This window comes from Aquila chrysaetos, chromosome 14 (assembly GCF_900496995.4).
Source record: "Aquila chrysaetos chrysaetos chromosome 14, bAquChr1.4, whole genome shotgun sequence".
Lineage (NCBI taxonomy): Eukaryota > Metazoa > Chordata > Aves > Accipitriformes > Accipitridae > Aquila > Aquila chrysaetos.
The window spans coordinates 14,163,926-14,236,014 of record NC_044017.1 but is presented as its reverse complement, the minus strand read 5'-3'; the positions used below and the strand labels follow the sequence as shown (position 1 = coordinate 14,236,014).

The 72,089-nt window shown below is 37.6% G+C and overlaps 1 long non-coding RNA gene across 1 annotated transcript; it reads left to right on the top strand.

Annotated features, from left to right (window-relative positions):
• The first annotated feature begins 24,253 nt into the window (after window positions 1-24,253).
• Window positions 24,254-35,854, top strand: LOC115350767. The gene is made up of 3 exons (XR_003926591.2): window positions 24,254-24,623; window positions 29,247-29,349; window positions 35,741-35,854. It is a non-coding gene; the product is annotated as an uncharacterized LOC115350767 (long non-coding RNA).
• The last annotated feature ends 36,235 nt before the right edge of the window (window positions 35,855-72,089 follow it).

Sequence of the window (72,089 nt, the reverse complement as noted above, 5' to 3'; positions counted from 1 at the left end):
TAATTTCACTTTTCTGGCTATAAAGGGAGCTTAGTGTTAATGTCTATATCTAAGCTAATCATATTTTAGAGATCTGAAGTTAGGTAACAAAAATCATATGCTAATTTGTCTGTGCAAAAGAGCCATTTCAAAAAAACCTCAAAGGCACATAGCATCTTCAAAGTGGGAAATGGCAAATAAAAGTTTCCTGACAAGAATACTTCTGTGACATAGTCAGCTATGAGGATAAACAATAAATAAGAACCAGAATAGTGTAAAAAGTGGCAAAAGACAGTTATAAATTAATTTAGCACTGAAGGAATGAAACTGAAAATTGAAATGAAATCAACAGCTTTTGGTAATTGTGGGTCTGCAGAGTAATGGTGTACAACATAAGGAATTATTGACAAGAAAGTGTTCAATTACTTAAGCATAGATGTTTAGTAGCATGTAAGACACACAGCTGTATTCCATCTGTGGTGCAACCAGTGCTCAAAGAGGAGGAGATCCCATAAATCCTGTGTCATATCTGTTAGCTGTTACACTCAAAATCTTGCTGTGGGGCATGAGGACCACACCTTATTGCAAACCCAGGAATTTACTGTTAATCTAATTAAAATCTTAATTAGAATTAAATCTTAACAGTCTAGTCAAAGACATATTATTAGTTTAGTTACAATTGTTCGAATTATATACAGGTTAAACTGATACAAGTTTTCTACTACCTATCCCTTTCTTTGGTTTTATGCTTTCCTATGGTTTTCATGTCCAAAGGTCTTTGGATTCAGTCGGAGAAAGGATTTAGAGTGAGTTGTTGGTGTCCCAAGTTCTTTGCTTGGAGAAGTATGATGTTGATGATAGGGTCTCTTTCTCTTTGCCAAAAAAAGAGTATGACATTTACATTCTCCTTAATCTAGGATCTGCTTGTGGTCACTTTTTTTGTTTGCTAACCCATTCTATGCCTTGCTTTTTTCTTCTATGGTCCATACAACACCTAAATTTATCGTATATTCAGTGACTTACATGAACTGCAAGTCTGCATTTCTTTTAATATCAGTAATTGATATTTGGCAATTTTTTTATAGCCTTAGGCCTCCTGTGTCACCACGTCCCCCTTTTCTTACTATATTATACCTGCTTTTGCTACCCCTACTTTCAAGAATTCTGTCTTCCTTCTACACTATATAATTAGGCCAAGGTCATATATATTTCATTCCACACAGAGTAACTACTTGCTTGTTACTACTCACTACTACCTGTATAAAATTATGGTCATACCACACAATTATACCCAGCTAAATTATAATAATTAATAGAATTAGTTTAATTTATTAGTAGCTAACTACTTTATTTGACGGTATAATTAATCATGAAAAAAAAGAGCACCAACATGGAACCATGAAACACTGATCTTATTTTCTGCATCAGGTTGCCTTTAACATGATCTGGACTGGACACAAACATGATTCATATGGATGTGCATGGCAGGTGCTGAAGTGGTATAACATTTCTATTGTTACATGACAAAGACTTTGCATTCTTCATTGACTAGTTCTAACAATGGGAGAGCATATTATATTTCCCTTAGGTGCCAATAAATCCACCCTGACCAATAACACTCATGTAGGTGCATGAAAGGGATCATTACAACAACACATGAAAGCTTATAATTGGAATTTTTAGTTAAGGATTCTTGGATTTGTACCTTGCTTAATTTGCCTTACTGTGAAAAGAATCTTTATTGTACAAGTTATTGTTTTCTACTCCAGATACAAAACTGATTATCAGGTAAGGCTGAAAATTTTGTTTCTTATAATTTAATATTTATGAATGCTGCCAGGTTCTTGGATTAGACCTGTCATTTCCTAGTCAGCTTTTCTTTTATGATTCAGATCTCAAAACAACTCCAATTCTTACTTCATTGGTAAAAACATGCCTATAGACCACATTCTTGCTTAATTAATATCTCTCTATTCCATTTTTCAAACTCACTTCTTTGTTCATCAAAAAGTATCCTTATTACATCATGGTATGTGATTACTTCTGCATAGCATTCCTCTGTGGATTTTTTAAATATTCATCATAGTGGCTTGTTCATTTTTCAAGAGATTAATTATTTCCATTATTAAATGTTTTCTCCTTTTAGCTGTAGTTTTATTTCCCACAGGTGTTCCTACAAACAGCATATATTTTTAATATAGTTGTTGATTAAAACAGTGACTCAAATATTCTGTTAAAGATTAAAATATGGACTGACTGGTGTTTGGGGGTTTGGGTTTTTTTTGTTGTTGTTTGAATGGTTGGGTTTTTTAATCTGTTAACACTCTCTCAGACACTCAAACTGAACCTAAGTGTGAACCACTTTATTTTTTAACATGAAATATAAGGTGTTTGTTCAACTCAGACCAGAACTGTAAGGAAAAAAAAAAAAATCCTTATGCTTATTGTCTAAACTAAACTTAAAATAAAAACTGATTTCTTTGCTCATCGTCTCACTCCTGACTGCCAGTGCAGGATGAACACACTTTTAATTGCAAATAATTTGTGGAGGAGCATTATGTCACAGTCTTCTTAATCCATTCCCTATTCATCTTTGCACAACCAACAAGACTCAGTTACTTATGGTGTGCAGGACGAAACTGTTAGAGGCTTATGGGCACAGAGGTTCCTTTGTGGGATCTGTAGCTAATGGCATGCATCACTTTCAGGCACCCAAGGCTGAGCAAACAAACAAGCAAACAAAAAAATAAATGGAGAAGAAAGAAGAGGGAAAAATTCTCCCCAGTGGCCAGCCTTGAAGAGCAATGGACACCTCAGACAAGTGTCCTTCTCTGGGCATCCTGTCCAGCACAGCACATAGTGATGATGCTTTCTCGCTAGTTACAATTACACTTTTAATTGAGACCCACTCAAGCTCCCAAATGGTAAGTTCTGTTTACAATTCTGTTGGCATTAGTTGGAGCATACCTAATTAGGGTTGGGTACTGCACGCTAACTGGTCATTAAATTCTGTGTAGGTATATTACTGAGAGTAATAACAGATATGAAAAGGACTATTAATTTATTGTTAACTCTAGGCTTTCTTGTAATATGACTTTATAGATGTGGTGGGTTAATTTTAGCAGCAGCCAGATGCCATCCAGCTGCTCACTCACTCCCCTTCCTCAACAGGATGGCGAGAAAATAGGATGAAAAACTTGTTGGTCAAGATAAAGATAGGGATACTGTCACCAGTTACCTTCTTGGCCAAAACAGACTCAAATTATGCCACCCCTGCAGGTCCTCCAGTACCAAACCCCTGCCGTGTACTTCCAATACAACAGGCTAAAAGCTACAAGGTGTACATTGAAGGGATCTTAGCACCATTACAGACTAAAGCTACAAGCAAAAATGTAAGGAGATAGGGAAACAACAGGATGATTTAACAACAGTGGCAATTGTTTGCTATAAGAAATCCAGCATGATTCATGCTCTGCCACTGCCAGTCCATCAGGGTAAGCGTACTTGGGACACCAGGTAATGGCAGTGTACAGCGTCCTCAGGGTGAGGAGATGAGAGATTACAAGGTTGCAAATGAATGGCAGGCTACTGAGTTGCAGGTGGAGAGCTCTTAACACTGCCAAGTTTGAAGCAACTTGAGTGTGGTACAACAGACACAGGGGCCTTTCTTTTTCCACAATGAGGTTTTACTGTTTTGCGCTTCCTTGCAGATGCAGAGACCTGTTCAGTAGTATAATGGTTTTTATTTAGTACATCAGTAATTAAATATTACTGATGTATCATTTAATTACTTTAATTATTGAAGTTACTCAGTAATTATTTGAAAATTTAATTATAAAATTACTTTTTCATCTGTTATACCTCCATCATCTTTATTTTTTTTGTGCGTGCATACTACAGACTCATGCTTTTTTTTTTATCCCAGATTAAAATAACTTTTTTTTCTTTTGTATTCCAGGATTTACAAACAGATTTGAAAGAAAAAGGCAAAGTCAAGAAAATGCAGGAACTATTTTGCCTTCAGGATAAAGGCAGCTCCTCTCTCTAGACACAGATACTTTTAAGAACTTTTAATGAGCCTGCAGTAGCATGTATGTATCTGCTCTCAATTTATTTTGCCAGTAGTTGTGTTTTGATGCCAGTTTTTTCAGCATGCTGCGAGGAAGGAAGATGAAAGGCTTATACTACCTTTTACACAAGTAACAGTTACCTATTCTCTGTTCAAAATAATTTGAGCATTTTGGTCTAGAGTCTTTGAAAGAATAAAGTTAGCAGAACACTCTAAGGCATTTAGTTAATGTAAACAAGAAAACATTTAATGTAACTTTTGTGGGGAGATGCTTTATAAGCTTTAGACCATTTTGTGTGCCAATTCTAATGCTTTTCATTTTATGTTGCTTGATTTTGTTGGAATAATGAGTGATTAATGGCTGGCAAATGGATCAGTGTTCTTCTGAATCCTTTTTGCTTCACTTCTGATACTAGTATTACAGAGATAAATGCATTTCAGCTTCAAACCTCTTGGAGGGTGGGTGGGGGAGAGGGTTAAAAAAGTTCCAAGGCTCTATGGATTCTGACACCCTTTGCCAAGCTTTGCTGCCACCACATGCTGCTTTGACTGCTACTGCCTGGGCTGACATCAGTCTGTATCACTCCTAACGGCATACCTTCACTTCCCATCCCAAACCAGAAACCAGGCCCTCTGATCTTTGCTGCTGTTATATCTCACCATGTTTTCCTTCAGGGACCTGAAGCTTGTATTCCCAGATGCCAATTCCTCTGACTAGAAGCTGCCTACAGCAACTGACTAAATGTTACTTCACTCAAAGTCTCCATGCTGGCTGGCAGGATTTCTTTTCATGAACTGTCTGAAAGTACTTTGCATACTATTATATTGTGGTTTGAAAATGGATATATTACCTAGTGAATCTGTGGCTGGACAGTTTTACTTCTATACTTCACATTCACGCGTAGGAATCTTCCAGTGCAGATTCATTCCTCACTGTATTTCAAAGTCTTTGCTTCTTTAGATTTCCCATTTCCTTCTATGCTGGATAAATTCACATAAAATGCTAAATGAAAAAAAAGAAACATTCCAAGATTGATTCTGTGAATTAATTTTCAATGTGTGCTGCAGACTTCTGTTTTTGAATATAATAAATACTTTTCTCCTCAGAAGATAAAATGTTTCACTGAGTGTTAACTGTGTTCAGGAAGACTGATAGCTGAGGACAAAATGACACTTCAAAAGGCACACACTAAATACACTTAGACTTCTCTTTGTGCAATATCTATTTATACGGGAATAGATTCCTGGAGCAAAATTGCACCTGAACTCAACTGTGTGGAAAACTATGGGTTAAGTAGTTAAGCAATAGGTAGAAAATGACAACCTGAAAGTCAGTTAAAGGTGAGTTCAGGACTGAAGTGCACCTGAAAAAATAGCATGTGAATGTGGAGCATGTCAAGATAACAAGGTGTATCAGTAGACTGAGTAGCTACCTGGAAGCTGTGAGGTCAAAAGGCCAGAATGCAGCTCACTGAGGAGAGACATGTTGATTGCCAAATCCTAATTTGTGTGCAGCAGTAAGTGCAGAGAATGTTTGCAATCATGTTCCTGGAAGAACCATTATTCTGAGGAAGAGGCTGAAGACAAGTAGGGAAAGAAGGTTAAATAGTTGGGTGTCAGTGGTAGAAGAGCTTATGGCTTTTGGGGTCAGTCTAGAGATTTTATCATTTTAGGATATTGTGTGTATTGTAGCTTGACCTGTATAATATTTGTGTAAATGTTGAGAGGTGAGGACTGGCACTTTTTTTTTTTATCTGCCCTGCCCATGCTTACAGTGATAAAACTGAATTCAAGAGAAAACAAAGTATTCCTTTCTGAGTTGGTATTACATATAAATTGTGAACACTAGAGATAACCTTCACAACTCAAGTCTAAACTAAAAAGATTAAAAATGGGAAATATTATTTAAAGCAAAAATACAATAGCATAAAATAGTTAAAGTTGGACATCTGATACATCTGATTGTCTTTCTTGCTGTTAGTGAAGCGAGCCACAGTATTCACATTTAAGTTTTAAACATTTCCAGATAAAGATGAGAATGCTTAAAACTTCCATTTTTATGACTTGAACTGGGGGTGGAAGAATGTATGTATTAGATCAAATGAAAGCAGACAGTTTCATTTAGAAGATCAATCATAAAATCTTCAACTTTGACAATACTCAGGTTGAGTTAAGCTTGTAATGATACAGAAGTTATGCATAACTGTAAAAGATTAAGGCTATTAAAATAAAGGATGACTAAAATGTCCAGCTGCCTACTAATAATAAATACTTCCCAGATCATTCCTATTTATGGTAGTGCTGTCATAGGAGGAAGATTGGGGAATTTCCTCAAAGTCTGACAGCAAACTCTGGCAGTTTGGCTTGCATCTCAGTCAGGGACAGGCAGGAAGGGAGCAGTACCTGATGTGGTGTTAAAGGAAAGGCTGCGAGAAAGTCATCCAAAGGAGATGTTCCTGAGCACACTGGAGGCTGGGCAGAAGGTACCACCTACAAAGCTCCCTCCTGTCCTTTCTCCTACCACCCTCAATACAGCAAGGGTCTGAAGAGGACACCTTCTTCCTCAGAAACATCCTGTATTCCTTTAAATACCAGCCAACCATGAAAGCTAAAAGGTTGTAATATTTTTACCTTTATGAGCTTTTTATTTACTATGGTGCTCCTATTTTTTTTCTTTTCTAAATAATAATATAAATTTTAATTTCCTTTTCAGCTAAAGGAAGTTCCTTAGCTATTTGTAAAGCAAGTTATACTCTCCCAATTGTCTTGTCCATCTACTGTACCAAGTGCATACTGTAAAATAAAATGTTCTGTATTTTTTTTGTTTAGATGAATATCCCTTAAAACATTAATGTTGTTAAGAATATACACAGTAACTTTTTCAAATCATTTAGCTCTAATATTTTTACATATCTTCATGAAAAAATTTATCATAAGTTTTGTCCGTTGTTACACTTTAATCATAGCTATTGAGAACAATTGTATGATATACTAAGTATGATATACTAAGAATAAGCATACAGAATTATAATTCTACAAAAAGAAACATCAATACATCACAGAATTTCTTTTCTAGCTGTATATTTCTTGAATAACACTAAACAACACCTTTTCAGAAAACATTACTGTACTTTTAAAGAGGTTTATAGTGGGAGAAACAAACTACTTATCAAGAATTTCTGTTATAAATAGGCATGGATTGTTTTTTCATGCAACAATATCTCATTTGTATAGCATTCTTCACATAACCAGTCTGCAGGATGCTTTATAAGATCAGATAAAACAGAGAATCACAAAAGTACTTCAAAATAAGTGACAAAACCAGTAAGAACAAAGGAGGAGATCGAAACTTGAATTAATTCAAAATCCCTTACAAAAAAAGTTTTCCTTCAGGTAAACAGAAGTACCAGTTTTCTAATAATTCCAGTCTATTACTGTATCTGGGATTGATTATAAAATGATTACAAATCTGGCATATTTGGAGCTTTTACTCTGCTAGACTTACTGGAATTTCAAAACATATACTGTTTGACAGACAATAATTAGGAAAGTATTAAATATAATTTAAGTTATACATGCATTTCATAATTTTAATTTCCATATGGTTATCTTTGGAGGGCAACATTACATTATGCAAACACAAGAAAAAGCAGAAAAAAAGCCCACACCAGAGAATATGTAAATTAAACTCTTAAAAATATGATTTATAAGAAGGCCTTTGTGGTTTAAGATGTAAGTTAATATTTATATGAAATACAGGTGGAACAAACAAAAGGGGACTATCAAGACTAGTCGCCACAGATGACTGCGAAGTTTTTCAGAGGACAGTGCCTACTTCATCATCATCATCATCGTTATTGTCATTATTTTTTGAAATAACGATCAGGATGCTCAAGTAATTGTAAACATGCAAAGAAAGTGTTTATATGGAAGTCTGCTATGTTAACAGGATTAAGTTTAACTTCATAAAGGTAAGATACTGAGTGTGTTTTTACAATGATGCAAAGCAGTACCCAGAAACATCCAGCTTAGCTGAGTGGAGATTTACTTTTTGCAGCACAGAGAATTCAGCTCAGTCTTTGAATCAGTCTGTCCTCCCAGTGCTGTAAAGGAGCAGAAAGCAGCAAAAGACAGATATATTCTGTGAGGTCACTTTTCTGCAGGTTTGCCACCCCTTACACTCCAAATGCCCTTTTTCTCCGATTCCATGCATTTTGGAAACCTTAGCTCTATGTAGTACTATTTGTCACTTGAAACAGCCTTGAGCATAATGAAGTTTATGTTGTGTCCTGTGTTTGGCATGTACCAATAAACATTTGTAAAAAAACTGAAGCACTTTTTATGGGCCTTCCTTTGAAGTGTTATGAGAGACTACCAGCCTCTCTACAGATCCTAATCTACTACTTCTTTGTCTATGTGAGCTTGTTTAACCATATGTGTCATGTTCACTTCACAAACACGTCAATTCCATACTGTGCCAGAGTATGTTTGCTTATTGTTTACATTCTTCTAGACTCAATCACTCCAGCTAGCCCTGGGAGAGCACTGAGAACTTTTCTAGTAATGCAAATCCCTAGCATGTTTATTGGTGCTTGTGTGTGCAATTCTGTAGAGTATTATTAAATTATTTTTCATTTACAAAACACTGAATGCAAACAGCTTTGTTCTTGAACATCAGCTACAGTCAGTGTAGCAATCTCACTACTCTTTCTTTAGTGCAGACCTAGACAGAATGCTCGTTCAGCCCTGTACAGAAAAACACTCTGCAAACACAAATAAAATTAATACAACTTACGCCCACCTTAAGCACACTACCGTAACAAGAGAGATGGAAACGTGTCACAATGTCTCCCGTGCTGGACAGACCAGGGAGGGGCCGTGGCGAGTTCGGAATTCCCTGGGGCCGAATTAAGGTGAAACGACACCAAACGACCGGTCGAACGTTTCGCTGACGGCAGGAGCAGCCTGAACGGGCGGCGTTAACAGCAGGTGGCGGGGTTTCTCACAGCGGGAACTGGCGCGAAACCCCCTCGGCAGCCCGTGTGACCCGCGGTCACCCTCCCTCCACAAACACACCCTGCGGGCCTTGCTCCTCCGGGGAGCAGCTCCGGGAGGAGAATGAGGCGAGCCCTCCCGGCGGGCCAGGAGGCTCAGAGCGGACCCCCTGGCTTTCCAGACTCCCTCTCGGAGAGGAGCCCGGCGGCGGCTGGAGCCGCTCCGAGTCCCAGGCCTGGTCAGCGGTTGGTGTCCAGAGGGATGAGGTGGGGGGTTATGGGGAAAACAACGAGAAAGCTCTCACCGGCCCTGGCTCCAGCGCCGCTCCCCTCAGCCCAGGGGTCCCGTTCCGCAGGGCGGGCGCAGGCGGGGCTTCAGTTCGCGCCCTTTTATCCTCTCCCGGCCCCTCCTTCGGGCGGGCACTCGAGCTCATTAGGCTCATTAGGCGTGACGGGCGGTTCGTGCTTCCAGAACCTTCGGGAAGCGGCTCGGCGGCCTTGGGCGTCGTTTGGGGAGCGTCTTCTCCCCCCCTGCAGGCCTGGCCGTTGTTTGATCTTTGCCCGCGCAGGGTGAGCCGCCCCGCTCCGCCCATCAGGACAGGGAGCTGCGCACCCTCCGGCACGTCGCGGCCGGTGCCCGGTGCGGGTGGGTGCTGACCGGCTGCTCCTCGCCTGCCCTTCGTCGCTGTTGTGCAGGTTTGTTGTTACGCGGGGCTTGCCCCGTCACAGCGTTTGGGGCATTAACTCTTTCAGTCTCTCATATGTGGCGTTGCTATGCAGAACTTGTATCTTGTTGCAGTGGCTTGCAAGCAAGTTCCTTTCTTTCCCTCAGTTCCTTTCCTCAACCCCAAAAGCCAGGCCTGGTCTCTGTCCATCAGGATGGGTGTTTGAGGCATTAACTCCGTCCAGTCTCTCACAACACGTAAACTTTCAAGTGCCCTATACTGTAAAAGTATTCAAAATTTCTTGGACTAAAGTTAGCTCTGTTAAAACCTGCTAACCTAATACCTTTTTTTATTACTTGGAGGAAGCTAAGTATCTGGGCTGCACTCCATGGCCTCAAACCTGTAGCAATGGCTAATGATTTTCTGCTAGATGACAGAGCTTGGACTGCCTGGACTATGTGTTAAGCTCCTCTGTCTAAATTCCACTTTGATCTTTTCTATTTCTTCTTTTTTTTCTTCTTTTTTTTCTTTCTCTTTTTTCCCCCTAATAGTATAAAACTTGTGATTCCTAGCACAATTCATATACTGCTTAATGAATACTCAGGTGAATCCCTACCATCAGCTTTGTGTTACTGAGTTGTCAACACGTATGTGTTGATAACAGACTTCTATGAGAGCTTCTCTAAAAATAATTTCTAACTCCATAGAATTAAATGTTTATATAGAATATTACTTGTAGAGCGTGACTATATTAGGAGTCTTGTGGAAGATATTGTATTTGAGGAGTTCATGATGTTGAGCAAGGCCTGACAGCCATTTTGGGCCCAGTGCTACGGCCTGAGATACCCATATGTTAGCATGAGTGACCACTATATAACCCCAGGTACATAACAATAAAGAGGAACTTGCTGGAAGGCTCTGGATATGTACCGTTCCTGGATACAGATCCTAGATACGTGTAGCTAGATCTGCTCTGGTAAAGAAAAAGACCTGTCAGAGAAGATGTATAGTTCTGTTTGTTACACTAGATATAAAGAGCCACAGTACTATGTGTGGGGGTGAACCTCGCCACGAATGGGATCTGCACAGCATGCTGTGGCTATTCATCTGGGGTCTGTCCAATGTTGCATGAAAGTGGAGTTCCCAGCATCTGAAGGGGTGTAAGATTTACTTGCTATCTCTATTTCTCTTTCTATTTTCTATCATGTTATTACTATTGTTATTAAAGCAGTTTTGTTAGACCATTTACTGCGGTGCCTTTCTTACTGAGATCCAGAAAGAACCCTGCATCTCTCCTGTTGCAGAACAATGAATGATAGCTGTCTGTTACTCAGAGCCTTTCCTGATAGTTTTTCCTGGTAGGTTTTTATCTTCCTGCAATAAGTTGTTTTGCCATTAACAAGATTGACATAGTAGGCAGTCTTAAAGTGTAGATGAAGTTAGTCTCCAAACTCCAGAAATACTGCGTACTCATTACAAAGTGAAGGACCTAATGTTACTGTAGCTTGTACAAGGTGATATGGCTATAGAATCATCAAGGTCATTCTGATCATTCATGAAGGCCTTTCAAACAAACACATTTTAATTCACCACTCCTACAATCCCCAGGAGGAACCTGTAGATGACCTCTGGGTCTTTGCTGGGTCTGTGCTCCACAGTCTCTTGTTCAGAAACCAAGACAAAACCACAGCAGTGCACATCTCTTCCTTCAATGGATCCTACCAAGAACTTAAAGCACAGACAATCCAGGTTCACACGCTAATGCAGTCTGTATATCAGTTTAGCTGATTATCAACTTTTTAATGCAAACTACAATAGAAATTTCAAAAAATGAAAGTTGTTTGCTTGTGTCTTATATTTCACATTGGTCCAAAAAGTGCCTTCCACTAACACCTGAGGGAAAAATAGAGTGAATTCTGGTAACAGTGAACTCAGACACTGAATAAACTACCACTACCACGTTTCTCTTGAAAATACTGAGAACAAAGAAATTCTATATTTTCAGGTGATCACTTTAAAAATTGAGGAGGCAGGTAGGGATATAACTCCTCTGTCCTCTGTATGTTGCTTCCTCTATCCAGAATGTTGTCTACCTTGCCTGAGCTGTTTTCCAAGGCTAGATATATTTTGTATGGGATGAATTGAGGAGAGAATCGTAAGTATTAGTACTATTTTTTGCCTATAAAAATTGGTTAACCATTTCCTCATGTTCAGTCACTTGCAGAAATGAGGGTCTATTTTTGTGTAATCTGTACTGCTCTACTATTTCAGAACACAAGTTTTAGTGTAAAGCCAAATCTGAGTGGTTGCATACAAAGTTTTAGAAATACACAATTTTCACTCAGTCACATGCTAAGTCTTTTTATTCATTGAACTCAAAAGGGACAGAATTCAATGTGACAAGTTATGATTAATAGTTGTTCAAAATGTGTGTAGGTAAAATAAGTAAAGTTTTTGGTTCAAAGAACTATTTTAACGCAAATATTATCACTATATTGACTGTGAGCTATCACTTTCTTTTGTCTGACCATTGAAAGGTAAAAACAAAACAATTTTTAAAAAAAGAGTAAAACAAGCAAAAAAAACATTTACGTTCCATTCCCCTTGAATTGACTCAATCCCAGAAAAACTATGCTGTGATATTGTTCTATATTTACACCAGTTGGATGTTACAAACTGTTGTCCCCCAAGCGGGGTTCAGTACCCAGTGTGCAATGAGCCAATCTTATGCACAGAACTGAGATACTTGTTTGTTTCATTTCTGCACAGAGATTGGTGCCAGGAGGTGACCCCACAAAGCTGGCACACACTGCAGTTAAACAGGCAAGCAATTTATACAGTTTTAGATTCACCTACTTAGTTTCCAATGTCCTTCCCCAAAATCATTATTGGTAGTCACATACCTGCCACCATTTCTCTTGGGCTAAGGTTTTCTCCGCTTCGAATTAAAGGTACAGTGTTCTTTTATTCTACAGCTCATGCTTAAGGATTGGGGGGGTGGAGTGGGGTGTAAGTCTTTTAGGTCTTGAATTGAGTCAGTGGTTGTGATCTCCCCCGCCACTTTTACTTTTCCCCTAGTTCATGCTTCTTTGTCAATCATCCGGCCTCCGGTGCCTTCTGGAGCAGGATGTTTCCTTTTTATCAGTCTTTAGTTCCATCTTCAAGGGTATAGTGGCTGGCAAAGCCTGCATCATTTATACAGAGTAACCAGGCCTACATAGTGAAACTATTGAGTAATGGTCCTCCTTAAAGGACAATGCATCGTGTTTAACCCTAAATTGAGCAGTATCACCACAGTTAGGCCATAACTCAAACATATGACTACAAAACCACACAAGCAGGGAGCACAAGCAGTGGAGAGTCATTCTTAAGAGCATTCTTAAGGTAATCCTTAATGAATATATGGGTAGGTTTGTATGTTCAGTTTAAAGTTCTCTTTTAATGGACCTTAGATATGTTGTTGCATATAACTTGTTGATGCAGATCCATATCTAAGATCCATAAAAATACAGTTTCCCTTTCTGAAATATGGTCAAAATTAAGACATCATATACGAGAAAACTATTTGTTATCCCATATTGCCAGAATAGTAACAGTGGCAGCAGAAGTATCTGAGTATTAAAAATTCCATTTGTGACCTAAGGAAAGAGTTATTCATCTGATCTGGAGGTTCATTTATTTAGTGAGACATATAGTACAAGTCTTCATTTCCTTACACTTCCCAGTCTGTGGTTTATTTCTTCACTCATTCACGTGCAAGGCTGTAACAATGTGCTGGGTTATAAGTAACCATTCTTCAGTTGTATAGTCCATATTGTACTTGTATGCAAATTTGATAATACCATTATAAATTACCTCTTTTGTAAACTATTTTTTGCTTTATTATGGTCTGTGGATATGTACTTTTTATGGTAATGGTTAGCAAACTAGTGTCTTGGTAAGGCTTTTAGAATGCCTCAGTCATATTGTTCACTGAAGCAGCACTGTGATGCAGTAGTTCTGCATTTATGGTTAAGATCATTTAAACTCCTTTTCCATGGTTATATCATGTCTTCAGTTAGATTTTTCAGTTCCATCAAGATCATAAAAATGTCAGGTAAAATAAAATTATAGATTTTGTTATAATGTAGAAGGTTTCATCATAGCTCTGTGTCACAGTATCACCCCTCCTTATCTTTCCTTATTACTGTTTTTGGTATTATAATGTGAACAGTTAAATGAAATAAGAAGGTGGGGAAAAAACAAACCAACTTAGAACAGCCTTGTTCCTTCTTTTATCTCTTCCAGCTTGACTCCAGAATCATTATTATGTTAACTGATTATCACTTGAAAATTGAGGAGAATATCATTTTACCATGGAAATTTGGAAACTTCGTAATAAACTTCCATTCAGAAATTGTTTAAGGTAAGCTATAAAGCATATGAGAATATGACAGATTTGCTAACATAAACTAAAACTTCTAGTGTGTCTAAATCAAAGACTCTCTCATGCTTGACCCCTGTATGGTTTTGGGTGAGATGAAAAGGATCCTCACTGGATGCGTGTTCTGCGGCCTCTAGGTAGAATCACTTAAATTATGTATTTGCTTTTGGTCCACTTAGTAGAAATTCAGTGCCATAGGAAGCCTGTAACATTAACAAACATTTTTTGTACATTGATGCATAAAAGAAGTATAAGCTATGAAGATTGTTTAGGAAGGACAAGTTAGAATGGTGAAAACTCCCAGCAGTAAAACAAAACAGAACCAGTCTTAGTTGTGAGACATGAGCTTCAGAGACTGCTGGAGCAGGACTGAAGACTTGTTTGACAAAACAAGTTGAAGCCAGCTTTCCCAGGTATCTTCTGTAAAAGCAGAGAAATAAGCTATACCGCAAGTAAGTATAAGAATTCAGCTGACATGGTGGAGTCCTAATTTTTTCAGGGTAGTTTCATACTGCACTATGAGGAGATGATAACTGTCTCCATATATACTATGTGGACAGATCCAGTCCAAAAGAGAGTTTTGGAAACAGTACAGATGGCAGATGTCTGGAGCTTCACCTTTGCATGGGGTGCTGCTTCCCGTAAGATGAACTGAGCTGGGAGGAACAACCTTTTAGGAAGATAATCATACACTATGCCTGGGGTGGAACAACCTATTTGGAGAGGGACCTAGACAACCAATGGGGAAACCAACTCCACATTGTACGTCTGCGTATAGACTCTTTAAATAGAAAAATGAGGTCTAGTCTGGAAAAAGACAACTATGGAATTGAGACAAAGATCCTTGGAAATGTAGCTACAGATGCATGGGGATCCCTAAAGACCAGGACAGATATACCCAAGACTTTTTACTGTGAGCAGCTACAGAGCACAAAACAAACATGACTTTCTGCCCAACTTTCACAGACCAGCAACATCCCTGATCGCAAGGGAATTTGAGACTGGGTGAAGGTGACCATGGGGGAGTGATTGACTGTGTAAAAAAATCAATTAGGTTAAAAGCTTTAATCTTATTGGTTGTTAAATAAAAAGTGTTCAAAATCCACTATAGGTTGTGAACTACCCTGTGTCACCCATGACAGAAAAACAAAATGTTACTTTGAAAGTTAAAAAGGGAGTACAAGTCACCAAGGAACTGAAACTTGGTTGAGTGTGACACCTCAAGGTACTAGCAGAAGAGAACTTCTTCCTCCTACAATTTTTTCTCCTACACTCCCTCCTACAGTACTGGTCCAGGATTAAATGGAGAGATGGTTCATGGCAATTCCATCTGTATTATGTATTCTTACTTTCTTCCCAGGGGACACCCATTATCTAGTTATAGCAAATGAGCTGCAGAGCTGGACTGTAAGGAGAAGGATTAAAAAAAAAAAAAAAGAGAAAGGCTGTTAATTTTCCTGTAGGATCTCTGTGTAGGCAAGAGGAAAAACCTGGGCAACAGCAAAAATGAAGAGGTTCTGCATATGGGTTCAAGACATTTGTAAGGTTGTGGTTTGATACTGAAGGTGGACAGAGAGATCATGCTGAAGGCAATTACTCAGGACTGTAAGAAGAGTTAAAACCGGCCCTATTTATACAGTATTCTAAACTCTCCCATCATGATGATCTCTAATTCCCTAACTTACATATATGTGTGTCTGTATACATATATATAAATATTTATACATATGTTCTATTGCAACAGGGCTGAAAAAGAAGTGAAGTTCAAACTTCAGAAACTTGGAAGATTTATTTTAGGAGAAGGGTTCCCTGCCCCTACCAAAGTGTTCAGATATTTTATTATTCCATTTCAGTTCAACAGATTGGATTATAAAACAGTTTGGGCCACATTCTCACTATTTAATTCCACGAACCCTGTAGTTCTCTCTGAATGTTGGTGGAATATACTAGATTGTGAGACAAGGCACTGGAAGAGGCTCCCAAGCATTTTGCAGAGTGTATGTATTAACTCTTTATTAGTTCATTAGGGCAGCTGTGTCATTAAAGAGCCAATAATATTGGAGACTAAGTATGCAATTTTACTATAATTCATGCTTTAAACTTATTTCAGCCTACTTTCTGTCCTTTTAGTGACTGCCTTTTTCATCTGGCTATAACACTTGTCCTCTGAGTAGGAAAGATTGCCGCCTTTTAGATCTATTTATTGTTTTTCACCAGTAAAAGAACTCTATAGTAGTACAAAATTGCTTGTTTATACTTACCCAGCTGTAGCTACCTATTTTCGTTTTATTAGATTATTTGTGAAACAGCCTCCCATCAGTAAAAAGAGAGAAGAAATGGCAAAGAAAAGAAGCGCATATCAGAAGATACCCTGAAGGGGGAAAATACAGTATAAGGAATGGAGTCTTAAACATCCTTTGGCAACACTTAGGTTACAGCTAGTATTATAGGATGTAGAAACACACTTTAGAAGGCAACAAAACAGCACCTAACAGTTTCAAGATAAAAACTTTCCTGGTGAAGACCTCTCAAGTCTATATGGGCAGTAGTCTGAGAAAATCCCCAAAATCAAGATTCCCAAGATGAATTATGGGATAAAGAGAAATAGTACATTGTATTCTTGGAAGATATTCTTGATTGTTAAATTTCAAATAATAAGCAACTCTGTGAAAGAGACAGAGAAGCTACCTCTGGAGACAGTATTCTTGCTGCTGGATAAAGTTGAGTGTCAGAACAAGCCTAAAACAATAGATGCCTTGCAGGCAGCCAAAATGAGAGAAAGAGTGAACAAGCCAGGAAAAAGCATACAGCATAGGGCATAGACCTTGTTCATGAGCACAGCAAATGAATGGAACTTGAATGAACTGCAAATGAATTCACAATGTAAAGTGTGGGACTGAAATATTTAAGTAACTTTTTGGAAAGAGTATGCATTATTTGAGAAATAATTCATGAAAGACTGATCTAATTTATATCCATTATTATAATGACTATTGGCTCTAAGGGTATTTTTGTAAGGATAGTGACACTTTTTGGAAAACATTTTAAACATCAGAGACTAAAGAAACAAAATTTGATAGTAAAAGACCTAGTTTTGTGAAGGTGTAGGAAATGGAACTTTAAAATTTATCTCAGGGTTTATGTTCAAAATAAAATTCTCAAAATAACTGAATCAACAGATTTTTTAATTTAATTATGTTTTTTAAATCATTCAATCTGTGCCTGGCAAGATCTTGAAGCAGATCCTCCTGGAAACTATGCTGAGGCACATGGAAAATAAGGAGGTGATTGCTGACAGCCTACATGGCTTCATTATGGGTATATTGCGCCTGACAAATTTGGTGGCCTTCTGTGACAAGGTACAGTGTTGGTGGAGAAGGAAAGAGCAACTGACGTCATCTACCTGTGTTGTCCCAAAAGTGGGGTCATGTACCCAGTGTGTGAAACACCAACATACACACAGAGCAGAGGTATTTTATTCCAATTCATGTTTGCGCAAAGATGGGGGCTAGGCAGTAATCTACAAAGCTAGCACCCCTCATGCCTTAACGGGCAAGCAATTTATAGAGTTCAGTTATACATATTTGATTTCCAAAGTTCTTCCCCCAAACTATTACTGGTAGTCGCTTATCTGGCACAGTTTCTATTGGGCTAAAGTTTCCCTGCTTCGAATTAAAGGTACAGTGTTCTTTCATTCTACAGCGCATGCTCAAGGAAGAGTGGGAGATAAGTATTTTTGGTCTGGAATTGAGTCGGTGGTTGTGATCTCCCCCTGCCACCTTTACCTTTCCTCCAGTTATTGAAGATTTTTGCTGACTTCATGCCTATTAGCAATTATTCAACTTTTTGGGGCCTCCTGGGGTAGGATGTTCCCTTCTTATCAGTCTTTTAGTTCTTCTTCAGGGGCACAGTCGTTAGCAAGGCATGCATTGGTTACACAAAGGGTATCTTGTTTCACAAGACTTTTGTGGTCTTTTTAAGGTGGCTTAAGTACCTCATTTCTCTAAGTACATCACCTGGACTTGTCCAAAGCATTTGATGCTGTCCCACACAACATCCTTGTCTCTAAATTGGAGACATGCATTTGAGGGATGGACCACTCAGTGGATAAGGAATTCGATGGATGGTCACTCCCAATGAGTTGTGGTCAACAGCTCAGTGTCTTAGTGGTGATCAGTGATGAGTGGCATTCCTCAGAGGTCGGTATTGGGACCAACGCTGTTTAACATCTTTGTGGATGACACGGACAGCTGGATTGAGTGCACCCTTAGCAAGTTTGCTGATGACACGAAGCTCTGTGGTGCAGTCGACACGCTGGAGTGAAGGGATGCCATCCCGAGGGACCTTGACAGGCTTGAGAGGTGGCCAATGAGAACTTCATGAAGTTGTAGAAGGCCAAGTGCAAGGTCCCACTCATGGGTCAAGGCAATCCCAAGCACAAATACAGGCTGGGCAATGAGTGGATTGAGAGCAGCCCTGAGAAGGAGTTGGGACGCTGGCTGACAAGAAGCTCAAAATGACTCAGCAATGTGTGTTTACAGCCCCAAAAGGCAACCATATCCTGGGCTGCATCAAAAGAAGCATGACCAGCAGGTTGAGGGAGGTGATTCTCCCCCTCTACTCCACTCTTGTGAGACCCCACCAGGAGTACTGCATTCAGCTCTGGGGCCCCCAGCATAAGAAGAACATAGACCTGTTGGAACAAGTCCAGTGGAGGGCCACAAAGATGATCAGAGGGGGCTGGTGCACCTCTCCTATGAAGACAGGCTGAGACAGTTGGGCTTGTTCAGCCTGGAGAAGAGAAGGCTCCAGGGAGACCTTATAGCAGCCTTCCAGTACCTAAAGGGGGCCTACAAGAAAGCTGGAGAGGGACTTTTTACAAGGGCATGTAGTGATGTGACAAGGGGTAATGCCTTTAAACTGAAGGAGGGTAGGTTTAGATTACATCTAAGGAAGAAGTCCTTCACTGTGAGGGTGGTGAGGCACTGTAACAGGTTGCTCGGAGAAGTTGTGGATGTCCCATCCCTGGAAGTGTTCAAGGCCAAGCTGGATGAGGCTTTGAGCAACTTTATCTAGTGAAAGGTATCCCTGCCCATGGCAGAGGGGTTGGAACTAGATGATCGTTAAGGTCCCTTCCAACCCAAACCATTCTATGATTCTATGGTGATCTGACTAATAGCTTTGGGATTTCTATCTTAGATCAATATTTACAGGTAGCAGAAGTACAAGTTAACAGACTTGCAGACAAGGAAGTATATCAGCAAATTTAAAACATAAATCAGCCTCTGAATACTATTTCCAATTCTGTAAGCCATATCATAAACTATTAATGTATCCTCAGACTCCTCAGAAATTCTGAATATTTGAATTTATAAAATATTATCTTTTTGTTTATTTTTTCAAATGTTTAAGTGCAGATCTAACAATCACAAAGGACTTCTAAATTGTTCTTTCAACTGAATCTGATTAATTCATAGCAGGCCACAATTTTTCTTAGTTCTCTTTTTGTTGCTGATATAGCAGAAAGAGCTCTTGATGCTTCCTTTGTTACTTTGAGCTCCACTTGAACTTTGCTTTCCCTATTTCCATCCCTGCATACTTAGGTGATGTTTCAGTATTCCTTCTGGATATCCTGTCCTCACTTACACCTCCTGTACACGTCATTTTTTGCATTTGAGCTCAGTCAGGTGTTCTTTATTCAGGCAACCTGGAGTCCTGCTGCACCAGCTTGACCTTCTGTCCAGTGGTATGGACCATTCTTGTGCCTGAAGCAAGTTGTCCAGGATCTTTCCTTGACCTCTTTGCTCTTCAGGGCAACTCCTCATAAGAAATTCCAACCAGGTTCATGGACAAAATGAAACCTGTATTCTTCAAGCCCAAGTTTGCAATTCTGTTTTTCGTTTAGCTGACTTCTGTTGTTACCTGATCAGAAAGTAACTCCTGAAACACACAAAGTATGTTTAGAGAGGAGACATTGCTTTATTCTGTGCAGGGTGCAAGGTGGAAGATTTCCACAAATCGAGCACTACTGAGCTTTTTCAGTCCATACTTATACACTACAGTTAAAGCACCACGCCTATGTAATACATATGTTCCGCCTAACTATTGCATATCCATTATGTTGAGCAAGCATGATGCGTTGTTCTCTTGAGCAATCATCCCAGAGTCTTCTACACCTGTGCGGGGGTCTCTGGTGGTCATTTGGGGAAGAATATCCCTACTCCTTTTGTCCCTTTATGGTCACGCATCATCTGAGGACACCAGGGTCTTTGTTTCTCTGCCAACCCCTCCTTTCTCAATGCCCTATGTCAAGTCTGTGACTCTGAAATGTCTGTTATCTGGTGCGTTGACTATTATCCAAACACTCCTTAAGCATCCTCTGTTGTAAGCAGGATCTTAAACTAGATAAGCTTTACCTTGATTACACATAATCTAAACAGTCCTTGAATAGCAAGCATACCACACTGTTTTAGTTTTTTTCTTTAAGCTATCACCACCTTCTTATTTGTTAATCAGTCTCTCGAGGGCTTGAGGCAATGCTGTCAGTAGCTAAAACACCACCATCTTTTGGTTGCTGCAGTCAAGTCTCTTATCAACCTTAATATCCCCAACATTTTTTTTCTTATTCAAGAGTGGCAAAGTTCTCATTTAATCAACTTGTTAATCATCAGTGTCAAACAATTGTCTTTGACATTCTTCAGAACCCTCCAGGATTGCTTATATTTCTTTCCAGGAAATGCTGCGGTGTTCAAAGTCTCCCATGAGAACCAGGGCTTGTGACCGTGTATGTGTGTGTGTGGGGGGGGAGTAGTACATAGCATTTTTTCTCTTTTCTTTTCACACTTATCCTCTGCTCCAGCACGGGCTCTATGTAGGCCGCAGTTCCTTCAGGAATATCTATCTGCTCAGGCGTGGGGTTCTTCATGGGCTGCAGTGTGGATATCTGCTCCGCCAGGGAGCAGCTCCTCCTCCTCCTCCTCTTCTGACCTTGGTGCTTCTTCTGCTGTTTTGCACTTTCTTTGTCCCCTCCTCCTCTGACTCTCTGACATTTTCTCCCTTTCTTAAACTCGTTTTCCCAGAGGCACAGCCACCTTGGCTGCAGGGCTGAGCAGTGCCCTGGGGTGGGCGGGTTGGAGCCGGCTGGAGCCGGCTGGAACCGGCTGTGTCCGGCACGGGGCAGCCCCGGCCGCTCCTCAGAGGCTGTCCCGGCAGGCCCTGCTGCCGGCGCCCGGGCACCTGCCCCCGGTACATAAACAGAGATCACCAGTCTGAGTAAAAGTCATAATAATGGCTACCAGTATCTCCTGGAGCTCAGGTAGAAGGTAACGTATGGACTATTGGGCTCAACACTGACAAGTGAGTATGTGAACTGAAATGGAAAAAAGGAAAATATGCTGCTGGTCCTTCAGTCTTGTACATAACGTTGGATTTTGAGAAATGCTAACGCTAGTCATACAGGCAGACTTAAAGGAATTTAAAAACAACAAGTAATACTAATAAAAATTAGATACTTGGGGCTTTACTAGCCACATTAGTTTCACAGTTTTCTAACCCACATTGAGAATAATTGTGCAAATACACATGAAAGACAATTATTATTGTGTGAGCAAGTAATACAGACTAGGGGAAAATTTTTAAAATTCTGTACTAGACTGTATATTAAAGAAATAAAATTCAGAACTCAGCAACTTTGAAATTCATCTTATGAACATTTGTTCCCTCTTCACAGCATTGTGGTTGTTTTTACGTTTGCTTGAAAAGAAAGAAAGCTTGAGGAAAAATGTACAAACAGATTGCCTGATTAGCTGTGGAAACATACAGTGGAGGAAAACGATGTGCTGGTCTGGAGGTGAGGAATACAGATATGACAAAATCACTATTCCCCAAACTCAAAATGCATTCCTTATTTTTCGGCACTGCTTCTCTCAGGCTCTTTTGTGACCTATGTGTTTAACATCTTATGTGGCAGGTAGTGAAGATGGAATTCCTAAGCCAATGGGTTGTAAGAGTAAAAGGGAAGCAAAACAGAAATAATTAATTAAAATTCTACAAGAACTGTTTTGTTTTGTTTGGCTATATTTTGGTTTTCTTAGGTACAAAAGGACACTGATATCCTCTTGAAAACCTAGCAGCTGTAAATTTCACAAGTAACTGGAGAGAGAGAAAAATTATGGATCTTAAAGGTGCCTGTTCTTCTTTAAAAGCTTTGTTTGAAAAAAAACAAACAAACCTGTGAGATATGAATCTGTTTTCATTTGAAAGGGACTTGCCTTGTGTTTGAACTCTAGTGGGGAAGACAGCCTCAGGGTGAAAATGAAATGAGTTTAGCATGCCATTATGATGTGTAAAAATAAACAAAAAACTGTTTTATAGGAACTCAGGACTTCTCAACAAAATCGCATTCCAATGTTTCTTCTGATTTGTTATCCAAAATCATTACTCCTACAGTGTTACTCTAGTATCTATTTTCTATAATTCTTTTTTTTTTTTTAGAACCAGCTAAATTCAGTGTGGCTTTGGAAAAGCAAAAAACTTGGTAAGTACATATATGAAGGAAATAAAATGAATGTTAGAGAAACAAAAAATTAAGTTATATTCAGGCCTGGTGATATAAATTCTGTTAATGGAATAAGAAATTGCAGGAGCTGGAGTTTGAAATTAATCTCCCAAATCACACTTGCCCCTTTACTTTAAGATCATCACAGATTCCACAAAAAAAAAAAAAAGGTCACAGGATCTGGCTCCATCTACTTAAATAACTCATTTTCCCTTGGTCTTCCAGGTCTTTGATGCCTATCTGCAAAATCTATTTTGCTAAAATGCTCTTCATAGGGAGAAAACAGAAAAGTTTAACACCGATAGAGTAATATCTGCTATGTAAAAAAATGCTGAGATGCATATATTGTCAGTTCCAGAGCTTTATCCATTTTGCTTTACACTGGTTGTCATCAAGATTTTTTCTTTTGTTTACAGCCTAAATCATGATGTCTATATGTTTTATACCATTTTGCCCAGGAAAACACTCCAAGCACTTTATTGTCTTCTTTCCACCTGCATGACATCTGACACGGAGTGTTCTATCTGACAGTATCTGTCCTACTGTCCTTACAGCATCTTCAACAATGTGTCTTTTAACACTTGCCATGTGCATGTCCACCACATTTATTCTATTATTCCACTACACAGATGTACGTTAGCTAGAGAACAACCTACGATATCCCCTCAGTAGCCAAATACAAAGTTCAGATCCCTGCATTTCTTTTCTTCTCACTTCTCCAATTCTGATGTCTTTGTCCTGACTGTAGGCTTTCAGGTTGTTCACCTTGCCCTTGGTTCCAGGGCTACCTCAGCCTAACCATCTGATAACCAATATTTCACATAAATACCACCTCATTTTCACAGAGGAGACATGATACTCACAAGCACACTGCTTTCAGATGGAAAGGATTGTATGGCCCCAATCTGCCTCCTGAGCAATAGGATCAGAATTGGCATCAAGCCAGCCTGAGCATCATTATAAACAAGTATGCTGTCTGTGCAACAAGGTTTATGAAAAAAGCATAAGGTTGTTGCCTACATAGGTAGGATTAAATCAAGAATAATTAGATGCTTCAGAGGAAAAGATAAAAGTAATAAAGTGAGCAACATACAGGCAGGAACAAAAGAAAAGTCTCAAAGGAAGATGTATAAGCAAACTTTAATTATCTGGTGTTTCCTATGGGCTAAGACCTAGTACCTGTGCTGTTACATGAACTTAGTTTTACATCCGTGGGTATCCAAGTTCACAGCAAAATGTCAGACTTGCACTGCAGGGGTAGTTATGCCTCATTAACACTAGCTATGTTAAACAACGTCTTAGGAAAAGGGCTTAGGATCTGTTTTGCACCAGAAGGTGCTGGTTCTTTATGATCCCAGTAGAAAGGCACTTAGAGTTTGTAAGGTATCATTTAAAGTGCTATTTATTAGAGCCAGCACTCTGCAGTAGTACAGATAGTCTTATGTCCCTTTAGATGCTGGAAGCCCCGAGCGGTGTAGCATCGAACAGGACTCCTTGTGCAGCACACCATGCTGACCCCGTTCGTATCAGAGATTCTCCCCTTTCAGTCATTCAAGCTATGATACGATTTTCTTACAGGGAAACAACTCTTTTATCACCTCTACAGTCAAAACAGAAATGATGTTCTCATGAGGACTTCTTGCTGCAGCGTTAGATAAAGGCAAGGCCGTGCAAGTGGCATAATCGCTGGTACCAAGTGGGAGCTCTCTGCAGGTTCCTCTGTTACAATGAACTGGCTGAGGTTATCGTGCAGCGAAGGGATTTGTGCAGCACAGGGCAGACTGGAAGGCCACGCTGTACGGGTAGCACAGCACAGCACAGGCCTGGGGCTGCTCAGGTTAGCTGTATTGTGTATCAACTCCTCGACTTACAGCAGTCTTCCAGTCAGGATCACTACAAGATCAAGGAAAAGCAAAGTTCTGAGAACGCCTTGAAGGTAGGCATCAGTTTGTTGATGTTCTTAGTGAAGGTAAATGATAAATGTAGAAGAGAGAGTGGAATTTCTGTTGGCTCGTCCTTGACTTCAAACAGTTTGATTTCTAAGCAGCCAGAACATGCTTGTTGCAAATTTACATGCTTGTTGCAAATTTCAGGCTGGCAAATTTATCAGCTGCATCTGCTGCTAGACACTATTTGATTTGAAATCTGTAAGTTACAGATTGTTCAAACACTGTTATTTTGGCCAGAAAGGCAACTGATACCCGATTTGACAACCCAACTCAGTTAAACATTGTGTCAAATAAACCACACGATTACTTGCTCCTACAAAATGTATTTTGATTTCTTTTTAGTAACAATATAACCTTTTCTATTGGCCACTTCATTATAGTCTTGCAATTGCAAATTTAGCTGTAATTGGAAAAACTAGATCATATAATTTGCAAATCAGTCTTTGAATTACACTCAATTTTAAATAGATTTGACTGAAAATACATTGCTTGTATGTAGAAACTGATGCATTAAAAATGGAAGATTCCTAGTTAACAAATAGTGGTTCACATTAATACTATATATAAAGGTACAATATTTCTGTCAGTTCTTCCCATCATATATATTTTATCTATTCAGGAGTTTATAGACATAACCTTAGATACAGTAATCATAACTCAGAGGTTTTCTTGAGGACATAACCTGAGGCTACCATCGAATTTTTAGGTTTCCTTTGTTTTATATAGGATAGTTGTCATTGTCTTCTTGGACAGATCTTTCACTTGATTGTATTAGAATACAGTTCATTGAATAACAACTTTCTAGTTGGGCAACTCAATCACTCCTTAGCAGTAACCTGTCCTCCTCATTATTTGTTACTTTACTGATTTTTCTGTTTTCTTGTGAGGAAAGGCTGAGAGAGCTGGGACTGTTCAGCCTGGAGAAGAGAAGGGTCAGGGGGCATCTTATCAATGTGTATAAATACCTGAGGGGACCGTGCAAAGAAGATGGAGCCAGGCTCTTTTTTCAGTGGTGCCCCATGACAGGACAAGAGGCAATAAGCACAACCTGAAACACAGCAGGATCCTTCTGAACATCAGGAAACACTTTTTTTACTGTGAGGGTGACTGAGCACTGGAACAGGTTGTCCAGGGAGATTGTGGAGTCTCCATCCTTGGAGATATTCAAAAGCCGTCTGGACACAGTTCTGGGCAACCAGCTCTAGGGTGGCCTTGCTTGATTGAGCAAGGGGTGTTGGACCAGATGACCCTCCAGAAGTCCCTTCCAACCTCAACTATTCTGTGATTCTGTGGCTAATAATAATTAGACTCTTAGTATTTCAATTATACTTCTATTACACAATTTGATTTTATCTTATAAATTATATGTATATTTTGGATTTTCCTGTATATAAGGTGTGCTTCCTTTATGCCCATAAATAATATTTTGAGCATAATAAAGGGAATTTGTGATTTGGTATTGGGTTTTCATCCTGGTATTGTTCCTTGATAGTATTAGGTCACAACCTTTTTTCTGTTTTTCTCTGTGACCCACACCAGTCATTCATCAGAAGTTCCTAAATCCTATGCAGCACTCATATCTTCTGCCCAGTCAGGAGCTTTATCTTGTCTACAACAGGCAGTTGACCCTCAATTTATATTCTCTTCTTTTTGTTTTGGTCTTCAGATTGTTCTCCATCTAGTGGATGTTATGACTGAATTAGGCTACTTAAATAAGACATTCTTCGTTACCAATTATCATCAATTCTTCACTTGCCAACTTAATTGAGCAAGTTTGTTGGGAGACCTGTATGCAATCTGAATAAACTTGCCTTCTGCTGATTTTGTAAAGTATATATGTCATTTACTTTGAACTTCAAAAATTTGGGGGAATCTCGATCTACAAGCATAACTGCAAAGCTTCTCATACAGCTCCTTTAGGTCTCCTACAAAAATTATCTGTGGTTAGTCTTTTGAAAATGTTTAATGTTAGTATATGACCCCACAGTCTCCTTTGTGGAAAGTGATAATTTACAATTCCATCCATAGGATATGGGATGAATGTATCATTTTAAATATAGGAAGGACATACCATTATCTTTTTGACATGATGTGTTTATTTTTGCTTGTGTTTTCATCATTGTTTTTACATAGTCATCAAAAATATTTCCTGTTCTTCAAAAATTCAGTATTATGTCATTGAAGAACTGTCCTTGTTCTTGTTTTAAATTTGTTTTCAGTCAGTTTTACTAATAATCACTCCAAAAACTTTCACTGTTCATTGTTCCTATTTCTAGAATACAAAACAAATTTTGAAATGCCAATGTCTTGTGGAATGGAAGATTTATTGGATATAATTTTCAGAATAATTTCTCATTTCTGATAATCTTTTAAATTTACTTTTTCATTCCAACATAATAAGAAAAGCAAATTCTTAGTAAAGCCTTTGAAAACAGCTAAAACCAGAATTTTTGGCAGCTACAGAAAGCCTCTGTTGAGGCCTGGAATAGAGCTGCTGTCTACCTCATAAACTACAGGTTGCAACAGGTGGATATGATGTATATTATTGTGCAAATACTAGGTTACTGTAACTGAAAGTGTGTGTATAATTGTATTTTTTATTTAATATCAAAGCAAGGACAAAAATGCACCTGTAGACATATAGAAATAACGAACCAGAAGATGTTGAGGAAGTGAGAAAACCCTCTACCAGTGCAATAATTTCAAAGAAAGTCTGACTCAAGTGCTTTTCAAAATTTTATCTTAGTTTAGGACTTTTTGGCATTTGCTATAGCTTAAGCTTTACTCTTGACATACTGAGGCATGGAAGTCATAAGAGAATCTGATCTGGGATCTTAACTAAATAACTCTATAGATTGACAGAAGATGCCATAGCTGCTCTACTGTAATAGAATAATAAACTGTCTTGACTAGAAAGCTTGCTGACATCTGCAATATATATATATATATATATATGTATCTTATATTGAATTTTTGGTTCCTATCATCCACTTCAGTTTTACTGATAGCCTTTTGATCATGAATCTTAAGATGTAAACCATAGAGGTTACAGAAAGAAGATCAAGGAATTAGACTCTTTAGTAATGGTTGCTTCAAATTTTCTCTTTAAAGTATTTTTGTAGTTAATACTCTTTGAAACTACAGTTAATTTGGGGGAAAAAAACTAAACAAAAAATCCCCAAATACTTTGCCTCAGTAATACTAATACTACTACTAATAAATTATTATCATGATGGAGAAAAAGATTACCAATTTTCAAATTTCACATTACTAAGGTTTACGTTAAATTTAATAGCTATATTTTTGAAACCTTATAAAGTACTTGCAATTTAAAAACAATCTAGCATACAATAAAAGTCAGCATTTCATAGTGGTGGTGACTGCTGCTGACTTCTATTCTGCAGGAAAATATTTTCCAAAAGGAAAATTTCCAAGTGTCTTGTAGTAAAAGAAGATTGAAGGAACACTTTAAAGTATACTAGAGCAAAAACCCACCCTACTATACTAGGGTAACAATGAGTATATTAAAGCATTAAGTATTTACTGACCTTTTCCTTATTGACAAGGAAAAAACTGTCATGTCTTCAGGATGTTATTGTGATACACTAAAATACTTCCTTCAAGATATGAAATCCCTTATAGAAGAAATTAAATTTAATTTTTTACATGTATGAATGATAAATGAAAAATGTAGAGAACTTTGCCCATAGTGCTCATTTTAAACTTCATGGAACAAACAAGATCCCATATAGTTTATCTTTTTTTAAATAACTAGAAGTTGTAAAAACCATTGAAATGTTATATATTTTCAGAATGTCATCCAGAAGATTTGCTCTTTTATCTTTCTTTTTTTCTGCAAAGATGGAAACCAAAGCAAAAAAAACCAATAAAGTAATCCAATAACTTCTTTATTTTATTTACCAGTCCATTCTGTATATTTATTTCAGTGAAAGAAAGAGTGTAGTGCAATTTTCCAAATTTATGCAAGGCCATCACTCTCAGCTCTTACACTGCCTTTGTTGCTACACTTATAAATAACTCAAAGATCTCTGGGACCTTCTGTCATGGTCTTTTAATAAGATGAAATCTTAGTAACTAAAGGAACTATATTCTCTCTAGGTGTCTATTGTGGTCCTGTGGTAAGTAAAATATCCCTTCCAGTTTAAACACAGAAACACTTTAATTGTATATATCAGTCAAAGTGACTTTTCCTTTATCCTTTTTTGAAAGCATGATTTTATTTATTTTTATATTAATGGTAATGTTGGAGGGGATGCTGTATGCATTTCCTTCCACTTTAAGATTACCCAGGATTCCATTTTCACACTTTCTGAAAGACTGTTAGGTAACAGTAATGCTGTATTAGCTGTATTTTAATTTTATAGAATTCCTATTGGAACTCTGTGATGATGGAAATGACATCGTTCAGTCCCTGAAGACTGTGATTACCTAAAAATTTTGCTATATATTTTTAACTCTCTTATAAGTGTAGGTCACTGCTGAACACATTTTATAGATTAATAAGTTAGCATACAAATAGATTAAGTGTTTGTTGAATGCTACACAAACAGTAACAGCCAACCTGAGACTAGACTTCTTCTATATCCCAGTTCAGCACCTGAAACTAATAGTGAACAAATTATGAATTATGGACAGAGAAGAAGCCACCAAAACAGACACATTCCTATACTTCTTCCTGAAGGCTCCATGAATGTGAGTGCATATGTTTAATTATGATGAAATCATGTATGTTTTGCTTTATGTGATGGGTAGTGCCTTGGCACATGACCAATGCATGTCCAAGCATATGATGTGAAAGCATCATATTCATAGTTTGAATAGCCTCACAATAGGTTTCATTGGATGCCTCATTTGTTAGCATAATCCTTTTGGTAGCAGAAGTATACTATAGACACAAGGTTTACAGTGTATTGAATATTGCCTAGCTTTTACAACTATAAATCTGTCCTTTTTTTCAGATTAATTTCTTACATTTTCTTTGTCTCTCTCTCTTTACACATGTAATTGCAATTATAAAAATATTAGAGGATAGTAAGAAACACCAGTATACAATATATGATACATAATTAAGAGTAACAGTATTTTCTGCAATAATATGCACTATTGCCTTGAAAAGTCATTATCTTGACAGTAAATGAGAAGCTAAAAAAACCCTATGAAAATGCATCAGTATCCTACAAGAAGAGTGTTCCCATTTCATGTCAATCATTTTGGCCCTTATGCCCTCTTAATGGATGTTCTAAGCTCAAAATTGAAGAACACAGATAATTGGTTTTAGAAAAAATGCTTGAATTTGAAAAGAAAGTCTAAAATACTCTTCAGATGACAAGGTACAACATCTTTTATGGTACAAGTAGATACTATAATGTTACAAAGTTTATACATACAGCTTCAAATAACACATCTTTTCTATGGCAACTGAGGTCACGAAAGTTCTGTGGACTCAAAAGTTTACAGCAAGATAAATAACTATTAGAGAATCTAAACTATTCTATAAAGAATTACTCTTTCTTACATATTGTATTAATTGATTGTATTGTACTGATTATGTCATTAGTTTGTTTCACTTTACAGCTTTCCAAGAAATGTTCCAATCTGCTAAGCGCTAGAGCCTCAGGTTTGTCACAACTGAAGTTGCAATTTCTTTGTAATTCAGGACTCATCTAGTTTACTTGTCTACCACCTTGAACTTTGAACTGTATCTTTAAATACTTGTGATTTCTATTGTCATTTATATAGGTGTAAACAACAACACAGCTGCAAAGAAGCAGTGGGACAAGTTCAGTATCTTTCTGTTATCAATGGCAGGCTGCTCTGCCAAACCATTTTTAAGACCTGCTTTATTCATGTTCATTAATCTTTGATCTTAAAGAATTATATTTGACTTCAGTGGACCTTATTTAAGGACTGACATACTCTGTCTGTAGGCTCTGAAATTTACTCAAACCCAGATTGCAGATTATGCCATTTGAGATCCATTATTCTTCACTAGTTTACCTTCCTTCTAAAGAAACCTGTTCTCAATTTCACCCCCTTTTCCAAACACTCTGGTCAAACTTGTATATCTTATTTTGATCCTTAAATTTCATTCTTCTGGCAAACTGGATTGTATGAACTGCTAAAAGGTGCTCATCAACAGTGTTTGAAAAAATGCAAAAGGCAACTCAATTTGGTCTTCTGAAAGAAAACTTTTATTTTGTTCCTTAGTAGATGTTCTGCACTGTAAGGGGTGCACGGTTCTTTCCGTATCTCAGTAAGAAAGGCAAAGAGGCAAAAGGTGTAACATAACTGCTTTAATAATAATGCAATAGAAATAAGAAGACAAATACAGATATAGAGTAAGTCTTACACCCCTTCAGATGCTGGGAACTCCACTTCCATGCAACATTGGATGGACCGTTGGTGGACATCCACAGCAAGCTGTGCAGATCCCATTCGTGGAGAGTTTCACCCCCCTTCCTCCTGCAGTACTGTGGCTCTTTATATCTACTGTACCAAACAAAACTAACCATCTTTTTTTGAAAGGTAGGAGTGCCATCTCCTTAATACCCACCAGAGCAGATCTAGCTACATGTATCTAGGATCTGTATTCAGGAACGGTACATATCCAGAGCCTTCCAGCAAGTTCCCCTTTATTGTTATGTACCTGGGGTTATATAGTGGTCACTCATGCTAACATACAGGTATCTCAGGCTGTAGCACTGGGCCCAAAATGGCTCTCAGGCCTTGCTCAACATCACGAACTCCTCAAATACAGTGTCTTCCACCAGATTCCAAACAAAGTAGAGATACTCCAAGATGGCATAGTACTCCCTTTTCCATTAATTTTGGTCATAGCAGTGCTGTCTCTCGTATCATGCAATGTGGATTTGCAGAGCTCTGTCCCAGTTCTGACACACTATTCCTTCCATACCTTTTGTTCCCATGACCTTCTCTTTTATATTCTGGAAGAACATTTCTGCTGTTAGCATCCTTCTTTCCCATGTTTGTTTTGTGTGATCTATTTTATTTTTCTGTGACTTTCTAGATTAGACTTTACAAGAATGTCTATACTGCTAAAAAACATTTGTCATGGAGAGAGCTCAGGCATTAGAAGTCTGACTTTTCCCGTCTCTCCTTACTAGCTTCCTGCCTCATTTTGCATGGACTGGTCCAAATAGGTCTCCCCATGATCTTGCGTGCGTAGTCTAGGGGATATCTTACTTCATAAACTGCTACCAAAATATGGAGTGAATGAAACTGAGTTATGTTTGAATTGATTATTCTCACAAAACCTTTGGAACCTCAAAAACCACCTGTATGCTGTCATGCTTCAGGATCTGGGATAAATACTCTCAGCATTATGATAAAGAAATGCCACTTTGGTGCTTTTTAAAACACTCCTCACATGTTTTCAGACGTTTTTACCTAATTAAATACATATTGAAAAATAGTATTTTTGTCTTAGTAACAATAGGGAAATATGTAATCCTAGAGGTGACACAAGGTCAAGTACTATGTTATGCGCTAGCATATGGCTAGCAGTGTGGGCACAAGAAAGTCCATGACCTCATGCTCTTGACGTTGGTGATGCCCTCCCTGTAGTAAATGCATTCAGAATTTGAATGTAGATGTACCCCATGAGGCTTAGAATAATACTAATTTTGCATTGTACTCAAATGTAGGACAAACAGTAATGAAATTAGTGAAATAAATATCTTTGTTTACAAATACTCCTTTGCACAGAGCATGAGGGACAGTACCACTGTTCTTTTTCCATGGTCTTTGGTATCTCAGCACAATAAAAATTGTGATCCAAGTTGCTCGCTTGTGCCACAACAGAAGTTACTTTTTTACTTTTTTTTTCCTTCTCAGTCATTTCTTTTAATGTTTTTTTTTTTTTTTTTTGCATGGAAACCAATTTGAAATAGATAGCTTTAGTTTTGTCATATTTGCCATACTTTCTGTTTCTAGTCTGCTAGGATCATTTGCTTATTCTTTATTTTGGAAAGTTTTTCTGTTGCCCAGTGGATGTTGAGACAAGTTCACATGCACAAAGATTTATAAACATAGTCTGTAGCTGATGGCATACATCCACTCTAATGGTTACTTTTGTGGAAAAAGAAGAGTAAAAGAGGAAAGAGATGGAGGAAAGGGAAAAAGAAAACACTCCCCTTTGGCCAACCCAATACTTGTCCTCAGACAAGTATCCCCTACTGAACATCCTCTCCAGTGCAGCAGCTGGAGTTATGTTCCTGCATAACACATTTCAAATAGTAACTGTGTAGTTTTCATCACAACCTGCTCATACTTGCTATAGTTGTTCCTGCTTAATATATTGTTATTGGGTCCTCTAATATTAACAAATAGCTACAACCAAAGGAAAAGGAGAGCGGGCAGGGCTGATTCTCATGCTGGTGGCAGTCACTTCCCACAAGAACCTGCCATAACAAGCAATGCTGGGGCTTGTGGCTGCAAGGCCGTGAAAAAAAGCTGCATAAGGGCACCAACATGTGAACATCAAGAGAAAAATACTACCACATACAGGGAAACACAGACATAGCAGCTTTCTGAGTTGTGAGGGGAAAACAGCCTCCAGAGTTGCATATAAAATACCCTTGACAATATAAAGCTATGGCACCTAAAGTATAGTGCATCATTTCTGTCTTATTATCTATTAAATTAGTGGGGGTGTTTCAAACGTACCTTTTAGATAATAAATTATTATCTTAAGGAGAGTCTAACACATTGACATCAATGGGATTTCTACATGTTTAAGCAAATTCTTTATCTAACTATCTTATTTTAATATAGTTTATTTGAAGAATGGTAAGAGTGTATTACAGTAAGCTGTGCACAAGTAGACAAAATGTTATACAAAGATTAGTGGAATGAGTAATTATGATTACTCAGAGTAATCTGGAATGCTTGGAAAGCTTTCCACTGTAGATCGCAATGTATCAAAATAAAGTTGTACATCAAGGATAGAGGAATGGAGACCCTATTGGCTAAGACATTGTACTAGATAATAGGTTAATATGAGTTATAATAAAAAAAATTTTGAGGGGAGAGTCAATGTGATTTTTGAATACAGAAAAAGAGAAACCTGCAAACAAACAAACATATCAGACATAATTGGGATGTTCTTTAACTTACACATTTATCCCTGGTGTAATAATCTCTGAATCTACTTCTGTATTTCACAAGAAAATAAGGATGGGAAATGTATTCAACTAAAAGTTCAAAAATATTACAGGCTTGTGAGAAAGACTGTAGGAGTTCAATCTTTTTAATCAAAAGACAATAGTCATATGAGATTATTTAATTTCAGAGAATAAGAAATTTGCCTGAGGAGTAAAAGTGCAAAGTAGGACAGCTAAAAGGCTGAAAATGGTCTAAAAAAGATGTTTGTGTCATTCAACAGAAAATGCTGTGCAGAATTTTCAGATAGCTTAAAAGACTGAAACACTTTACAAGACCTTGTGAGGAACACCCCATCTTCGACAGCTTTAGTCAGAGACTGAACACTTTGATGTATTTCAAACAAGAATTAATTCTTAGAAGCTAACTTATTCAGAACATCAAAACTTGATGACTTGAAAAATCTCATTCAGTCTTATTGAATATATTACTTTATACTTAAAATGATTAGTTCCTGATATGTTGGCTTTGCTCAGAGTGAAAATATTTAGAGGGAATGTGCGGAGGCAATTCTGGGGATGAATTTTCCTTGCCTGATTTGTTTGACCCATGCAAGTAAGCTCTAAAACTTTTTTTTTTTTAATTATACATAAATAAGCAAAGTTTTGTCTAAGAAACAAAGGGAGTAATACTGTTTCACTGTTTGGCCTTTATGATATCATGAGACTCTAGGATTTTATGTAGTCATTATATGCATCCAGAGTACTCAAACTGAAGAGGAACTTGGAATACTGTTTAAAGAAAGTTCTTTCTAAAAAGAACAAGGGGAGCTGGGGCTGGATGTAAGCGGGAAAAAAATCACCAGGAGGATAATTAAGCCAAGGGAATTTTTCCCAAGACTTGACTGGACAAAAGCCGTGAGAAAGGTTGCCTGAATTCAATGTCCATGCTCTGAGTAGGACTTTGGAGTGGGTGACTTCCCAAGGTCCCTTAAAATTTGAATAAATCTTCGATTCTTTAATGGCATTACTAATTTATTTTTCTATTAAGAGAAGCATTTTATATCAACATAAGGCTTGGGGTTTTTTTCTTTGCAGTTTTCCAATATTTCCCTCTTTATTATCAGAGGTGGAAAACTGAAATGGAAGACGTATTTGAGATTTCTTAACAAAGGTTAATACATTTCTATTTGTTCTTGAACATATCACATACTCTTTTTAACTGAATCAAGATGTGGGAAATAGTGTATACAAAGAGATTGTTCTTTAATCTTCTATATAGCTAACCTTCTCTGTAGCCCTTCTATATAGCTATCTCAATATAATATTATTGAGTTTACTCAATAAGAAATCCATAAATACAATATCATGCAAGAGTACAAGCTAAAGTATATTAGATATGACATATGATTCAACAATCCACTCAATTTTAGAGTGATCATTCCCAAAGTAATGTTTCCCACCCCAAAAAAGAAACATAGTTCATATCCAAAATGTCTTATCATTCCTCTTCGTTTGCATTTACAGATGGTTTAGCAGCAGCAGTTTTTATAGTGCATAATATATCTGCAACACAGAACTGATATCAGTTTTTAAGCCACACTTTCTAGATTCTGGGGATAGATCTCTAGCACAGACATAGCCAATAAATACAGGTTGAACTATTTTTACTTATTTCTATAGAATAATCTTTATAAGAGAACCTGTAGATGAAGGATACAGGATATGCTGGATTTTGAGCCAACTTACATTATTTTCAATCTAAAATCAATACAGAGTTCCCGAGATAATATTCTGAAATCTCACAGACTAGAAAATTTTGCTGCAGTGGTTTGAGGCAATTACAATTTTTATAAGGATAACCAGCAAACCATCAAATTATAAGACTTGCATTTCATTTTGACAAGTTAAAAAATGACTGTTCTTTAGCTTTAACTCACCTCCTCTACTTTCTCACCCTCTAGCTGCAGTGTTTTAATTCCCAAACTGCATTACCTACTTTTGCCTACTCTCATTATAACCTCCCACGGCAACCACCTGTGATCATTGCAAAGATGATTCTGACTTCTCAATGGAAAGGTGTTTTTTGAAGAAGGGAAAAATATCAAAAAGGTAATATCCATAACTTCCACCAGTCTTACAAGGAAATCCCTGCATCCAAGGTATTTCAATGCAAACATCAACGTCTGTTGGAGAGAGTTTGAGTCCTTTATCAGATACTAAAAAAATGTCTTGTGTATCTCAAGCTTCTTTCTCGCTCTGCAAAACTCATAAAAAATATACCTTGCACAAATACAAGTCCGATCTTTGAAAGTCAGTAGTATACACAAAAAAAAAACCCCAAACAACTCTTTTTTTTTTTAATATACAAAATAATTTGCATAGTTTAGCAGCACCTGCTAATGTAAGATCAGGCTATAAGAGCACAAGTCTTGTTCTACAGTGTCATAGAGTAATATTGCAGTCTTAAGACCTGTAGTCAGAAAAGGCAAACTATTCCTCAGTTTTCTTTAGTTGTATGGAAGACTGTAAGCATTAAAATGAGTATTTAAATTGGGGGCAGGCACATTGACTTGATGTGCCTGTTGTTGAAGAGGCAAGTCATGGGATTTTAAGTGAATTCAAGTCATTTGCACAATTTCACATGGCAAGCCACAGACAGAAAAGGGCATGTATATCATCTGTCTTTATAATTATTTTGAGAAAAGTGATTCACAGGGACAGTCTTAATAAGTGAATGTTAGAGAGTAGTGACCAATTCTTCATAATCAGGGCTGAGGACCAGTCGCCTAAGACACCCAAAAGACAATGATTGTCATATGGATACAAACAGTAGTTAATCAGAAGTTGCATGTATTAATCTGTCGTGGTTTAACCACAGCCAGCAACTAAGCACCACGCAGCCACTCACTCACTTACCCCCACCCAGTGGGATGTGGGAGAAAATCGGGAAAAGTAAAACTCGTGGGTTGAGATAAGAACGGTTCAATAGAACAGAAAAGAAGAAACCAATAATGATAATGATAACACTAATAAAATGACAACAGTAATAATGAAAGGATTGGAATGTACAAATGATGCGCAGTGCAGTTGCTCACCACCCACCGACTGGCACCCAGTTAGTCCCTGAGCGGCGATTCCCCCCCCCCCCACTCCCCCAGTTTCTATACTAGACGTGACGTCACATGGTATGGAATACCCCGTTGACCAGTTTGGGTCAGCTGCCCTGGCTGTGTCCTGTGCCAACTTCTTGTGCCCCTCCAGCTTTTTCTCTGGCTGGGCTTGAGAAGCTGTAAAATCCTTGACTTTAGACTAAACGCTACTTAGCAACAACTGAAAACATCAGTGTGTTATCAACATTTTTCTCATACTGAACTGAAGACAATTAATTCTATCCCAGCTGAAACCAGGACATAACCCCACATACACCCACAAACACAACTGCACAGACATTTAGGTTGCATAGCTGAATTTATAAAAATTATAACCTTATATATAGAAAGTCTGAAACTTCGACCTCACCCTGGCAGATGTAAAAAAAGCCCAACATTAATGACACAAAATTAGGATAATAGTTCATTAAGCTATTTATTATCATCAGAAGATTCCAAATACCTGTGTCCAAAGGACATTACTGTACTGGGTGCAGGTGTCCAGGCGCTGGCAGCGGGGGGCTGCAGGGGTGGCCTCTGTGAGGAGAGGCTGGGGCTGCCCCGTGCCAGGGACAGTCGGTTCCAGCCGGCTCCAGCTGACCCACCGCAGGGCACGGCTCAGCCCCGCAGCCAAGGTGGAGGTGCCTCGGGGAAATACATTCAACAAAGGGCAAAAAATGATGGGCAGGCAGAAGAGGAAGGAAAAAAGAAAGGAAAAAGCTTTAAAAAAGGAAAGAGAAACAGGAGAGGGAATACCAAGGTTAGAAGAGGAGGAGGTACTCCATAACAGAAAAGATATCCCCTGCAGTCCATGGAGGACCATGCTGGAGCAGATATCCACACTGCAGCCCATGCAGGAACCCTGGCCATAGCAGATGGCTGTTCCCGAAGGAACCATGGCCTGTAGAGTGCCCGTGCTGGAGCAGGGCAAAAGAGGGAGAAGTAAGGAACAACAGAGAGAAATCATTATGTAATGACCATAACCCACACTTCCCATCATCATTGTGCCACTCAAGGCAGGGGTAGGTGAGTCTGAAGTGAAAGAATGAATTTGAGTCTGGGAAAGGGAGGAGGAAAGACATCGGTTAGATATTTGTCTTTTTTGTTTCCCTCGGCCTCTCTCGTTCCATTGTTCTTATTTTCTTCCCTCATCTCACTGGGGGTGGGGACAGAAATGCTGTGAGTGGATGGGTGGGTGTTTGGCTGATTCCAAAGTGTAGAGAGGGCAACAAATACTTCACATAAATCCATGTCCACATTTTAGCTGTAGATCAGGACGTTTTTGGAGGTAGAATGAAAATTTGATATGAACAGAGTCGAAGGAAAACTTTTGCACGTGGTACATGTAGAAGAATGCACCCAAATTAGCCTCTTGTGCTGTAAAAGTGATGTTAAAAAAACTGGACGCTCAGCCCTGTACTTGCACGAGTACTTTGACAGCTTCAAACCTAAGTGAAATAGTATAAGAAATCTGCTAATATGAATGTATGTATTTTCGTGTGTGTGTGTGTGTGTGTGTGTGTGTGTGTGTAGATAGATGGATGGATGGATGGATGATTCTATTTTTATTTCTGTACACTTTTTTCTAAAGTGTTTTTCATTGTGCTTTCACTTGGACTCTGTAGACACGCTGTTCCTTATTTTTATCCTAAAATGGATTTGCTATAAGCACAATTTTCTGAGTGACATTTTCTCAAGCAACTGCTTTGACAAGTACTTCAGTTTTTTTTTTTTTTCTTCAGAAATTAAGGAATTCTTAAGGCATGCCTTTTGCACCACCACCACAAGGGCATAATAAGCAGTGTTATAGCTAAATTTTCAAGAGTATGCATGTGAATATCAACTAACACTCCTCTGTAACCCGTAGCAAGGACCAGAAACTTCCCTACTTGCAGCAGGACAGGAAATTGTGCCAAAATTTCATTCCTACGGTGCCTGAACTCAAAGATCTATATTTTTGTACCATTAAAAGGTTTCCTACACATTTTGGCCCAGATCAAATAACAGTTCCCAAACGACTTTTAAGCACAACTTAGGAGCTAGCATGAGGCAATAATCATTCTCAGTGAGTTGTTTGATGGAGACCAACATTTTGGAAAGGTGGGAGAGTTGAATAGTATGGATAACAGGACATTTTAGGCCAGCTGGTCTCTGTACTATGAAACAGTTCACTGTAGCCCAAGGCCTGACTGTGTTTGTAACAGAGGACAATAGTCAGGATCTAGCAAGTTTTGTTCTGTTTTCCTTTTAAGTTGTTGCTCATACCAGTCAGTTGTTCCCAGCCATCTAAAGCTGTTTACATTTGTAATGATCTCTTTTTGTTTCCTTCCAGTATCTGAAATCCTAGCATTATTTTAACTTGAAGAATGCTTAATAATTTTCAAATCCAATAATAACGTTTATTTGTCTTTGGCTTGACAGTGAATTTCACATTATATAGACCTAACCTTTTAGTCCATTTAAAATCTGCATTTCTAATCTACCTGATCATTTTTCTGGGTGTATTATTTCTTGACTTGATTGTGGACCTGAGATGAAGTGAGTTTGTTGCGAAAGTGTCATAACAAGCTGTGAAAATTATTAACTCACATAACCTTTGTTCAAATTAAGTTCAAATAAGTTCAAAGAGGCAACTATAAACTGTGGAACCCAAATACAATATAAAACCACATGCATTTATTTTTTGGAAAATATTTGTGTTCAGTGAATGGTATGAAGACACTCTGGTGACCAGGACAGCTTGTCAGCTTTGCACAGTCTTTTTTCTACAGGTCCAGGATGGGTCAAAAACCGGAAACAAAGCCTTCTCCTTTATACTAAGGTGTGCTAGGCACCCCTTGGATCTCTTGCTGGTTTTAGGCATTCATTTGATACCTCTCTTACTTCACCTCTGCTACTACTTTATGAGACATTGCCCTCCAGCATAGGCTTTAATGAATCCCTCCAGCACTGTAGCATAAATTAAGAGTTGAGGTATATCAGAACATCTCCAGTTAATTATTTTGGTGTCCTTTTAACACAACATACTACCATTTTTATAGGAAATTGCAAACTTGGATGAATAAAAAAAAAAAATCCCCTCTGGAAATGAAAAATGAGAATCTGCATCATTTTATTATCCATGTAATGGAGGTGAATCTACTCTTTAGGATAACATAGTCACCCACATCACATTTCAAAAGAGATTATATATTGACAAGAAGATACAGAAAAGAAGGAAATCAACCCTTGCTAAGATTAGCACATCAGTATAAATCTGGCTATTTTCTCACAAGATATCCTACTGTCAGAAAAAGAATGCTGTTCGCTGAGAAGGCAGAGGCAGCCTAGCCTCTCTGTTGTACAGCCAAGCAGTTAAAATGTGGGGGAGAGCTCCCTTGAGTAGGTATGCACGGATTTTTTTTTGTGTGGATTTTTTTTTAATGATTGATGAACATGACTGTAGTTTGCATCCTTACTGGGCTTCACAAGTTCTTTACATAAATGCATAAACAGGACTTTCTTAACAGCAGGGGGTTTTGTTTGGTTGGGTTTTTTGTCAGAGTTACTATGCTTTTAACATATTCTGCTGCTATTTGCATTCACATACCTGAAAAGATTATGACCACTCCTGTGTGTTCATAGTTCTAAAAGATATTATAAAAGCAGTATACAGCAATGTGTATTGTATGCCACAATATTGACAGAATAATGCTAATGTATTGGTTTTGTTGGCAAGGTTTTGGTAGCGGGGGGGGGTTACAGGGGTGGCTTCTGTAAGAAGTTGCTGGAAGCTTCCCCTGTGTTCGAGAGAGAGAGCCAATACCAGCCGGCTCTAAGACGGACCCGCCGCCGGCCAAGGCCGAGCCAATCAGCGATAGTGGTAACGCCTCTGGGATAACATTTTTAAGAAGAAAAAGTTGGGACAGGCAGATTCGGCAGCCGGAGAGAGGAGTGAGAACATGTAAGAGAAACAACTCTGCGGACACCAAGGTCAGTGCAGAAGGAGGGGGAGGAGATGCTCCAGGCGCCGGAGCAGAGATTCCCCTGCGGCCCGTGGTGAAGACCATGGTGAGTCAGGCTGTCCCCCTGCAGTCCATGGAGGTCCACGGTGGAGCAGATATCCACCTGCAGCCCGTGGAGGACCCCACGCCGGAGCAGGTGGGTTTCCCGAAGGAGGCTGTGACCCTGTGGGAACCCTGTGCTGGAGCAGGCTCCTGGCAGGACCTGCGGATCTGTGGAGAGAGGAGCCCACGGAGCAGGTTTTCTGGCAGGACTTGTGACCCCGTGGGGGACCCACGCTGGAGCAGTGTGCTCCTGAAGGACTGCACACCGTGGAAAGGACCCATGCTGGAGCAGTTCATGAAGAACTGCAGCCCGTGGGAAGGGCCCACGTTGGAGAAGTTCGTGGAGGACTGTCTCCCGTGGGTGGGACCCCACGTTGGAGCAGGGAAGAGTGTGATGAGTCCTCCCCCTGAGGAGGATGAAGCGGCAGAAAACAACGTGTGATGAACTGACCGTAAACCCCATCCCCGTCCCCCTGTGCCGCTGGGGGGGTTGGTAGAGAAGCCGGGAGTGAAGTTGTGCCCGGGAAGAAGGGAGGGGTGGAGGGAAGGTGTTCTGAGATTCGTTTTTTTTTCTCATTACCCTACTCTGGTTGATTTGTAATAAAGCAAGTTAATTTTCCCCAAGTTGAGTCTGTTTTGCCCGTGACAGTAAGTGGTGAGTGATCTCTCCTGTCCTTATCTCAACCCACAAGCTCTTTGTTATATTTTCTCTCCCCTGTCCAGTTGAGGAGGGGGAGTGATAGAACGGCTTTGGTGGGCACCTGGCAACCAGCCAGGGTCAACCCATCACAGCTACCTAGAGTGAAAATAATTTTAGCCTGGTCTGATTTTTTTGGCTGGCAATGCATTAGCCCACTGTTGAGAGATGATCAGATGTGCTAAACAGAAGTTATTATGATTAATTGCCAATATAGGTTAGTCTTCAAAAGGTAGTAAGTGACACCTGAGGTAATAATTTAGAACATACAATGTATTTAATGTATTATGTCTCCTAGGGTGATGACAGAATATTTTATACAATGAATTGCTTAAGCACAGGCTAAATTTATGTACATCTTATCTAATAGTATTGTTCAGGAGCATAAATGAAGCATACGAATAAGTGTTTTGCTAGACCAGGACTTGTCAGAAGGCCACAGAAAGTATATAGATTGTTGAGAGTAATTTTATTATTTAAATATATTTCCCTATCTTTTCATTTTTAAGTAATCATCACAAAGTAAGAAAAAGTTCACAGTGAGCATTTGATTTTTGATATGTGACTTCTGAGTGGTATTAATTAGTCATAGTGACAAAAGTCACAAGATACTATTTTTGTTCCTAGTTTGTTTGTGTACAAATCTTTTAAACAGAAGGAAAGTCTAAAAAGCTAGACTATTACAGAGACAAGTAGTGCTAGGTCTCACTGGGAATGTTCAGAAAGTGTACATAGATCATTTTTCCTTTCTAAGGTAAACATTATTCTTTTTCAAGTCAGCAACATAAACAAACTAATAAATAAATAAATAATAAAATACCCTGTGGAAATAAGTTATTTCACAGAAAATACCTCTAGTTTAAGGACAAAGCTCACAGCAGTATGAATGTCTGAAATGATACTCTGGAACAGTTTACCAGTTACATCTTTGGAAGAGTTATAGTGTCTTTGGGATGACTCATCTTTTTTTTATCAGTATGTGGTTAAATGAACATTTTAAAAGCAAATAATGGCTTATGTTAAGATTTACATTAAGCTCTTATTTTTCTAAAAAGAAATATTTTGTCCTGTAGAAATTGTACTAGTTATGCTTCAACAGTCATATAATCTAGAGTGAAGTGCAAAGGCATATAAGTCATAAGAAGGGAAGAACCTTATCAAAATTCGAACAAAGGCATCTTTATTGCTTACTCATGACTACTAATTCATGAACACGCAGGCCAATTTTTTTAATGAAGGTTCATTTTCAAGAGGAATGAATACTTTTTATCCAAAAATATCTTAACCGAACAACTTGGGTTTAATTTTTTATGTGGGTATCCCTTTGTTCCATTTGATCTGATGTATATTATTTCCTGCATGTTACATAATGATAGTGTAGATGTGCTACCAGGAAACTGGCTGTATTTATCAGTACTGCCTTACACCATCTTGAAATTTACTATGTCTAATTTAATTGATATTATGATTAAAATGGAAGGTTTAATCTGAAGACAAGAGGATTAATTAAGAACATTTACAATATCCTCTGTCCATTTTTATGCATGTCTAGTCATAATACTGATATACAATATTTATGTGCATCTTCAGAACAAGTATTTTGTCTCCTGTTCCTGGGACATTATTAAGAATAGTGGCAGCTTTATATACCCTGGCTAAGTTAGTATTAATCACAGCAGCCACGTTGCAAGATTGGCCATTTTGTTTCTTTTAACTTAAAACAAATATATGTGTATGCACTTGAATTTCATGAGAGCACAGAATGTGGTTCTGTCAGGGATTTGCGTATGTAAAAATGATGTACTTGGTATCGAAGGACAATGAGTGCTTCCTTTGTAGGAATGTGCTTCAACTGATAGCTGAAGTATGTCTTCACCTTGCTGTTTTGGGCTATTTTTTGCTATGCTCTGAATAAACGACGAGATGATACTGCACTTTCACCATATGCCATATATTCAATGGCGAGTTACTAGATTAGTCCTTTGGGAAGCAGATCATAGGAGCTCATATTCACCTGAAGATGAATACAAATCTCATATCTCAGAAAAGGACTCCATTAATTTTTCTGGTTTTGACATTTTTTTTCTTTTTTGTTTTTTAATTAGATCAGTCCTGATGAGGCTGTTCCATTCTGTATAAAGAACAAATATTAATTTGAGTAAAGACTGGTTTTTAAAGGGTTTCCCAGAGAGGAATACATTAATATGAACTAGTTACCATTGTTCATTAACAAAATGCATGGTGATAATTAGGTACCTTTGACTATGATTCCCACTGGCTGGTAAACGTTTAAAGCTTCAAGAGATTGCACAGTTATATTCTATTCTCTTTGTTTTCAAGCTTCCTCCTTGGCTCTGTGGCTTTTGTATTCCAGCTTGGGGGACAGAGCCTTCCCTCAGAAGATGGCAAATTTGAACTTTTCTGGCCAAGGTTGGAACTGATCCTCAGTTTCCATTCTACTATAGGCATTAGGCTGTTATTTAATGTGAACCACCTCCCTCTCTGGCTGTCATTTTGCATGAGAGTGGCCTTGGGGTTGCTGGGTTTTTCTTACATGGATGATATGTGCATGTCAGATGTTCTGAAAAAACAGATCAGCTTGGGCCTGTCAGTGCAGTGTGTGCCTGATTTGTGAATGCCCAAACAGCCTGACATTTTTGAAAAGGCTTGAAAGCTTAGATCTGTCAACTCTGTGATATTGCTAGTCATGAAAAACCACAAAAACTGGAGTACAAAGTTTAATAAAATTATCTACAATGGACACGTACATTCTTAAGCATTTTCTGGAATCATAATCTTGGATTTAGCTGCTGAAATTCTATTTAAGTTGCACTTTACACGGTAAGTTTTTTAGGTTTTTTGGGGGGGGGCACTGCTTAAGAGAGTCATCAAATTACTTCTCCTCCATAATACAAAGGTCTTTTAGGGGTCTAAGATTCCTGGTTTATGTTCACTGATAACCACAGGTGTTAAAAGTATTCCATGAAATAGAAAGTGATGCAATTATATTCAGTGACTCTGAGATGGAAGCTAAAGAATATTGTTAAAGAAAATGAATAAAAATGTGCATATTAGTTTCTCTGAGATGATAGTAGCAATGTCCCTGTACCAAATCCAACAGTATGTGGCATTATTTTAGGTTTTGTTGTTTGGTTGGTTGGTTTTAGTTTAAAAATAATTAAACCCCCTTAACTTCAGGAAATATTAGGGTACACTTTTGTTTTATATGATACATGTATTTCCATTTATTGGGACTGGTATTACTGACTGCTGTCACTTTTATGATATTAATGGTAATATAACTAAGATGACTAGAAAAACTAGAACCTTTATGCACACTTGTTGAAAAATCATGTATTTATGATGTTCAATTTGTATTAATATCCTAGAAAGTGAGTATAAATATTTCTTAATGAAGTTTTTGCAATATTCATTATTATAAAGTCAGTTTCATTTATTACAGCAGCTAATTCTTCATTGCAAATACACACACATACATATATATTAAACCCTTCCCAGCTAACTACAGTTTTAATTAGTGTAGTCAGCTGTCCTTTTGGTGCCAGCAGATGAAAGTGTGAATTCCTGAAGTTATTGTAATGCCAAGATAAGGTATAGTTGTGTTAAATTAGGTTGCAGGCTTCTAGTATTTGGGGTAAAAACACAGACAAGGTTGCATCAGTTTTGCACACATAGGCTTCTAATGGTATTAGACATTATAGAAGGCATTCACGCAGGGCTCACACATGCAACGCAGGACTAATGAGAGACCTGTGCATTTCTAGAGCAGCAGCTGAGATGAGGCGCTAGTAAGTTGTGTTAGGTGTCTGTGTGTGGGAAACTAAATCAGTTCCCTGGTGGAAGTGAACAGAAGGATTCTCCTGTTTTTACTGATAGTATTGGCAATAAAGCCAGTGTCTGCATTTAGCTCGTGTGTAGGCAGCTGTATCTCAGACTGAATCTCCTTTCTAGTAACTAAAAGCAAAATGTATTCATATATAAAGATAGACTCCTTGTGCCTTTAGAGATGCCCTAAGATATCCTACTTTACTTTCACCTGCTGGTACATGTTTCCCATGAACTGTGCTGTGTCTGTCTTACCTGGCAAATGATACCCTGTCACCAGTTAGAGCCACTGTGGTGGGTTAACCTTGGCTGGATGCCAGACACCCACCAAGCCGCTCTCTCAATCCGCCTCCTCAACAGGACAGGGGGAGAAAATAAGATAATGAGCTCGTGGATCAAGATAAAGACAGGAATATCACGTACCAATTACTATCATGGGCAAACCAGACTCAACTTGGTGAAAATTAATTTAATTAATTGACCTCTCTATGGGCTGCAGGTTCCTTCGGGGCATATCCGCCTGCTCCAGCATGGGGTGCAGTGTGGATATCTACTCCACTGTGGTCTCTCCACAGGCTGCAGAGCAGATTTCTGCTCCGGCGCCTGGAGCACCTTCTCCCCCTCCTTCTTCTCTGACCTTGGTGTCTGCAAGGCTGGTTCTCTCACATTTTTTTCTTGGTCTTCTCTCTCAACTGCTGTGCCCTTTCTTAAATGTGTTTTCTGGAGGTGCCCCCACCTTGTCTGGGGGGCTGAGCTGTGCCCTGCGGTGGGTCCGTCGGAGCCGGCTGGAACCGGCTGTGTCTGGCACGGGGCAGCCGTGCCCAACCCCCCCCCGCCTGCTACCACCCCTGCAGCCCCCCTCGCTACCAACACCTTGACACCTACACCCAACACAGCTGTATTTAGACTAACCTACTGAACTTTAACCCAGAAGAAAAAAGAGTAATAACGTTCAGTGACTATTTATTTCATTTGATAGTTATTATGGACTTATTTTCATCTCTAATATATGGCTTGAATTGGATAGTGAAGTAGTAGAGGTGCACAGCCCTTGGGAAGCAAACATTCCTAGGCTGGACAGCGGTGCAGGCTGATTGCTACCACTTGTGGGAGTAGAGCGTGTCCCCTCAGCACTGTCCTCCCCACAGAGCCTAAATGTACATGGAAGGTCCTCTCCTTTACATATTCTGTCACTGCAATATTAATTCTAATACTTTCTACTTAAATCAGCCAAATCATCAAGTAACATGTCATTTGTGCTGCTGTGTCCCCTGAAATGATATTCTTATGTGTAGTTACTGTTAATATCTAGCTACTGACCAAGCAGCTTGACCAAAAACCAGCATAATATATAGAAAGATTTATCTCTGCATGTGAGCAGAAACATTTGGATTGTAACTCAAGTTAGTTTTGTATGCAGAAAACAATTTGGGATGATCTGTATGTGTAGAAACAATTAACAGTATCATTCTTTGTGCAGAGATCCTTGATGAGAACGATAATAAGTAATTTGCAAACTTGACTTTGGGAAATAAGGTATTCAATTATTAGTCACATCTTTGAAAGTCAGCCCTTCTACTGCATCTTTGGCTATTCAGATTGTGTTATTCCAAGTTAAATGATAAAGCAGGGTTATCTGCTTTGATGACAAATTTTGAAGTGCATTTGACATTTGCTGCCACTGATACTAAATGTCTTGCTATTCAAAAATTAGCACATTTTATTTGTGTGTTCATTTAATGGGATAGTATTGTTTTCTCTAAAAAGACTGTACATTTCAGCACCATTTCTACAGAACTGTTTTGGTTTTAATCCCTTCTAAGTTATAGAGAACACTTCCAGATTTTATGCACCTCCACTTGTGATCAAATTTAATTCATCTCTAGAATAAACAGTAACACCTTCTACTTTCTATGGAGATGTACTTATTAAATCTAAATATGGTGTTTAATAATATAATATGTCAAGTAAAGTCGAGCAGACCTTACTGGTGACGAGGGACTTGGCTGGTTCCCCAAACTTTAATTATCAGAAGTTTTAAAAAGTTCTACAAATTGGGATTCTTAACAAAAAGAATGCCTGTGAAATATCCCTCCAAGACAACGGGAATAACTCTTCAGAGAAATTTCAATTTTATTAATCAGCTTATCCTGCTTAAAGGAAAACTAAAATGAGATTAGTGGGGTAAAATTTCTCACACCATTATATTTGCTATTAAAAAAAAACCAAAACAAGAGAGACAAAAAAGGGAAAAAAAAACCAATTTACTTCATAATTGCCCTTGCTTAAAATCAAAGTTAGAATAAAACACAGGCAAGGCCATTTAGATGAAGTGTTTTCTATGATTTTTTTGGTGTGGTAGAAACAACTCTTATATATGCCTTTAATACTGCTGTGTTCGCAGTTCAGTAAACATGCAGCTTAAGCAAAATAACTGTGTCAGCAGTTGATTGCAGATCAATATTTCCACAGTACTGCTGAGTGCTGAATTAAGAAAGTTGTCCATTTCAGAGATAAAGAACGCTGATGAGTGAAGGAAAACTGAATTTATCTAGGAGAAAGCTTGGTCTTGGAGATAGGTAAAATCTGTGTAGTTTGTGTTATGTAAGAATTTTGGCTTGCTTCTTCAATAGCTAAACAATGATACAAATGAAACATTTACAGCATGCAGAATTTCTGTGTTGACATCTTCAGTGTGTCCCTCTTAACTGCAGAGCACAATGGGCTAAAAGCTGCACTCTGTCAAATTTACACTAAATTTCAGACTATTGAAACAATATATAACTCCCCAAAATTTTAATTTTAAATTAAAAATCAGTCTGCTTAGCAGATGGAACAAAGCAAGCAATAGATTTTTCCTTCAATTTGTCTGGAAACCATGGAACCAGCAACCAAAAATCCTTTGTCATAAACCAGAATATATATTCAAAGTATTTCTGTGACTATGGACAACAATAGGGGTGGCTGTGAGAAATATGAGAAACATGAAATATTAATGTGTTTCTAGAATAGATAGTGCATTTCTTCTTTGTATTTTTCATTATAACAACCAAGACAAATATCTGCCTGGTGCAAATCTAGAAGAGAATAAAGGTGTCTGCCTTTATCTCCAACAGTTTTATAAAGTTGCTAGCCGAGGTAAATTATGCATCCAATGTTCAAGTGGAAGGTGAAGTGATCCATGTAATCCTGACAAAATTCTGGAAACCATGAAAACAACTTTTTTTTTTAATTATTATTTTAAATTTTTTTTAATTAAAGGCAGAATCGATACTAAAAACTGATTGAGAACATCTATAATAAACTTAATACCTCTGTGAGGAATAATTCTTAACACCACTCAGGGGACTTACTAAGTTGTCAGGGAGATGTAACTTCAAAGAAAACCTTCATTTTCTGATACAGTGCATTCTCTACATGATAATGCTGTCCTAGATGTACAACAATATTGAATCTGGTTTTAGACGGTAATCACAGTCTTTTTCTTTCACTGATATTACTGGCAAATTGTGGGAATGAAAATACTTCAGTGTACAATGGATAATGAGATATAGCTGGGGAACCTGCTTTATACATGGTAACTGGGGTCATGAGGCAAATAAACCATGGCTGAAAATGCAGATACAAAAGATATTTTTCAGCTGTAAATGTATGGCACCAAATAAGTATATATTAATGTATACTCTAAAGATTGTCTCCAGGTAATTCATAGTCACATGATCCCTAGGAAACCTGTATTTCTAACACAATGTCCAAAACAGGTCTTCCCCAATGATAGGCTGACATTTTAAATGCTGCTATAGAAGTCAAAACTACAGACAGGTCATCACTGGTAGCTAGGAACTACTGTCACATAGTTAGCCAAGTTCAACACTGGTGTCTGGAATATTGTCACATAGTCATTAATTTACACAAGTAATATGAATGTGGTTTTTACCGGTACTGTAGTTAAGTAGCAATGAAGTAAAAATATTTGGTGGCAAAGTGAGAACTCCTATGTCCTGCTGGGACTGAAGGTTTTTCTCTCTCCCTGCCTTCCCTGCCAAGGAGAAAACCAGCCCCTCACAGCTTTTGCAAAAAACAGGGAAAGTTTTTTTTCTTTTTTGTTTTTCTAATAGGAACTGCAAAAATTAATTGAAGTCCACAACTTTATGAAAAACAGTTGCCAAGTGCAAGAGGCAGTTAAAAGTATGGTAGATAAAGGCTGATGGTGTGGTAAACGTAGACAGAATTATGAGTCATTATGAACGGAGCTTATGTAGCACTTGGGGAGGAGGGAGATATTTCCCACATGACGGTGCTCAGTGTAAGAGAAGCACTTGGGTTTAACATCTGGAAACTTGTCCAAAACATCAGTATTAGTGGGCTGCAGGTGGACATCATACAAGTCCCTTTTGTATGAGTTTCTGTGAATGGGTTCTACAGGTACCAATAGATGCGGATGGAAAAATAGCTACCAGAAAGTAGTAGGCCGAAGAGTGGAAAAATAGATGCTGAGAGGTAGTATGTGAAATTTTCTAATACCCGATGAGCTCTGGACACTAGCAGCCCTGCTGAGTCCACAAGAATACGTGAACTCAGAACATCAATAGTTTCTTGCCTCTATCCAAGGCCACCAGTAAACACCAGCATCAACAATGGGTTTGTATAATTCAGCCCACATCCAAGAAGGTGGTGACTGCTATATGCAGATATGCAGACAAGTATTTCAGGATTATATAAACACCTGATGAAAGAAGGACTTTCTTGAAGTACTTTCTGAAAACCAACCTAGCTGTCACACTGTGACCCTCTGCTTCTGCCTAACAGCTAGGGCTGGCCTGCCAGCTGTTGCTCCAAGCAAGTAACAATTAGTAATTGTGTGTGTGCATCTATGTGTGCAAGCGCGTACTATGGGAAGGGATATGTGAGTATGTTGCACAAACAGTTATATGCTCTTAATAAGAACAGCTTAATTAATAAAAGGTGTTCTAATAAATATTGGTTGTAATTGGTGTCTCCCCTGATTTGATCCCCTTAACAGGGAAAAGGGAATTTACAGCAGGAAATGAGTCCCTCGTGCTTTTTGAAGAAAGAAAAGACAAGAGGTTGGCTTGGAGATTTTAAGTGTGGGATTGTGATTAATGCCTGTGAGAAAATGAGGGGAAAAGATGTAATGAAAGGGGAGGTAATAAAATGGTTATGAAACATAAAAATGATTTGAGCTGTTGAACTGATTCAGTGGTCCAAGGAAAGTATTTTATCCTCTCATCTACCCAGTTCACAGACCGTTGTTAGAAGTAGGGTGCTGGACACTGTACTTTTCCCTGTGAGGTTGAAATCTACAGGAATAACGAGGAGAGAAGTGAATGAGACTGAACTTGTCATGTGGCCTTCACATATAGTCATCACAAAGCTGCTACTTTATTTATTTATTTAAAACAAAAGCTATGTAATCCCAGATGAACTTTTAAACTAAGCATACTGTGTTTCTGGATTCCATTTTATGGAGGATATTACATAAAATACTACAGTTAAAATAGATTAAAACGTAGGCCTTAACATGCATCATGCTGTCTGTATTTTGGAAAAAATACGACCTTTGCATGCTTTTTTCTTGTATTTGGAATGGATAAAAAAAATGAGTTTTGCTTCCAAGTAGTTGTCCCCACAATGTCATACAATAATGGAACAGAATTTGTACCAATCTTTTAGAAACAGTAATTTCATAGACTAACCTGAATAATACCTGGGAAGGGCCCATCATCTTGACTAGAACAGAAATAACTGTGCTCTCACAAAGCACAGACTGTGATGAGAATCACTTGGAGACAGAGTGTATAAAACAGATAAAAGCTCAGAGAACATATTTTGAATTTTACTCTGTTTTAAAACAGTGATAGATGAGGGGTTCTTATGTACTTAGCAATTTCACAGCAGACTTAAGATAAACACTGCTGTAGCAAAAAATCAGAATCTTATCTCACTGACCATTATCTGTCACTAGAATTGTACTTTAATATAAGCTTTACAAGACTGGGATTTATTCAGTTCCCTCTAAGAGTGATGGCAAAAAAGTTAGCATGTAATTTTAATTATCCTTGTAAGGAATTGATTATCTTCAGGCCTATGCACAAGTGTGGCTAATGATAATAGCATTTGCTAAAATTGTCCATTTTTAAATCAATGAGCTTGAATAAACTCCGTCCAAGATCGCTAGCTAATAGACCTAGAAGTGGAATTTTTGTCACTAATTGTCCTGGTTTCATCTGGGATACAGTTAATTTTCTTTCTAGTAGCTGGTATGGTGTTGTGTTTTAGGCTCAGTATGAGAAGAATGTTGATAACACACTGATGTTTTCAGTTGTTGCTAAGTAGCGTTTAGTCTAAAGTCAAGGATTTTACAGCTTCTCAAGCCCAGCCAGCAAGGAGGCTGGAGGGGCACAAGAAGTTGGCACAGGACACAGCCAGGGCAGCTGACCCCAACTGGCCAACGGGGTATTCCATACCATGGGACATCACGTCTAGTATAGAAACGGGTGAGTGGGGGCAGGGCGATCTCCGCTCGGGGACTAACTGGGTGTCGGTTGGCAGGTGGTGAGCAATTGCACTGTGCATCATTTGTACATTCCAATCCTTTCATTATTGCTGTTGTCATTTTATTAGTGTCATCATTATCATTATTAGTTTCTTCTTTTCTGTTTTATTGAAACGTTCTTATATCAACCCACGAGTTTTACTTTTTTTTTTCGTGATTCTCTCCCCCATCCCACTGCGGGGGGTGGAGTCAGTGAGCGGCTGCGTGGTGTTTAGTTACTGGCTGGGGTCAAACCACAACACTAATGTTCAAACTTTTAACAAATCTTGAAAAGTCACATGGTTTATAAAGATTCAAGTACTTCCAATACAATTCTGATATTTTTAAGAGCTAGAAAGCATACCACTTGGGACTACATTTTTTCTGTCTTGGACAAAATATTAGGGTGGTTAAACCAGAACGACAACAAGAAATCTGTTGTTAAAAATAAGTAGGTTGGTTAAATTGTTCTGTAGAAACTAGATCTAATTAAATCATTTTCATTTACTTCATTGTGGGAAAGGCAGATTTAAAAAGCCTTTTTTGACATAGTTCGGGCTTCTCCACTGCATTTGGTTCTGTTTCTTGCCACCATCTTAAAGACAAAGAATACTTCAATTAATCTCAAATTATAGTAGTTCATAGGATAGACTTTCACTAGAAATGACTTCTTAATTCTCAGTACAGTGTCATTCAAAGTTTTATTAAAGGTTGTAATGATGTTACAGGATGTTGTTTCTATACTTCAAGAAGTCAAAATGCCAGAGTATCCAAACAAGGGTCATAAAAATCAGCATGAAGCCGTTACAGTGTGAAGTTACATCAGCTTAGCTGCAGGAGATTGTTAGAAGTATAACCTGATTATTTAAAATGAAATTCAGTAAAGTTGCATTGCAAAAAGTTCTACAGATCTCTGACAATGTCATAACAGGTTCCAAAAGCTGTAACTGGAACACAGAAATTTAAATCAGAAATGAGATGTGACTTCCTAGATGTAACTGTGAGGGGATTAAAGAAAGGAGAGCTTTCTAGCTGAGATTGTGGGATCATCATGACCTGGAGACTAAAATAAGTCCTTATATCTTTCTGAAGTACATTCTGTAAATTATCTTCTAAGGAAACTGTGAGGTCTGTTTACAGAGAAAAAACTTAAATTGAATGATTATGTGGTTTCTACTCACCTTAAGATGTACAAATCTATTAATGTTTATCCCATATCTTCAGTGTTTATTGAAGGCAAGGTTTTCTTGCTTTTTTCTCTCAAACTGCATTTTAGTATAACCTTTCATTACAGGAGAAAGTACAGCTCTTATTCCAAACAGTTAGGTGTTACAAGCTTACTTCAGAGACAGAAATTCCATCAAGTATGTAAAATATTCTTCAGTCTTAGTATGCAGAAGAACAAAGTTGTTTCTGTTCCTTTTATGAAAGTTCTTGCCAGACATGCTGCAATGTTTTTCTATGGTACCTGCTCGTTCATGTTAATGAATTGTTCTCACATAATGTTGTTGTGATGCAAAATGTTTCATTGGGTGTCTTATAGATATTTTCAAGGGTGGTTTTGGTTTTGTTTTTTTATTTACACAGACTATGTATGTCAGTAGTATTGCTACAAAACTCAGTTTCTTGAAAATGTAGTATTTTCACAGCTATGCTGACATTGTACTCAAAATTGATTCAGGAATTTCTTTTAGAGAGGTTCTTATCTCATTGTCCTACAACCAATGTAGTATTGAACACCAAATCTCAGAAATGCTCTGCATTAAAAATATTTTAAAATAAGATGTAATACAATAAAAATGAAGGAGAACAAGAAAAAAAGATTACTTACAGTCAGTGAAGTGATAAATGACAGTCTAAAAAAGCAAACGGTGGTGTAGTAAAGACTGATTATTGGATAGACTCAGATGGAGAGACTGCACACTATTCCCTACTGTTAAATATCCCTACTGATGGCAACAGATGCACACTTGTTTCTTGCCTATGGATATGGACTGTGGCTTCCTTTGGAAAAGTGTTATAGGATAGGCAAGAATGGAGTGATGGCATGTTTCAATAGATGCCCTGTTTTGAACAGATGGGAAACAGTATCTGAATGGTGCATGTGGTAGCATACTTGTCCCACAATCAACGTGCTGAGGTGTCAAGGGATATATAATATTCCTAACAATTAATTCATCTATTTGCCTGACTCTACTTCAAACATGAAATCTCTTATTAAAATACTATGGAATTATCAGTAAACCATTGTGACTGTTTTCTTTTCCTTTCTTGATTCAACAGCTGAATTGAAATAAAACAATTTTAACAGAAATGGTATTTTTCATGTTTGGAAGAGAATATAGGAAACAATTTCATTTTTGATTGAAGAAAATGCTTTTCTCCGGGAATTTTTTTTTTTTAAATCATGTATTTTAAAGATATTAATATTTCATTGGTCTTTCAAAAAATGCTTTCATTTTTTAAAAATGCATTTTTAAACTATTGAAACATATTTTTGTACTTTTAATAGTGTTTAACCATGATATTTCATTTCTAAGTAAAACATTTCACCAATTTTAATACTTACAGACCTCTACTTTTCCAACTACAGCAGCCATAGCTTTTTCTTCTTCACTTTTTGCTTTCCTGTTTTTTTCACTTATACCACTGTATTTTTGAAGATATTTTTATTCACTGAAGATATGTCAACAAGTTGTAGTCAGTGAGAAACTTCACTGACCGACACTGATGTAGGAAAAAAAGGTTTTACATTATTCAGTCAATAATGACTCAATTTAGCCACAGATGTAAGGGTATAGGGTTCTTTTGTTGCACTGTTTCAGGCTTTAGTAACATTATTAAAATCCCATTCGGTAAAAAAAACTATCACATGCAAAAATGAAACAATAACTTCTTTTTAGATGTACAAGAAGGTAGCATAAAAAGTTCTTAAAATTCTTACCCATTTCAGATTTTTTTTCTGTTCCTTCAATTAAGTCAGTTTTGTTTAAGAGTACTTAATCTAGTATTGAAGAAAGAACTCTTCATTCAATATTTCTTTGCTGAATTAATTTCAGCTGCCTGATTCAGCAGAAAGAGAAGTGAAATCACTCTGAGGTTATTTATTCAGTTTTAAACTGAGAGAGAGGACACCAGTTGTTACCTGTGAGTAAAGCTGCTGTCCTTCTAACAACTTTTGTACACTGTCTTTTGCTGTGTGAAGTGAAACACCAAATATGGTCTGTTTTACAAACATTATTAATCTGCTTAAAGACTTTTAATTGGTTAGACAAACATTGTTAGAAGCTATTCAAACCAGAATAGCCTTTATTATTATTATTATTAGCAGTAGCAGTAGTACTATCATTATACTACAACATAGTCTTTGTGGTTATTTTGTAATTTCATATGCTTTCTTTAAATAGCAGATTTACAAAATGTATTTATGCAACTCATTTTCACTCATTGCTGTCTAATGTAGGATATCAGCTTCAAATGTGGTTTTATTTTTCTTTTATGATTTGTATGGGTGTTATATTGGAATTAGGAATTTTTGGGAATCATCTGTGAGTGTTTTGTGACATGGAACTTTTCATTGTCCAGTGTTTCAAGGTTTATGGGTATACTTAATCTCAGAAACATGGTTTCTTCAGCAAATAGTAGAAGTCAGCAATTTTTTTCCTCAATCCACTTCAATAACTATCAATTAAAGGGTATATTTAAACATATCTGCATGGTTCCTAATTAAACGAATGAGATTACAAAATATGTAAGAAAACACTGCTTATGCAGATCGGTTTTCACTGTAATTGTAAGTAGAAACACTATGGAAAAAGTTTGCACATAACTGAGCATTTTTCAAAGTATTTTAACATTTCATTTGCATATGGTTTATTTCTTCAAGCTTTTTAATACAGCCATGTTCATTTCAAATGTGCACCCAAATTATTAACAGGCTAGAAAACAGCATTTCAAACACTACGATAGATTTTCTGAAGGAATATAGAATATAGAAAGTTATAAAAGAAGATTAAGCAAATACCAGGTTTGATCCTTTTTTTTTTTTAAAAAACTTTTTTTTTTTCGGAATAGTCATAGACTGCTAACTGTTAATTGGCTTTAGTTAGCTGCTCTGATTCTTTTTTTTTTCTTTTTTTTTTCTTCTGAATTTCCAAGGCAGGTTTTACTCCTGCTGACAGACATCTGCTCTGGGAAGATTGCCATAACACTATTTAAAATAACAGAGCTTAATTTATTGGTACAAATCAGGAGAAAATGCATCATAGTAATTGGAATAACTTTACATTGTTAAAATTTAATCCACGGGAGAGAGAGACATCTCAAGGTATCTGCCAATTATTTATCAGTAACAATGAAGAAACTGCTGCTACAAAGGTCCTGGGAAGTTCTTTGGTGGGAAATCTGGCTAGAAGGTAGAACATTTGCTTGCCAAAACATGTTGTTTGACTACTATCCTCAGGCTGAAGAGTAGCTAAGTAGAATACTAAGTCTCCTTGGCCAAATATGCTAGTATTTTCCCATACAGCCTGCCAATCCTGTTAGGAGTGAAAAACCTTGTGTTTGCTCCATAGCTTAGCACAATGGTTATGGTTTACACCCTTAAAAACATTCTGTCATATATCATGTTCATAGCACAGTGATCTATTTAATTCCACTGAACAAAAACATTTCAAAGGTGGGCGATTTTAGTATACAAGTAGTCTGAGAAGCAGTTTAGAAATTTCTGAAGATTAAAGGTAGATTAAAATTAGGAAATGATTTAATTTTTAGTAGTGAAAGGAATGTGAAGACAGTACTAATGGATTAAAAGGTGGATGATTCACCTTGGAATTTGGCTGTCTATGTGGCTAACAATTTTGAAAGTTTAATTTTTACTTTATCAGGAAATATTGATTTCTTTTTGAGGCTTTAAACCTTATATAATCAGTTGTCCTTTTTGTCTTTTTTCCCCCTCTCCACTTATTGCACCTCAAGTTTCAAAATCTGATATGTATTTTTGTGCATATTAATTCTCTTTTTTATTTAAGTAGAAGAAAAAGGAATAAACAAATGAAGGAAGAGAAACAAACACAAACCCCAAACAAACAAACAAAACCCCTGTCAGAGTTGTTGAACAAAGACAATAATTGTGACTAAGGCTCCTATCAGTAACAGAAGCTAAACATACATGTCATCAATTAGAATATAAGTAAATTAAATCCCCTGTGTTTCAGGGTTTACAGCATCTCTAATTTTGTATTGCGAATGTTTAATTTTCTTAGTATAACACTATATATGCATATATATATATATGGGTTAGATTTATTACTACTTTATCTGTTTATATATACTATTTGGCATTACTAATTTTGCTCTTGAATCTCACAGACTGGAATATAATCTTTCATTTGAACTAGAAACAAAATAAGTGATGTATGTCCAAATTCCTGTTCTACCATACCATACTGTTAAAAGCCCTAGCAAATTCTCCATATATATAGTCATAAATAGGACAGATTCTAAGTCAGATAGTAATTATGTATCTAATTATTCACAAGTCAGATGTCTGAGAACAGGGACACAAGAAAAAAACATGCTGAGTAAAGAATAGCCTAGAGCTCAAGAAATGTAACTGCTTCAGAGAAACCTAGGTCCCCTCCTTGGAGCTTTATTTGCATCCACTTCTTCGGGCTAAGCACTTCATATCAAGTTTTGAAAGATGAAGCAGGATTTATTTTCTTCTTCAAAACACTGCCAATGGAAGATTGCTTATGGAATTTAATGTTTTATTTATGTATATATATATTCCATGGGTTTTAGCTGATGACTAGAATCATATTTCATTGGAAAATAATGCAAACCTGGGGGCCAGGGGGCGACAATACACACCAAATTATTCCATACTAGAAAAAACTTTGACACTTAACATGTCATTCTTTGCTATACGATATGGAATATCAGCACTGATTAATATTTATGGAAAGTGAAGTGGAAAATTGGTAATTGTCCTCATTCGTAAAACAATTTCAGGATATGAGTTGAGACAGTTTTCTGAGAAAATTGCACTCTTGAAGTCCTGAAGTATTAATGTAAATGATCACCAGCTACTAGTATTCTGGCAAACTCAACTGTTTCCCAGTGTCTATTGTTCCACATAGTAAAAAACCACCACCACCACCAACAAAATCTCTGGCTTGTTTTCATGACTGACTTGCTAGTGTATTTCTTATCTTAAATTGTGGCTGTTGAGAAATACTTCTTATTTGGTATGTTGCTTCTGAAACATGAAAGTGGCTTAGGATTTATTCTGGAATCATTCCTCAATTTAATAATTTTTTCTTAGCACTTAAATACGTTGTGATCAGAAGTATTAGGCAAATATTTCAAATGCAGACACTGTGGCAGTAAGCCTAAAAATATACATTCAGAAAATTAATTATATCCTCTGGACTTTCTTTGTTTAATAAGCATACTTTAATTCAACAGTTTTAATTTCAATAATATGCTGATTTAAAGAAAATAAAAAAAAAATCCTGTTCCTCAGATATATATTTATTTACCTAAATCTCTTTTCTTTAAAGATTATGCTCAATCAAATAAAAATTGGAGAAAATTTGAGTGGCTTAAAAATATCTAGTGATACTACTAAAGCAGATAATGAAAAATTACATCATTAAAGTTTTTAAATAATAGAAAATAGAAGAGGAAAAAAAAAAGAAAACGTACTTCTGGTGGCTTTATGCCCAATCCTTAATATCAAACTTCTTCTGATAATTTTTCTGCTAAAAAAACATACGCTTTTAAAAATTGAAATTCGTAACTATGCTTTCCTATCCATACAAATATGGCTGCATGATTTGGCAGAAAAATCAGTATATTCATCTAATAAAAAATTCATAGTTACATCCAGAAAACTGAGATGTATTCTTTAAAATTGTCTACTATCTGAGTATACATATATTTATTTTATTATACATTTTACAGTTAATTTTTGCCAAATAAGTGTTTCAGCTAACAAATCCCAGTCAATTTCCGTATGGTTCATTACTGGGAATGCATGATTCTCCTTAGGTTTTATACATAGATTTGGTCATTTGACAGCAATTACAAAACTACTTTCCTGCATATGAATTGTAGCCTAATTAAACTAGCCTGCAGGCAGCCACAGCAATGATGCTGGTTAAGCAGCATTTTCTACATTCCCAAATGCTACTATGTTCTTTTTGCTTTTGCTGATTTCATGCATTTTCTGCCAAGTTAAGATACTGAGGCAATGCTGTAGGGGAAATTTTCATTGAAAACACATCCTTTTCTAGATCTCTTATAGAAATTAACAGAAGAGCTGGCTGACCAAATGTAATAAAATGTCACTTAATCCATTTTACTGGTTACAGACCTTATTGATTAGAGAACAAATGTGAATTTGCAATTAAAAGTGAATGAATCAGTGAATATATTTTGGAGATTTTTAATACTTTGCATTTTTGATCCTGTGAATGATTAAGCATAAAATCCCCTCAGTACCCTCAGCTGTTGTTCTCTCCAGAGGTCTTGGTTTGGAGACAGGTTACTTGCCATAGAACAGATGTTGTAAAGTCAGTAACTAAAGGTTAATATAATACTAGTAAATTACAGCATTCTTTAGCACAGCATTCTTTAGCACACTTCTTACATTTATATTATTGAAATAGAAGTTTAAATGACATCCTCAATATCTCCTTGGTAGGCATAATTATTATGTGCCATACCTGTGGTGCTCTCTGCTTTTTTTAAGAGCATTTACAAAAGCACAATTGGCAGGTATCTTCTGTTTGTAACTTCAGAAAGCTGGGCTGTATTGTCAAGACTTTAGCCAGAAGGCTGAGGATAACGATTCTTCCTCTATATCCAGCATGTGTCCACATCTTCTAAATGTGTTGAACATGCCTACGTTTAGATGGATCTGATCATTAGTACCTCTTCTGGAATGGTTGCTCCCCTTTGCCTGTTTATAGCCACATTGTACTGTTTACAGTAATCTTCATGCTGATTAACAGTGTGCTGTTAATTCAGAATGATATGTGCACATGTGAAGAACAGTTTATCTTCTGAAGTTTCTGCACATGCAAGTTCTCTTATTTGTGGAGCCATATGCTCCATGTGTCTTCAGTTACGACACCAGAGCCTCGAACACATGTATAAATAGAACTTTTTTTCTTTCATCTGCCTATGTACATGTATTTATGCTATGGAAAAAAAGATGAAGGATTTGTAATTTATTTTTAACCCCAATCTTTATACTTACTTTATTTAGGCATATTGAAAAGAAATATAAAGGTTATTTCAGCTGAAAACTCTGTCTTTCTGCTTTGTTGCTGTCTTCCCCTGTTGCTGGCTTCTCCCTTGGATCCTGTTAAGGCTGTATTTTCAGATGGCATTAACGTTTTTGGACCAAAGTAGACCATCAATAGTGGATCAGCATCAGCTGACTTTACAAGCCTCTCAAAAATTATAGTTACATTTTGTCTCTCTGGTACAAAAGGACAGTAAACAATGTAGGTGTCATATTGGCACTTCCTGAACATGGTTTCCCTTCTTATTGGTATAGATTCTCCAGCAATAACCATCCATCTTCAATGGGTACTGGAAATGATTTTTGAAGCCTGTCTTGTGTGCTGTGCTGAATGGAGCAGAGGAGACATATTTCAGTTGTGCCAGCATTTGGTCCTTCAGAAATAATTTCCAGTTTCCATACTGAAAACATGACAGATAATTCTTACTCTTTGGAAGAACTTGTTCTTGTTTTTTTTTTCCCTTATATTCCTTTTTTGGTTTGTGGTTTTTTTGGTTTTTTGGGGTTTTTTTGGGGGGGGGGAGGGGCTGCCCATACTCTTTCTTCTTTGGCCATTTAGGATGTTCCCCTGCCTGGTTGATTTTACTCCCTGGTTTAATGCTGCATCTTTGTCCTGGGTTCAGCTGGGATAGAGTTAATTTTTACAGGAACCTGGGAGGTGGAGGGGCATAGCCGGGGCAGCTGACCTGAACTAGCCAAGGAGCTATTCCATACCATGTGACATCATGCTCAGTATATACATGGGGAGTGGGCCGGGGGGAGGGCTCTCCTGCTCTCGACTTTCGGTGGGGGAAGTGGCGGAGCGTCGGGTCCCGGGTGGTGAGCAGTTGCACTGTGCATCACTCTTTTCTGTATACTCTTTCATTAGTACCGTCGTTGTTGTTGTAACTTTTTTTGCGTTGTCCCAGTAAACTGCCCTTATCCCAACCCTCGAGGTTCCAGTTTTTTTTCTTTTCTCTCCTCCGTCTCCCCCCTATCCCACCGGAGGGGGCGGGAGGAGTGAGCGAGCGGCTGCGTGGTCCTTTGTTACCGGCTGGGCTGAAACCACGACAATCTTGAATGTCATTGGCTAAGGTTTCCTTTGACTCACTGCCCTTTCCCCCCATATAAACAACAACTTGCTTTTAGCACAGAGGAATGTCTTTCCAGATTTAGAAAGCATTAAAAAAACCCAAACAAACAACCAGTTGTTTGCACCTATGTTCAGCACAGCAATAAACAAACATCTACCTAGACAGAGACTTCACTTTTTCCTCATATTCCTTTCTTCGCTGCTCTTCTTTTCTGATTTTGATCAGTCACATGTAAATACTAGATATCTATTCAGAATTTTTCCTCCTTGGATTTTTCATGACTGATAGGGAGTTCTGACACACTTTCTAAAATAGCTGAAGCATAATAAAATTCTAATAATACTCCCTTTGACTCTCAGTTTTAGTATCTGGAGATATGTTTTTAGAGTACAAATGGAATTGAAAATTTCAGTTTAGAATGTTAGCCAAAATGAGCTTCAATTTTATGCTAGCTAAAATTACTGCTATGTTAGGATACAATCCCACAGAATCAGAAAAGTAACCTTTACTACAATTTCTAAGGATTTTTTTTTTTTTTCAAATTCAGATAATGGGCTTAACTATGCAGCCAAGGTAACATTTCATCTGGAGCCAGCAAGACCAACAAGAACAGGAAAAGGTGACTCACCAAGATAATGTGTCAAAGGGATGCTAACTGATCCAGCTATTCACAGAATCATGAAAGGCTGAGGTTGGAAGGGATCTCTGCAGGTCATCTGGTCCAACATCCTTGCTCAAGCAGAGCCACCTAGAACAGATTGCTCAGAACAATGTCGAGATGGCTTTTCAGCATGTGCAAGGATGGAGATTCCACATCCTCTCCAGGCAACGTTTTCCAGTGCTCAGTCACCCTCACAGTAAAAAAGTGTTTCCTGATGTTCTGACAGAACCTGCTGTGTTTCAAGTTGTGCTTGTTGCTTCTGGTCCTGTCACTGGGAACTACTGAAAAGGGCCTGGCTGCATCTTCTTTGCACACTCCTTTGAGGTATTTATATACACTGATGAGATCCCTTTGAGCCTTCTCTTTTCTGGGCTGAACAATCCCAGCTCTCTCAGCCTTTCCTCATAGGAGAGATGCTCCAATCACTTAAACATCTTAATGGTCTTTCGTGGACTTCTCTCCAGTATATCCGTATCTCTCTTGTACTGAGGAGCCCAGACCTGAACACAGCACTCCAGAGATGGCCTCACCAGTACTGAATAGAGGGGCGAGATCACTTCCCTTGACCTTCTGGCGTCACTCCTCCCAATGCAGCGCAGGATGTCATTAGTCTTCTTTGCTGCAAGGCTGACATTGCTGACCCAGTTAGCCATCACTGGCTCATGCTTTACTTGGTGTCCACTGGGACCTTCAGGTCCTTTTTTGCAAAGCTGCTTTCCAGCTGGGTGGCCTCCAGCATGTATTGGTGCATGGGGTTTGTTCCTCCCCAGGTGCAGAACTTTGCACTTCCCCTTGGTGAACCTTATGAGCTTCGTGTCAAGCCATCTCTCCACCCTGTCAGGGTCTCTCTGGATGGCAGCACAGCCCTCTGGTGTACCAGCCATTCCTCCCAGTTTTGTTTCATCAGCAAACTTGCTGAAGGTATACCCTGCCCCATTGTCCAGATCACTAATGAGGGTGTTGAACAGGATGGGACCCAGGATTGTCCCCTGGGGTACACTGCTAATTATTCGTCTCAAATCAGACCTCGTGCCATTCAACTGCTATTCAGCTGCTGTTGATACTTCTAATGCTATGAGACATCCCACTGCAGCTTTTGCTCTAGAGTTAAATGCAGTCAAGGCACTTTGAAGTCCTGCGGTTTCAGTTCAATTTTTATGAATTTCAAAGCACAAGATAGCATGAGTGAACCTATTTTATATGCTTTATTTCACTTATAGACCCAAAGTTGCCAATGACAAGGTATTATGAATGATCATGTTCATAATTCTGCAAATTCAAAATGCTAAGGTTATTTTCTGCCAGGATATGTACATATTTTTAACATCCTACTCCTATTTGCTCCTAGAGCAATTCATACAAAGTAATGTAAACTATTCAGAAAATGGATCACCTCTTTCCTCATTTTTTGGGTCTCCAAAATACATATCTAGCCTGATTATTTGTCAGAGGAACATACTGAAGGAACCAGAATTTATGTTTTTTCTCTTCCACTTCTGTAAATATTTGCTAACATGCTAAACTATAAATTGCAGAAAAGTAATTAAAAGTATAAGGACAAAATTTAGAGGACATAATTGTCAGTCATTTCTAAACAAAACACAGTTTCTTAAAGGAATACCTGATAACTGTAATCAACAATGAGGAAATTTGGCATGATCTTTTTCTAAAGAAAGGGGATATTCATACTTACATACAAACATAGACACAGTCACAAGTATTTTTCTGCCAATAATAAAGAAACATAACAAAATCCAGAAGTAAATACTTTTCCCTATATGGGCATTTTTATTTTAATAAAGTTTATGATAAACAGCTTTTAGCTTATGTTGATACAAGGCTTTTGTAATAGTTAAAATTATAGTGGTTATTATGTGATAATTATCATCATATAAGAGTCAAAACCCCTCATATGAGATGGGAAACAGCAAAATATGCATACATGCTGGTTACCCTTTTTGATTTTGAAATGCGTAATGCAAAGCTATGTAACATTTTTAGTCTCATAGTTTTTTTCATGTTGTTTATTTACCTTGCCCCCTTTCCATGCCCTCCTAAAAACTGTACTGAGAATTAATCTTGACAATCTAAGCTATTTGAAAAAGTACAAAGTGCATTTCTTGGTTTGCAGAGATATATAGAAGGGCAGGCTATTGAACATAACTCCTTCAAGTTTGGTTTGTTTCTCAGATCTCATTAGGAGTTCAAATACAAACTGAGTTTGAGAAAATAATTTTCAACTATACTTGTCCAGATTTTTCTAACTGTAACATGTGATGACAATCTAGTCCATTTTCCTGCTCAAGACAAATGCATTCATAAAAATCTGTAACTCAGCGTACCTTTCTTTTGGAAGATAAATGCCAACAAGGTGAAGAGAGGAATAAAAGTGAGATAATAATGAAAATCCAATCTAAAATCTAAACTTTCATCAGTTTGTAGGTCTGGCAATACATCTTGAACATACTTACGTTTAATCTAACTTTTAAGCATTTGTCTAGGATTCCTAAATCAGGGTACGATCACTCTGTACAGAGCAGGGATAAAAGACAGACATTATCAAAAGGCAATTCAGATCACAAGTGGACTGATTCCCATAAAAATTCTTCACCTTGCCTAAATAACAGAAGATGACAATGCTTCTATCTGAAGTAACTTTCTGAGGCTTTACTAACCTCTGACCTCATTCTGTAAGAGCTTTTTGAACAGGATTATTCCATGTTGTAACTTTCAGTATGTCGTGGTTTAACCCCAGCCAGCAATTAAGCACCACGCAGCTGCTCGCTCACTCCCCCTCACCTAGTGGGATGGGGGAGAGAATCAGGGGAAAAAAAAGTAAAACTCGTGGGTTGAGATAAAGACAGTTTAAAAGGACAGAAAAGGAAGGGGAAATAATAATGATAATAACAACAACAACAATAATAATAATAGAATAGCCAAAACAACTGATGCACAATGCAATGGCTCACCACCCACTGACCGATGCCCAGCCAATCTCTGAGCTGCAGTGCACCCCAGCCAACCGTCCCCAGTTTATATACTGGGCATGATGTAATACGGTCTGGAATACCCCTTTGGCTCTTTTGGGTCAGCTGTCCCTGCTGTGTCCCCTCCCAGCTCCTTGTGCACTCCCAGCCTCCGCTGGCAGGGCAGAATGAGAAGCTGAAAAGTCCTTGACTTAGTATAAACACTGCTTAGCAACAACTGAAACATCACTGTGTTATCAACATTATTCTCATTCTAAATCCAAAATGCAGCACTATACCAGCTACTAAGAAGAAAACTAATTTTATTGCAACTGAAACCAGGACACAGTCTGACAAAGAGTAAATGCTGAGAACAAGCTTCATTTATGAAACTTGAGGTGAATGCATTTGAATGCGCATTCTAATACAAGTTTGAGAAGCACACTGTAATAACAAATTCTAATTATAAAATTTTAATAAACATTTCAATGAGTCCTACTGCCGAATTTCCTAGTTATCTTACTGACACTTACTCATGTTGATAATAATTTTATCTGTTCATTTCAAATGATGGAAAAATTCTTATACTATAAGGATACTAAACTAAAAAAATTGCAAAATTACGAAGCAAGAAAGCAATATTTCCTCATTTCAAGTGTTCTGTGCATATAATTTAGTATCTGTGTACTTGTGAGGCAAGGATGTACAGTTATCAGTAGAATATTCAAATTCTTTTGCAGGAAAAAGTGGAGACTTTTTGTTTGCTTGTTTGAGATTTGATGCTTTATAGAGGGGACCAAAACTTGAAATATAAAAATCTGTCTTAAATGCAGATTTAAGGACTTGGAAAATATATGTGTAATAGTAATTCTGCCTCTCTATGACTTGTAAGCCTACTGTAGATATGATCTTGCAGACTCTGTTCGAAAGAACATCAAAACCAGTTGTATTCCCTGAGCAAGAGCAAATAATCAATTTTATAAGTTGATTAATTTTATAAATTGATTAAATTATAATTGGATTAGCAAGTAAACAGTTTTATAAATTATTATTATTATTTGTTTAATACAAAGTGAATAATTTCAAATAATAGAAAGATAAGGGTTGAAAGGTACTGTATAATATGGCTCTATTGGAGTCATGGACTCACATGGACTGTTTTCTGTAAATGTACTAGACATTTCAGTAGATTTGCTGGTGAAATACTCTCTACAAATATGATAATCATCAACAACAACAAAACATCAAAAAATCAAAACATCAAAATCACAAAACTTTGAGAACACATTTTAAAAAAAAGCAACATGTGTAGATTGCATGTTTTGCATAAACCCTTGATTTATAAAATTAGTTTTATAAAAAATGTTTTCAATCATTTTCTTAGTAATGCTCCATCATCCAGGAACCCTACTTTTAATGTGTAGATTGTTAAAGAAAAAAAACTGTCTTGCATATAAGTATATTTCATCTTTATTTCAATCACAAAGTATTTAAAAGTAAACATGCGTAAGTGGCAAAATTTCCAGTAAAAACATGCATTCTCATCTACACATTAGGAGACATATAGCCCTGATTTATACTATGCAAGACGTCTCTTATTCTCATTCCTGTGCATTGCAACTTCAGGTAAAGCATCCATTAGAAAAAAAGTTTGCATAGAATCAGTACAAACTTATTGCTTAATATACCTGAAAAGTTTTTGCTTTGTGATTTCCATATGCTTGAGTACATTTTAATTATTTTCTAGAGGTACTACTTTTTTGTACATGTATCTTTCTGATAAAGAAAAGTAGAGTGATAAGCTGAGTATGATTCAGTTCTTCACAGCAAAGGAAGTTATTGAAGATGTCTCTAGATTTCTGCACTTACACTGAACTACATCCTGAGAACAGAGATGTACTGTGGTTCTGCCTGGCCAATCCTAAATGTCAAAGAATTCGAAAAAAGAGAGTTTTTAAGACAAAGAAAAGATAACAGGCATGCTGCAGATACTTTTTTAACTGCTGACCAAGATAGACTGATGTGCTGATTGTAAAGCATTGAAACATGAATATAACCATATTAAGATTTCTGTTCCAAGAAATTTTTATGATTTCATTATTATTGATTATAGAATAATTCTTTCATTTGGAAGGGACCTACAATGACCATCTAGTCCAACTGCCTGAGCGCTTCAGGGCTGACCAAAAGTTAAAGCATGTTATTAAGGGCATTGTCCAAATGTCTCTTAAACACTGACAGGCTTAGGGCATCGACCACCTCTCTAGGAAACCTGTTCCAGTGTTTGACCACCCTCTCGGTAAAGAAATGTTTCCTAATGTCCAGTCTGAACCTCCCCTGGTGCAGCTTTGAACCATTCCCATGTGTCCTGTCCCTGGGTACCAGGGAGAAGAGCTCAGCACCTCCCTCTCCCCTTCCCCTCCGCAGGAAACTGTAGAGAGCAATGAGGTCGCCTCTCAGCCTCCTTTTCTCCAAACGAGACAAGCCCAAAGTCCTTCACTGCTCCTCACAGCACATTCCTTCCAGCCCTTTCACCAGCTTTGTTGCCCTCCTCTGGACACATTCAAGGACCTCAACATCCTTCTCAAATTGTGGGCCCCAGAACTGCACACAGTACTCGAGGTGAGGCCGCACCAACGCTGAATACAGTGGGAGAATCACCTCTTTTGACCGGCTGGTTTTGTTGTGTTTGATGCACCCCAGGACGGGGTTTGCCCTCAGGGCTGCCAGGGCACATGGCTGACTCATACTGAGCTTACCACCAACCAGCACCCCCAGATCCCTTTCTGCAGGGCTGCTCGCCAGCCACTCCTCTCCCCGTTTATACTCGTGTCCTGCATTATTCCACCTCAGGTTCAGGATTTGGCATTTGTACTTGTTAAATTTCATCCCATTAATCATAGCCTAATGCTCCAATCTATCAAGATCCCTCTGCAAGGCCACTCGTCCCTCAAGAGAGTCAACAGCACCCCCCAGTTTGGTATCATCAGCCACCTTGCTAATGGTGCATTGAATTCCTGCATCCAGATCATTGATAAATATATTGAACAGAACTGGCCCTAGAATTGAATTGTGAGGAAAAGTAATACAACACTGTACACATATACTATTAATAAATGCAAACATATTACAATTACATACGTAGTTGTAAGGTAACAAATATTCAAAATTTAAGAAAAACATGATAGTGGAAGAATGAGAAGAAAAACAGAATGCAGAGAGATTAAGATATTAGTACTAGAAATGGTGTAGTAGAGTATTAAATAAAAAAAGGATACTCTGACTAACTATTTCTTTCTAATGGCAAAATACAAGTGTTTGTAATAAATCCCAGGAACAGGATGCTAAATAACTCATTGGAATATGAGAACTACCATACTGTTTATAGTATAGTATCTGCAGTTTTCATTTCTTTTAAATTTATAATCTGCAGAAAACTTTCTAGTGTATGTGTGAACCACTTAGTATAAAATATAATCTTATTTAACCCTTAGAAGATCATGAGTACCTATTCCTACATACCTCGTACATCAAGTAATCCAACTGCTCTAGAAATTTAATTTAAGAAACAAAATGTAGAAAACAGTAAGAAATAGAATTATTAAATTATTTCTAGTAATTATGCATCTTCTTTAGGAATGTATTGCATCTAAGTATCCTTCTCGTTTTTAACTTTTATGTATAGTTTTTAAGTTTTATATCTAAAGTAACATGGTGTCCTTAATTCTTGATTTCCTTAAGACTTTTTGCTAAAGTCTTCCATTTACTAATACTCTATTTCCCAAATAAAAATGCTAGTGTAAACTCATTTTGAGGAAAAGTTCATTACATTTTAATTTCAGGTTCTAATCATAGCATTCAGCACTGGGAACAGTCACTGTTAGATAATGCTTAAGGGCTGAAATGTGTTTTCTTTTACACAATTATCTCCATTGAATTTATCACTATAATCCAAAACTTTAATTGTTTTTCTTTTTGTAATCCATATGGAACTGGTTAGAAATTAAAAATAGTACTTAAATATTTCCTAATACAAGTGTATATATACAAACTAATCAGTACATAAGATATAATTAAGTAAATGGCTGCAAACATAGATTACTGAAAAGCAAAGCAACAGTTTGATTAATTTATTTTATCTGTCCATATAACAATATTGATATACAATGTGTTTCTCTTATCTGCAAATATTTTTTCTAGCTCAGCAGTATAAATGTGATTAATGTACCAGGGAGATTTTGAAATGAATGAGAAATTTGCTTGGTATTGAGAATAGCAAATTATGCATCTTTATATAAACCAAGTATAAATGTATTGTTCGCTTCGTTAATACTAGAACATACAACAACAACAACAAAACATAAAAAAGAGTGCAATTAGCAAAAGATTAGCAAAATTAAGTTTATTATTCTTAAATCACTGATATAAAAGTAATAGACTTTTTTTTTTCTACACAAAAGATGAAAGAATATAGCACATATAAGAAAACAAAGCAGGATAGAGATGGCATATTAACAAATAGGCAGAAAGAATGTTCGTACGCTTTTACTTGCCATCTGTGCTCTTTATTCTGTCCAGGAATGTTCTTTTCATTACCTAAAGGTGCAGACATCACCCCAAAAGGTGAGTTAAGCTATTGTTCCATTGTCAGAAAGGTAGTGCTTCTACATTCCTCTGAAAGAAACAACAGGTATGTAGGTGATGTGTGATTACATATGTGTGTGTGCCTGTGTCTGTCTGTGTGTGCATGCACATATATTAGGATAGTATATAATTCCGGGTTTTTTTAACCTTGGCAAGCATACAGTGTAAAAAAATCTGGATGAAACAGTTAAAATTTATTAAAATTACAAGCAACAGAAAGCAGGGCCTTTTGAACATAAACTTAAGGAAATCAAAGGCCAAGGGGAAAAATAAAATGCTCCATATTCTTTATATATTCATAATATAATGCCTCATAACCCTTTCAACAATGAAAGAGTTTGTTCACTATTGCAGAATATTTTGAAGTGAGAAAGAGAAAGAGCAAAACATAAAATTATACTGGGATGGTGTGCTGGTTTTGGCTAGGATAGGGTTAGTTTTCTTCGTAGTAGCTTATGTAGTGCTACGTTTTGGATTTGTGACAAAACCAGTGATAACACAGGGATGTTTTAGTTACTGCTGAGCAGTGCTTACACAGAGCCAAGGCCTTTTCTGCTTCTCACCCCACCCCACCAGTGAGGAGGCTGGGGGTGCACAAGGAGTTGGGAGGGGACACAGCCGGGACAGCTGACCCCAACTGACCCAAGGGTTATTCCAGACCATATGACGCCATGTTCAGCAATAAAAAAGAGGGGGGAAAGAAGAAGGGAGGGGGAACATTCGGAGTGATGGCGTTTGTCTTCCCAAGTAACTGTTATGTGTGATGGAGCCCTGCTTTCCTGGAGATGGCTGAACACCTGCCTGCCGATGGGAAGTGGTGAATGAATTCCTTGGTTTGTCTTTGCTTGTGCACGCAGCTTTTGCTTTCCCTATTAAACTGTCTTTATCTCAGCCCACGAGTTTTCTCACTTTTACCCTTCCAATTCTCAAATCTGTCCCACTGCAGGGGGAGTGAACAAGCGTCTGTGTGGTGCTTAGCTGGGGTTAACTCACAATAGATGGTTAGATTCCTTAACGGGTTTTTAAAATTCACTTCACACTAAAAACATTTATCTGAGATCAGGTGACTGAAACAGGAAAGAGTAGATGGCAGGAGTATGAATGGATCATAGGTAACTCACTAGGTATTATCTCAGAATTCATTTCTACAGCCTCTGTTATCCAACACCTTTAGTTATTACCAGTGGAACAAGGTTCTTTCTCCTTACATAACAGTAAAACATGAAAAAGAGTAAAAAAAATGAATGCCAAAAATATCTGCCATTTTCAAATATATGCAACAACCCTTCATGCCATTGATTTTCAACTGTTTTAGCTGTTCCATTTAATATGAATATTCAGCACAAGTACAAAGACACATCACTTCCATATCAAACTACACGACCTAGTGGATATAAATAGTCTTCTTAATGAGAAAAGTTATCAGTACACCATGTCAGACTGGTCAGACAACAACCGTAATTCTTCAAGGTGCTCTTTATGACCTGGTTCGGACAGAACTCTGTCTATGAGTGGCTATGTGAAGAGAGAGTTTTTTAACTCTCTTTTTAACTTTAATTTTAACATTATAAAAACTGCAAAGGTCAAGAAAAGGGCAAGAAGGGGAGGAAGAAAGAAAGGAAGGAAGAAAGAAAGAAAAATAGAGTTTTGCTTTTATTCAAGACACAATGATATGTGCAAACTATTAGAGTTGAAATCTTCTGTGGAGGAGCACATCATCTGACCACACCTTTCCACACATCTGACCACATCTGACCACACATCTTTCCACTGACTATGGAAAGACTGGACTGTAGCACTGAGGAAAAAAGAAAAACAAACAAACAAACAAAGAAACAAAAGAGAGGCTGCCTAAGTATTACATTGAGGGTGAAGCATATGCATCAAGAATATACAGCTGATGCCTGAAGTTTAAAGAGAATGTCATGTAATTAAAAATGAAGAATGCCAAAAAGGCATGGGTGGGTGGGAGAAATTCTGCTGACACCTGAGAAAAGAATATTCTAAATGAACTTAATGGTAGACCTAAAACCTGTTAAAATTGTGTTTTATGGAAATTATATTGTAACATAGAAGAAACAAAATAATTACAGTATTATGTGAAAGACTGGGAAACATGGTCTTCGTGTGCCATGCTCTGTTGTACAGTTAGGTGTGTTTGCTGTGTGCTTTACGTTCTTCAATGTCCTGGTTTCAGCTGAGATGACAGAGTTAATTATATTCCTAGTAGCTGGTATAGTCCTATGATTTTGAGTTAGGTTTGAGAAGAATTTTGATAACACACTGATGTTTTCAGTTGTTGCTAAGTAGCGTTTAGTCTAAAGTCAAGGATTTTTCAGCTTCTGATGCCCAGCCAGC